General features: G+C 43.6%; 2 protein-coding genes across 2 annotated transcripts; both read left to right on the forward strand.

The window, feature by feature from the left end:
- Positions 1 to 9,508: 9,508 nt before the first annotated feature.
- On the forward strand, positions 9,509 to 14,334 carry LOC124253760 (chondroitin proteoglycan 2-like). Its single transcript, XM_046687585.1, has 4 exons — positions 9,509 to 9,628; positions 13,203 to 13,347; positions 13,558 to 13,703; positions 14,234 to 14,334. Exons 1-4 carry the CDS (start codon positions 9,589 to 9,591, stop codon positions 14,332 to 14,334), a joined length of 432 nt encoding a protein of 143 aa, XP_046543541.1. The 5' UTR covers positions 9,509 to 9,588.
- Positions 14,335 to 22,089: 7,755 nt separating this feature from the next.
- LOC124253761 lies at positions 22,090 to 48,785 on the forward strand. Its single transcript, XM_046687586.1, has 5 exons — positions 22,090 to 22,219; positions 22,999 to 23,061; positions 43,732 to 43,909; positions 44,668 to 44,810; positions 48,614 to 48,785. The coding sequence occupies exons 1-5, from the start codon at positions 22,090 to 22,092 to the stop codon at positions 48,730 to 48,732; spliced, it is 633 nt and encodes a 210-aa protein (XP_046543542.1). The 3' UTR covers positions 48,733 to 48,785.
- Positions 48,786 to 72,089: the final 23,304 nt, after the last annotated feature.

Raw genomic sequence — 72,089 nt, forward strand, 5'->3', positions numbered from 1 at the left:
TACTTTATGATGTGTCATGTCGTGCACGCTTACTTTATCATGTGTCATGTCGTGCACGCTTACTTTATCATGTGTCATGTCGTGCACGCTTACTTTATCATGTGTCATGTCGTGCACGCTTACTTTATCATGTGTCATGTCGTGCACGCTCACTTTATCATGTGTCATGTCGTGCACGCCTACTTTATCACGTGTCATGTCGTGAAATCAAAATGCTACTGTGCTAACAAACTACGCCAAACTTGTACCATAACAAATTTCACACATGATTTATTTCCCTGGATGTGGATAACGGAGGTGTCACGTCACGCCATGTTTCAGCCCCGGGAGTAACCACGTGAAGTGTAACGAAGTGAAGCCATGTACCTTGAAGTACGATCACCGCTACGCCGATATCGAAGACAAGTGCGAGTCCTACTATCTGTGCATGGCACAGTCCTTCTTCGGCAGGTTCTACTGTCCTAAAGGTAATCCTCGCACACTCATGTAGTGGATATGCGGAGCTGATGCCACTGTACTACTTTCACTGCCACTACTACTACCACTATCACTACTACTACCAGAACCACCACTACTACTACCACCACAACCACCAGTACCACCACAACCACCAGTACTACTACGACTACTACTACCACCACCACCAGTATCGCCACTACTACCACAACCAATACCAATACCACTACCACTGCTACCACAACCACAACCACAACCAGTACCACCAGTACTACTACTACTACTACTACTACAACCACTACCACTGCTACTACTACTACTGTATCTATAACGTTTACCAATACTGCCAGTAGTACTATCACTACAACCACTACCACCATCACTACCACTAGAACTACCACTACAACCACTACCACCATCACTACCACTAGAACTACAACTACCAGTACTACGTACTACTACCACTACTACCTCTATCACGATTGCTACGACCACCATTACCACTACTACTACCATTATCACGACTACTACTACTACTACCACCACTGTCATGACTAGCACCGCTACCACTGCGACTATTAGTACTACTACTATTACCTTTACTACCTCTACCACTACTACTACGGATACTACTACCTCTACCAAGACTACAACTACCACCACCACCACTATGACGACTACTACCACTACTACTACCATTGCCACTACCACTACCACTATTACAACAACTATCGTTATCACTACCACTACTACCACAACTACCACTACTACCACAACTATCGCTACCACTCACTACAACTATCGTTACCACTCCTACCACTACTACCACTACCATTACTACGACAACTATCGCTATCACTACTACCACTACTACCACAACTATCGTTACCACTACTACCACTACCACTACTACCACAACTATCGCTACCACAACAACCACTACTACCACTACTACAACTATCGTTACCACTACTACTACTACCACTACTACCACAACTATCGCTATCACTACTACCATTACTACAACTATCGTTACCACTACTACCACTACCACTACTACCACAACTATCGCTACTACTTCACTATCACTACTACAACTATCGTTGTTCCTTCATTCCTTCCTTCCTTCTGGCTATTTCCTCCACAGCTATCCACTACTACTATCATTCTACCACAACTATCCTTCCTCTTTCTGGACTATCATTCCTCACTACCACTACCATAACTATCACTACTACCACAGCTATCCGTTCCTCTTTTCTTTCTGTGTATCGTTCCTCTTTTCCTGTGTCGTTCACCTCTACTATCCCGTTACCTCCTTCCTCCGTTTTCCTTCATTTTCCTTTCTGCCACAACTATCGTTACCACACTACTGTGTGTTCCACTACCACTGTGTCATGCCTGTGGGGTTGTCGTTCCTGTGCCTCCGTTCTCCTTTCTTTCTGTGTCGTTCCTCTCTCCTGCTGGGGTTGTTGTGTGTCGTTCCTGCCTCACTGTGTCTGCCTCTTTTCTGGGGTTGTCCTCTCGTTGTGTCATTCCTGGGGTTCGTTCACTGTCGTTCCTGGGGCTGCCTCACTGGGGTTGTCACTGCCTGCTGTCGTTCCTGTCCTTTTTCTCGTTCCTCCTTCCTCCTGGGGTTGTGGGGTTGTGGCTGTGTCTGCCTGGTTGTCCTTCCACTGCCTGTGCTGGGGACTGTGTGTGGCTGTCGTTACCTGTTGTCCTTCTGTGTGGGTTCGTTCCTGTGTCTGTGTGGCTGTCGTTCCTCCTTCGTGCTCCTTTCGTTGTCTCCACGTTTTCGGGTCGGGTCTCCATCTTCCTTCCTTGGGTTGTGTGTGTTCGGGTTGGGACCATGTTCCTCCGTCCATAAATAACGCTTGTAAATGTCTGCATGTGTTGATATTCCGATCAGTCCCTTCAAACATGGAGTACACAACACTGTGCGTCACGTCTACTGTTGTTTTGGTCATATCACGGCGTAGGCCTCTAAGAATCGGAACCTTTGTGTGGGATCGAACCCGGTCTCTTCGGCGTGAAGAACTAATACTCGGCTGTGCCACCGCCGCGATAACATTGATAGTATTTCCCATTTACTGAAGGTTTTAACAGACAGCTTGGGGCAACTGTCCACGAGTATGTCTACCAAGCATCAGCGTAGACTGAGGATGAAGAATAAGTTGATTTTAAGCTTGCATGGTTGGTGACACAATTCTTATCAGAAGTAGGTCGCCTCTTTAGGCCCAAGTGAAGAACAACTACAGTCACTACCATCTGTTGCTATGTGAAGTTTTCAAAGTTGTCAACCCTTCCATCTGTTGCTATGTAGAGGCTTTCAGACCATTGCATCTGTTGCTATGTAGAAGTTGTCAACCCCTCCATCCGTTGCTGCATAGAGGTTGCCAGACATTGCATCTGTTGCTATGCAGAAGTTGTCAACCTTTGCATGTGTTGCTATGTAGAAGTTGTCAACCATTGCATATGTTGCTATGTAGAAGTTATCAACCCTTGCATCCGTTGCTGCATAGAAGTTGTCAAGCATTGCATCTGTTGCTATGTGGAAGTTGTCAACCCCTCAATATGTTGTTGCATAGAGGTTGCCAGACATTGCATCTGTTGCTATGCAGAAGTTGCCAACCTTTGCATCTGTTGCTATGTAGAAGTTGTCAACCCGTACATCTGCTGCTATGCAAAAGTTGCCAAACTTTGCATCTGTTGCTATATAGAAGTTGTCAACCTTTGCATGTGTTGCTATGTAGAAGTTGTCAACCATTGCATATGTTGCTATGTAGAAGTTATCAACCCTTGCATCCGTTGCTGCATAGAAGTTGTCAAGCATTGCATCTGTTGCTATGTGGAAGTTGTCAACCCCTCAATATGTTGTTGCATAGAGGTTGCCAGACATTGCATCTGTTGCTATGCAGAAGTTGCCAACCTTTGCATCTGTTGCTATGTAGAAGTTGTCAACCTGTACATCAGCTGCTATGCAAAAGTTGCCAAACTTTGCATCTGTTGCTATATAGAAGTTGTCAACCCTTGCATCTGTTGCTATATAGAAGTTGTCAACCCTTGCATCTGTTTCTATGTAGAAGTTGTCAACCCTTGCATCTGTTACAAGATATAAGCTGTCAAACATTGCACCTGTTGCTTTGTAGAAGTTGTCAACCTTTGCATCTGTTGCTATGTAGAAGTTGTCAACCTTTGCATCTGTTGCTAAGTAGAAGTTGTCAACCCGTACATCTGTTCCTATGTAGAAGTTGCCAACCTTTGCATCTGTTGCTATATAGAAGTTGTCAACCCTTGCATCTGTTGCTATGTAGAAGTTGTCAAACATTGCATCTGTTGCTATATAGAAGTTGTCAACCTTTGCATCTGTTGCTATGTAGAAGTTGTCAAACATTGCATCTGTTGCTATATAGAAGTTGTCAACCTTTGCATCTGTTGCTATGTAGAAGTTGCCAACCTTTGCATCTGTTGCTACGTAGAAGTTGTCAACCCTTGCATCTTTCGCAATATAGAAGTTGTCAGGCAATAGACTTGTTGCATCTTGTTGCACACCTTAGTTCACCATGATGACACCCTACTTCACCACGATGACACCCATGATGACACCCTACTTCACCATGATGACACCCATGATGACACAATTGTTCACCATGATGACACCCTATTTCACAATGATGACACCTTTGTTCACATGATGACACCCTATTTCACAATGATGACACTATTATGACACCCATGAGGACAACTTTGTTCACATAATGACACCCATGACACTCTAGGCTTCAACAAGTTGCTCAGTTGTCGTCGTATAACGCTATATTATCATGGAAATTCACTGTTTCGTCGTAATTCCGTTTTTCCTAAATGAGTCAGTAAGAACGTCTACTCCTTAAAATACGAGAATGCCTCGAGTATATTAGACACTAAATAGGTCACTTTAACCTACATTGATTATCTTTCAGTTCACACGTAACCACCACCAGGCCGTCTTGTCTCCAGCCTCGCCGTGTCACGTGGCTATGTGTGTCAGGTGACTGTTTGTGCCAGGTGGTGCTGTCTCAACCAAACACTTTCATCAATGTGACCGGGACAGAGAAGTCGGTTGATCGTCCCCATTCAAAAAATGTGCGGAAATTGGGAAGTAAAAGGCAAGATCTGAAGAATAAACTGAATTTAATCCAATGTTTTACCTCTGAATGAATGAATTGGCCAGGTTTAGGAGGCATATTTGGTCGATAAGTGTTTAAGTCAGAAATGTCGTTTATTAATATGCCGTAACATCAAGTGGTGGAACAGAAAAGGTTTGCGTCAGGGGTGGATTATCAAACCGTTAAACTGATGAGCTCAGTTCAGCGACATTACATCCAGGTGGTGTGTGTGTGTGTGTGTGTGTGTGTGTGTGTGTGTGTGTGTGTGTGTGTGTGTGTGTGTGTGTGTGTGTGTGTGTGTGTGTGTGTGTGTGTGTGTGTGTGTGTGTGTGTGTGTGTGTGTGTGTGTGTGTGTGTGTGTGTGTGTGTGTGTGTCTTGCTGCTACAGTGAAGTAGACATGTTTCACTTAGACTTATGATTACTTTAAAAAAATTGAATAATGCATACTCTTGATCCATTGGGGGTACCCCTAAGCAACCTAAAACATCAGAAACGTCATGAGACATTCTCTTATGGTTAGAGGTATACGATAATACTGAAGGAAATGGGGACGCATTATACCAGTCATCTGACATTGATGTAAGTTGGCAATACTGCCTATAAGTGAGCCTGTCCTCGTCATCTTGCAGCGCCTGGCCACGTTCAAGGTGGGTGCACACGTCTCCTCAACACGTCTGTTACGCTGACCTGGGCGTGTTTAAAAGGGAAAGTTCCATTGGGAGGGAGTTCCATTGTTGGTTCTGGTACTCTGAGGAGGTTGCCCTGCTGGAGGTAAGCATCACTGACTTGTGTGTGGTAAGCACTGGGGTATATCGAGGAGGTTGTCCTGCTGGAGGTAAGCATCACCAACTTGTGTGTAGTAAGCACTGGGGTATATCGAGGAGGTTATCCTGCTGGAGATAAGCATCGCCGACTTGTGTGTGGTAAGAACTGGGGTATATCGAGGAGGTTGTCCTGCTGGAGGTAAGCATCACTGACTTGTGTGTGGTAAGCACTGGGGTATATCGAGGAGGTTGTCCTGCTGGAGGTAAGCATCGCCGACTAAGCATGTGTGTGTGGTAAGAACTGGGGTATATCGAGGAGGTTGTCCTGCTGGAGGTAAGCATCGCCGACTTGTGTGTGGTAAGAACTGGGGTATATCGAGGAGGTTGTCCTGCTGGAGGTAAGCATCACCGACTTGTGTGTGGTAAGCACTGGGGTATATCGAGGAGGTTGTCCTGCTGGAGGTAAGCATCACCGACTTGTGTGTGGTAAGCACTGGGGTATATCGAGGAGGTTGTCCTGCTGGAGGTAAGCATCGCCGACTTGTGTGTGGTAAGCACTGGGGTATATCGAGGAGGTTGCCCTGCTGGAGGTAAGCATCGCCGACTTGTGTGTGGTAAGAACTGGGGTATATCGAGGAGGTTGTCCTGCTGGAGGTAAGCATCACCGACTTGTGTGTGGTAAGAACTGGGGTATATCGAGGAGGTTGTCCTGCTGGAGGTAAGCATCACCGACTTGTGTGTGGTAAGCACTGGGGTATATCGAGGAGGTTGTCCTGCTGGAGGTAAGCATCGCCGACTTGTGTGTGGTAAGCACTGAGGTATATCGAGGAGGTTGTCCTGCTGGAGGTAAGCATCGCCGACTTGTGTGTGGTAAGCACTGGGGTATATCGAGGAGGTTGTCCTCCTGGAGGTAAGCATCGCCGACTTGTGTGTGGTAAGAACTGGGGTATATCGAGGAGGTTGTCTTGCTGGAGGTGAGCATTGCCGACTTGTGTGTGGTAAGAACTGAGGTATATCGAGGATGTTGTCCTACTGGAGATAAGCATCACCGACTCGTCGTCCGGAACGACAAACCGTCAAGTTACAGCACTGGTAATTAATCTTTCATTGCACAATGGAGGTTCGTTCAACTTCAGTCCCGGGGCTGCCACCCCACACCCACCTGACCCACTCCTGTGTCTGTGATGAGGTGTGACGTTAACGTTACCTAGACGTTCATTCCCACGTCACGTTACACGACCACGCCTATCAAGGAAGTACACAGTGAGTCACCTGAAAAACGCCACGTCACCAGTGACAATTACTTGTTTCCACGTCGTGTACATCACCGACATGTGTTGTCAGTGTGAGGATTCCCACGGCCGGTTCAACTTGTGGTCGTCAAGTGTGGAGATTAGCTGGTGAAGATATCTACTCGTCTGACGCGCAGTCGTACTCAAGTAGCCTGGTGAAGTTCTGCAGCCGTTGCCCTTGCCTTGATCTCGACTAGGTAGAGCCTGGTTTCGGATCAATCAATGCTGTACTGTTGTGGATCTGGGTTGGCCTTAAAGGGTCAATCTTGAACACCTAGGTCTGTTGGTACCTGTCCTGTCTGGTCGTCACAGACAGGAACATTTGGTCTGACTTCCGCCAGATTCCTTCAGTTGGCGTCCTGCAACATTAGACACGTCGCTAGTTCACACGTAAACATGGAATACAATCAAGCAAATCACGAGTGTAAGATAGACAGAATGAATACGAATGACAAAGATGATAGACAACAGAAATCAATCAACCTTCCTTAAAAATGTCATAAGCAATAACACTACAGTAGCACTAGCAAAATATCACGTGCTGTTTGGTGTTATGTGTAACAGTCTAACAGGTTCTAGCATAGAAAGGTCGTCCGCAGCATGTATCCTTGTTCCAATACTAATTCAAGGAATACCGTTTCAGGAACCTCTCTGCTGTTTCAAAACTGAAATCCATTGATCTATATATGCGACGTGCACATGTTCTTCAATGTTCGGGCAATATTATAATATCTATTATTGTAAGTAATATCGTACCATGAAGTAGCAATCGCCTTCGTAACGACAGTCGTAAGGTTTATAGTCACTATCGTTGTAGCAGCAACTCTCGTCAACAGTGTCATAGCAAGTCGTAACTATCGTATTAGCAGCGACCGTCGTCAACAGTGTCATAGCAAGTCGTAACTATCATATTGGCAGCGACTGTCGTCAGCAGTATCATAGCAAGTCGTAACTATCGTAATAGCAGCGCCTGTCGTCAGCAGTATCACAGCAAGTCGTAACTATCGTAATAACAGCGACTGTCGTCAACAGTATCATAGCAAGTCGTAACTATCGTATTGGCAACGACTGTCGTCAACAGTGTCATAGCAAGTCGTAACTATCGTAATAGCAGCGACTGTCGTCAACAGTGTTATAGCAAGTAGTAACTATCGTAATAGCAGCGACTGTCGTCAACAGTGTTATAGCAAGTCGTAATTATCGCAACTTGGCATTAATTGGAAAAATAACTGTGATAAAAACTTAAGCATTATCTACACTCGTACACATATTCTCTGTATTGCCTCAACAACCTGGACGTTTGTTGATGAACTAAATTAAAAAAAAATCAAGTTTATTGGGAACTCAAAACCTGACAAAATTAAACGGGTGAAACTGACAAGAAGCCATCAGAATGGCGATGTGGGCATTGGTATGGTATGAAGTAACGATCGTAGTAACGATGAAGTAACGATGAAGTAACGATGATGTATCACGGTCGTTCTGGAGACAACTGCTGTAAGCTACTGTAGTAACGATCAAGTAACGATGATGTATTACGATCGTTCTGGGGACAACTGCTGTAAGCTACTGTAGTAACGATCAAGTAACGATGATGTATTACGATCGTTCTGGAGACAACTGCTGTAAGCTACTGTAGTAACGATCAAGTAACGATGATGTATTACGATCGTTCTTGAGACAACTGCTGTACGCTACTGTAGGAACGATGTAGTAACGATGATGTATTACGATCGTTCTGGAGACAACTGCTGCAAGCTACTGTAGTAACGATCAAGTAACGATGATGTATTACGATCGTTCTGGAGCCAACTGCTGTAAGCTACTGTAGTAACGATGATGTATTACGATCGTTCTGGAGACAACTGCTGTACGCTACTGTAGGAACGATGTAGTAACGATGATGTATTACGATCGTTCTGGAGACAACTGCTGTAAGCTACTGTAGTAACGATCAAGTAACGATGATGTATTACGATCGTTCTGGAGACAACGGCTGTAAGCTACTGTAGTAACGATCAAGTAACGATGATGTATTACGATCGTTCTGGAGACAACTGCTGTAAGCTACTGTAGTAACGATGTAGTAACGATGATGTATTACGATCGTTCTTGGGACAACTGCTGTAAGCTACTGTAGTAACGATCAAGTAACGATGATGTATTACGATCGTTCTGGAGACAACTGCTGTAAGCTACTGTAGTAACGATGTAGTAACGATGATGTATTACGATCGTTCTGGAGACAACTGCTGTAAGCTACTGTAGTAACGATCAAGTAACGATGATGTATTACGATCGTTCTGGAGACAACTGCTGTAAGCCATTTTATGTTACAGTAGTAACGATCATATTTACGGATACATTTTTGTAGAAAACGTTCATAATGATGACGTAATCAATGGGAATCGAACTTAGGGAGTTGGTGTGAGAGGCGAGAGCTGGATGACACCAAGTCTTTCTTTATACATAGGGTTCACTGTTCGATTCTCTTTCTGCAAAGACCCATGCATTTACTTACACGATGCTGATAGAGCTGTACCTTCATACACGCTATTCATGCCCCGCGTCACGTGGGTTGTAGACAAAATCTACACAAGCGTAGGAAGAATTAATTTATTTCCCACTGTTATCACATGTCTGATCAAAGGTGTTTGCACACGGCCCACGAAGCAAGATGGAGGTGGGGATCGCCACTGAGTGTAGTGTTTGAAGCTAACATCCTCGGATGTAGAACTCACGACCCCTAATCAATCATACCCCCAACCCCTCGGCTGCCCCGTGCTCTAAGCAACATGGGTGGTGCCCCGGTAAGTAGGTTCTCTCCCCCACAAAGATAAAGGGACTGTGGGTATAAAACAGAAGGGATAGAGAGAGAATTCATCTGACACCACTTTCCGATCTTCGTCAGACATTCTGATTCCAACATGCAGCAATTAGTTGTGATTTTACTGGTGCTTCCCGCAGGTAAGTCACATGTTTTGTTTGCTATGTAGGGTCTGCTGGCTATGGGCGCCCGCCATCTTAGAACATAATCGATGTATTAGTTTGTCACAGACAATGGTTCGATATGTAATTTACCGATGCTCTTTAAATACCTGAAAGTGCTTGGTGTGTCAAATGATGGACTAAACACCGCATCAGTTCAAGAGCTTTCAATGCGCCAAGTGAAAGATTAGATACGTCTCGCCAATGCAGTGGACAAACGTCTTTTTTCATAAGGTAGAGCCCCCTTCCATCCAGAATATCAAATGCTGGCCTACAAGCTTCGCCATGCTCGATATTTCATTATACCTCAGTTTACAGAGGAAGGGAAATATAGGAAGGACAAGAAAGTTTACAATTTCAACGAAACGCGAAACGGTGAATGTACGTGAACATAGATACCTGTACGTGAACATAGATACCTGTACATGAACATAGATACCTGTACGTGAACATAGATACCTTGTACGTGAACATAGATACCTGTACGTGAACATAGATACCTTGTACGTGAACATAGATATCTGTACGTGAACATAGATACCTGTACGTGATCATAGATACCTGGGCCCTGTTCCTCATAGCGATCGTAGCGCTACGTATGTCGCAAGTCTATGCTAAAATATGGGAGTTACGATAGCTTTGAGGAACGGTGCCCTGTACGTGATCATAACTATATGTAATGGAACATAGCTACCTGTGCATGAACATATCTACCTGTAGTAATAACAATATAGATTATTTGTAAGGCGCGTGACTCCACAACACTTGGTCATGCTCTAAGCGCAAGCACAAGACAGTCAGTAGCGAAGAAAAAAGAATGTCCTCAGGTGAGATTAAAACTTAAGAGAGTTACGTTGGAACAGATTTAATGTCTGTATGGAGAGAGTTCCACAGGAAAGCAGCTGAATGTTTGAAGGATCTATGACCGAAAGTTTTGAGTTTATATGGCAGCACAACAAGAAGTGATTGGTCGGCAGATCTGAGATTCCTCGGTGGGACGTAGGGTGAGACAGGGGCTTGGAGATTGAGTCGAGCAGTTCCATTTAGTGCTTGGTAGGTTAGAGTCATAATCGTGAACTGTATTCTTTTTCTGATTCTAAACCAGTGGAGGGACTTCACTGCTGGAAATGACTTGTAAGTTTTGTGCGGGTGACAATCCTGGCGGCAGTGTTCTGCAGCTTCTACAGTCTGTGAAGTTGGTCGTTGGTATTACCAATCAAGAGACTATTTCAGTAGTCTAACCGCGACAATACTAGGGATCTCATCAGTGTGGCTGTGGTGTTTCCGGGAAGGAGTTGACGGACAGAACCAACGTTCCTCAGGTGGTGGTGGCAGATCTCTGATAGGTGATTAATATGCTTGGCGCTTATTCTCGAAACGTTAGAAGCCCTAAGAATTCTTAACTTTGATCGTAGCCAATGTATGGACAGTGGGCTAATGAGTTTCGTAGGGCTACGAACATTTCGAGAATAGCTAGCATGTTCCAAGGATAGATTCTTTTCTAAAACATTTCCAGGTTTTTATACTATGAAAAACAGGAATCTCTGCGTCATCCATCTGGAGATGATCGATGCCACATTTCTGCAATCTTGATTTAGTAAAAATAATCATAAGTTCATTTTTTTGCGCTATCTAGTTGAAGCATGTTCTTAGACCCCCTTGATTTAACACTTTCACACACGACTCCATCCTGGCACAAACGTTTAGTCTGACTCTGGGGGTGACTGGTGAAGCCAGCGTAGAAATCCTGGGCAACACGATGGTCATTGATGAGAGAGCCTAGTGGTTTGGTATAAACGGTGAACAGGAGTGGCACCAGAGCAGAGCCCTGGGGTACTCCACATTTCAATGCATGAAACTGTAGCTCTATGTATCAAGCTGTAATTAACCCCATCATATTGCTACATCTCCTTGTAGCACTATGTCATACATGCATCACGCTGTACCTCTATGGTAAACGTTGTATTTCGGTGGCTCCTTAACGTGGATGCATCTGCCTGTAGCTCTGACATATTGCTATATCTCCTTGTAGCTCTATGTCTGATATCATATTGCTATATCTCCTTGTGGCTCTATGTTTGATATCATATTGCTATATCTCCTTGTGGCTCTATGTCTGATATCATATTGCTATATCTCCTTGTAGCTCTATGTCTGATATCATATTGCTATATCTCCTTTGTAGCTCTATATTGCTATATCTCCTTGTAGCTCTATGTCTGATGTCTGATATCATATTGCTACATCTCCTTGTAGCTCTATGTCTGATATCATATTGCTATATATTGCGATGTTGATATCATATTGCTATATCTCCTCTATGTCTGATATCATATATCATATATCCTTGTAGCTCTATGTCTGATATCATATTGCTATATCTCCTTGTAGCTCTATGTCTGATATCATATTGCTATATCTCCTTGTATCTCCTTGCTAGCTCTATATGTCTGATATCATATTGCTATATCTCCTTGTCTCTATGTCTGATATCATATTGCTATATCTCCTTGTAGCTCTATGTCTGATATCATATTGCTATATCTCCTTGTATCTCTGATATCATATTGCTATAGCTCTATGTCTGATATCATATTGCTATATCTCCTTGTAGCTCTATGTCTGATATCATATTGCTATATCTCCTTGTAGCTCTATGTCTGATATCATATTGCTATATCTCCTTTGCTGGCTCTATGTCTGATATCATATTGCTATATCTCCTGATATCATATTGCTATATCTCCTATGTCTGATATCATATTGCTATATCTCCTTGTAGCTCTATGTCTGATATCATATGCTATATCTCTTGTAGCTATGTCTGATGCTATATCTCCTTGTAGCTCTATGTCTGATATCATATTGCTATATCTCCTTGTAGCTCTATGTCTGATATCATATTGCTATATCTCCTTGTAGCTCTATGTCTGATATCATATTGCTATATCTCCTTTGTAGCTCTCGATGTCTGATATCATATTGCTATATATCTATGTCTGATATCATATTGTAGCTCTATGCTATGTCTGATATCATATTGCTATATCTCCTTGTAGCTCTATGTCTGATATCATATTGCTATATCTCCTTGTAGCTCTATGTCTGATATCATATTGCTATATCTCCTTGTAGCTCTATGTCTGATATCATATTGCTATATCTCCTTGTAGCTCGATGTCTGATGTCATATTGCTATATCTCCTTGTAGCTCTATGTCTGATATCATATTGCTATATCTCCTTGTAGCTCTATGTCTGATATCATATTGCTATATCTCCTTGTAGCTCTATGTCTGATATCATATTGCTATATCTCCTTTTAGCTCTATGTCTGATATCATATTGCTATATCTCCTTGTAGCTCTATGTTTGATATCATATTGCTATATCTCCTTGTAGCTCTATGTCTGATATCATATTGCTATATCTCCTTGTAGCTCTATGTCTGATATCATATTGCTATATCTCCTTTTAGCTCTATGTCTGATATCATATTGCTATATCTCCTTGTAGCTCTATGTCTGATATCATATTGCTATATCTTCTTGTAGCCCTATGTTTGAACTGTACCGGCAAGGCTGATGGCAACTACGACATCGGCTGTCGCTCCTACTCCACGTGCACTGCAGGCAGTTACCAGATTGTCAGTTGCCCTGACACCCAGGTGTACAACAGCAAGATCGGGAAGTGTGACAGGTTAGCAATCCTATACATGCGCAACAAATGTACCTAAGACATTGTGAAACACTTACAAGTTCACCACCTTAATACATTGGTCTTTTTGTGCTCATAACAGTGCCATTCCCCACCAGTGTTATTACAATTAGACGACCCAGCGGTATAACGAGGAACGTTCAAGGTGGTCTATACTCTATACTCTTATATGGTCATATGTACATCCCGCAGACCCGAGAACGTGGCGCCCCCATGTGGTGCGCAGAAAGACTGTTCCAGCAAGAAGGACGGGCACTACGCCGACATGAGCAACAACTGCATCTCCTACTTCACGTGTGCGGCGGGGGCCTTCTTCGGCCACAACCTCTGCCCAGCAGGTAACGCCAGCTCCTCACTCACAGTACTAGGATGTTACGCATAGACAGCCATCATTTCACTGATTCAATGACGTTCCCATAATTTTCCTTGTGATATTGAGAAAATATATCGCTCACAGACATATCAATTTGATACACTGACTTGTTTAGTTTTACTATGTTTTGTTTTAACTTTTAAACCTTTATCATCAATCTTATTAAACGTTATTAACAAGGCGAAAATGCAAACGTTAGTGGATACCGTAGAGATGTATCTGTTGTATCCAGGGATGTTTGGGCAACTTATAAGGCTCACGCGATAATGACATGTCTTTAGATGTTTGATATGCCGCGACATATTCACCAATGACTGTTACTGATTATTTTTAATGGATTAAACAAGTTTTAAGTTTGTGAAAATGTTGTGTTAGTGAGGGTATCCGGCTTGAAAACAATATTCTTGGGTATGTTGCTGAAATTTCATTTAAGTACGCTTTGGTTCATACAGACTGACAATGTCATTGATATCATGTCCTTGATGTGTGTCTCAGGCACTGTGTTTGACGAGGACATGCAGACCTGCAACTGGGCCAACGCCGTGAAGCCTCCATGCGGGACATATTCCCCCACAACTGCCAAGTCCTCCCAGTAACTTCTGTACGTGTGTCAGCAATAAACCACCTCTGTTCTGTACCTGCTTCTTACTTCTTGTTTCCTGCTTGCACGTGTGTGTGACTTCATGTATGCTTTGATCACTAATACAGTTATATCCCGGTGTTCAGTAGTACAGTTATATCCCGGTGTTCTGTAGTACAGTTATGTCCCGGTGTTCAGTAGTACAGTTATACCCCGGTGTTCAGTAGTACAGTTATATCCCGGTGTTCTGTAGTACAGTTATATCCCGGTGTTCTGTTGTACAGTTATATCCCGGTGTTCAGTAGTACAGTTATATAACGGTGTTCTGTAGTACAGTTATATCCCGGTGTTCTGTTGTACAGTTATATCCCGGTGTTCAGTAGTACAGGTATGTCCCGGTTTTGAGTAGTACAGTTATGTCCCGGTGTTCAGTAGTACAGTTATATCCCGGTGTTCTGTAGTACAGTTATATCCCGGTGTTCGGTAGTACAGTTATATCCCGGTGTTCAGTAGTACAGTTATATCCCGGTGTTCAGTAGTACAGTTATGTCCCGGTGTTCAGTAGTACAGTTATATCACGGTGTTCTGTAGTACAGTTATATCCCGGTGTTCAGTAGTACAGTTATGTCCCGGTGTTCTGTAGTACAGTTATATCACGGTGTTCTGTAGTACAGTTATATCACGGTGTTCAGTAGTACAGTTATATCCCGGTGTTCAGTAGTACAGTTATGTCCCGGTGTTCAGTAGTACAGTTATATCACGGTGTTCTGTAGTACAGTTATATCCCGGTGTTCAGTAATACAGATACACTCTCGAAGAGCCATAACATTTGGTTTGTTTGAACCGGTTTACAATGTTGCGTTTACAAGCAAGATAATGAAATTGCGTCGACTTGTGTGTGTCCCCATATTTCACTTCCGTTTAAACAAATAGGCTTTGTCTTTTGAAACAGGTCTTAAATGGGAACTGTCCACATTTTACGTAAGAATGTTCACTGAGGAATGTTAGCTATTAGTTGCAAGGTGAAGGGCAAATTGACGTAGGGACAGTGTTGGTGTTAGCATGATCACAAGTTTTTATAGCTTGCCACAGGCTCGATCTCTTTGCCGCTGTAAAATCATTTTTCACAACGTCTAAGGATTCCCCCTTTTCTAAAGACGACAACCTTTGTCTTCTGTAGGTTAACTGACAGGCCCCATGTTTCACAGAATGTAGACAGAATGTTGAGCTGATGCTGGAGACCGTCGACCCTGTCGGACATTAGGATTACGTCGTCAGCAAACAACAGCAGAAATAGTTCGTATAGATCTAGGTATAGCGAGTCCATTTATGAACAGAGAGAAAATGACCGGACTAAGAACACATCTTTGCTTGAGACCAACTGGATGATAAAAGACTTGAGTGCACGATCCTCCACTACATCGAACAGAAGCTGATACTCGTGAATACATAGATTCAATAATGTGAAGCATTTTCACTCCCAGGCTGCGGAAAACACGTGTATCCTCTAAGTAAGGCAATATATGCTTGAGTAATAATATTTGTAATTCTGGTATCATATAATCCAGACCAGATGATATTCCACTCTTTAATTTATATCTGTAACGCAAATCTCTGTATTTAATCAAAATGAGACTGGATCTTCGTAGTCCTGTATTTTCGCAATGCTTTCCAGGCTTCAACTTTGTTACAATGACATTCTCTATCATACCACGTGTTCTTGAATTTCCTCTTATTCATTTTTCGTGAATATATCAACAGATTGGTTAGTGTTGTTGTCAATTAGGTCTGTGGCATTATCTAGAGGAAGTATAAAATCTGGTGACATAAAAGGTATTTGAAATTGCTCTCATAAGCATTCGTTCGAAAACATCTGTGAAGGTCCAGGTTAGAATAGTGGCCTTCAGTAACCCATGCTTGTCGTAAGAGGCGACTAACGGGATCGGGTGGTCAGGCACGCTGACTTGGTTGACACATGTCATCGGTTCCCAATTGCGCAGATCGATACTCATGTTGTTGATCACTGGATTGTCCGGTCCAGACTCGATTATTTACATATAGCTGGAATATTGCTGAGTGCAGCGTAAAACTAACCTCACTCACTCACTCCTTCTAAAACACATCTGTGTTCGTTGTAAAACCAGACGGGTTATGTCCCTTTGATTGCTTGGTGCCGAGACTGGACTCTTGGCACAACTTCGACAGACTTGTCTATCGAGAACAAGTGTGTAGATATCAGACAATAGTCTGTGAGACTAGATCCATTGTGACATAGATATGTACACACACCGGTACTGGAGTCACTGCCACACCTGCCGCTCATCATGTGGATGTCCAGCGATATACATAAGTTAACCAAACTTTTTTCCAATGGATTAACTGCAAGGTCTTCTGACACACGTGGTATATCAAACGGATCTTCATTCTCATCCGTTATATCATCGGCAGTTCAATCCTGCAGATTTCCGGTCCGATCATTGAGATCGCCGCCAAGCATGATGACTACCTGGGAGGTGCAGTCCTGGAGGACGTCCAGAATATCACCAAATATGGTCATTCCGTTTTTGTCATCACATTTTAAAAATCAGTTTTAAAGAAAATGTATATACCCAGTGGTGTATAAAACACATTAAGGCATTTTCGTATCCAAAAAGAATGCCACCGAAGGTACCGACTACACTTGATGATCTTTTGGCCTTTAAAAACCAAACTCTGAAAAATCAATGTTCATAGCTGACCATGTCTCTATCATATAAAAAAAGTCATGGCTTTTCAAACAGTCATGTCAAGGTTGCATGAAATACACAACCCATGACATCAGCTACAGCATCGAACACTGTCTTGCAAACTAGAGAGGTACTCCGATATATATGACTGTAGTATAGTACCCAGCTATATATGACTGTAGTGTAGTACCCAGCTATATATGACTGAACTGTAGTACCAGGCTATATGTGACTGTAGCGTAGTACAGCTCTATATGACTGTAGTGTAGTACCCAGCTATATATGACTGTAGTGTAGTGGCCAGCTCTATATGACTGTAGTGTAGTACCCAGCTCTATATGACTGTAGTGTAGTACCCAGCTCTATATGACTGTAGTGTAGTACCCAGCTCTATATGACTGTAGTGTAGTACCCAGCTCTATATGACTGTAGTGTAGTACCCAGCTCTATATGACTGTAGTGTAGTACCCAGCAGTATATGACTGTAGTGTAGTACCCAAATCTATATGACTGTAGTGTAGTACCCAGCTCTATATGACTGTAGTGTAGTACCCAGCTCTATATGACTGTAGTGTAGTACAGCTATATATGACTGTAGTGTAGTACAGCTCTATATGACTGTAGTGTAGTACCCAGCTCTATATGACTGTAGTGTAGTACAGCTCTATATGACTGTAGTGTAGTACCCAGCTCTATATGACTGTAGTGTAGTACCCAGTTCTATATGACTGTAGCGTAGTACAGCTCTATATGACTGTAGCGTAGTACCCAGCTCTATATGACTGTAGTGTAGTACCCAGCTATATATGACTGTAGTGTAGTACCCAGCTCTATATGACTGTAGTGTAGTACTCAGCTCTATATGACTGTAGTGTAGTACCAAGCAGTATATGACTGTAGTGTAGTACCCAGCTCTATATGACTGTAGTATAGTACCCAGCTCTATATGACTGTAGTGTAGTACCCAGCTCTATATGACTGTAGTGTAGTACAGCTATATATGACTGTAGTGTAGTACAGCTCTATATGATTGTAGTGTAGTACCCAGCTATATATGACTGTAGTGTAGTACAGCTCTATATGACTGTAGTGTAGTACCCAGCTCTATACGACTGTAGTGTAGTACAGCTATATATGACTGTAGTGTAGTACCCAGCTCTATATGACTGTAGTGTAGTACCCAGCTCTATATGACTGTAGTGTAGTACCCAGCTCTATATGACTGTAGTGTAGTACCCAGCTCTATATGACTGTAGTGTAGTACCCAGCTCTATATGACTGTAGTGTAGTACCCAGCTCTATATGACTGTAGTGTAGTACCCAGCTCTATATGACTGTAGTGTAGTACCCAGCTCTATATGACTGTAGTGTAGTACCCAGCTCTATATGACTGTAGTGTAGTACCCAGCTCTATATGACTGTAGTGTAGTACCCAGCTCTATATGACTGTAGTGTAGTACCCAGCTCTATATGACTGTAGTGTAGTACCCAGCAGTATATGACTGTAGTGTAGTACCCAGCTCTATATGACTGTAGTGTAGTACCCAGCTCTATATGACTGTAGTGTAGTACCCAGCTCTATATGACTGTAGTGTAGTACCCAGCTCTATATGACTGTAGTGTAGTACCCAGCTCTATATGACTGTAGTGTAGTACCCAGCTCTATATGACTGTAGTGTAGTACCCAGCTCTATATGACTGTAGTGTAGTACTTAGATCTATTTGACTGTAGTGTAGTACCCAGCTCTATATGACTGTAGTGTAGTACCCAGCTCTATATGACTGTAGTGTAGTACCCAGCTCTATATGACTGTAGTGTAGTACCCAGCTCTATATGACTGTAGTGTAGTACCCAGCTCTATATGACTGTAGTGTAGTACCCAGCTCTATATGACTGTAGTGTAGTACAGCTCTATATGACTGTAGTGTAGTACAGCTCTATATGACTGTAGTGTAGTACCCAGCTCTATATGACTGTAGTGTAGTACCCAGCTCTATATGACTGTAGTGTAGTACCCAGCTCTATATGACTGTAGTGTAGTACCCAGCAGTATATGACTGTAGTGTAGTACCCAGCTCTATATGACTGTAGTATAGTACCCAGCTCTATATGACTGTAGTGTAGTACCCAGCTCTATATGACTGTAGTGTAGTACCCAGCTCTATATGACTGTAGTGTAGTACCCAGCTCTATATGACTGTAGTGTAGTACCCAGTTCTATATGACTGTAGTGTAGTACCCAGCTCTATATGACTGTAGTGTAGTACCCAGCTCTATAAGACTGTAGTGTAGTACAGCTATATATGACTGTAGTGTAGTACCCAGCTCTATATGACTGTAGTGTAGTACGCAGCAGTATATGACTGTAGTGTAGTACCCAGCTCTATATGACTGTAGTGTAGTACCCAGCTCTATATGACTGTAGTGTAGTACCGCAGCAGTATATGACTGTAGTGTAGTACCCAGATCTATATGACTGTAGTGTAGTACCCAGCTCTATATGACTGTAGTGTAGTACCCAGTATATATATATGACTGTAGTGTAGTACTGCAGCAGTATATGACTGTAGTGTAGTACCCAGTTCTATATGACTGTAGTGTAGTACCCAGCTCTATTTGACTGTAGTGTAGTACCCAGCTCTATATGACTGTAGTGTAGTACCCAGCTCTATATATGACTGTAGTGTAGTACGCAGCTCTATATGACTGTAGTGTAGTACCCAGATCTCATATGACTGTAGTGTAGTACAGCTCTATATGACTGTAGTGTAGTACCCAGCTCTATATTACTGTAGTGTAGTACCCAGCTCTATATGACTGTACCGTAGTACAGCTTTATATGACTGTAGTGTAGTACCCAGCTCTATATGACTGTAGTGTAGTACCCAGCTATATATGACTGTAGTATAGTACCCAGCTCTATATGACTGTAGTGTAGTACCCAGCAGTATATGACTGAAGTCTGGTACCCAGCTCTATATGACTGTAGTATAGTACCCAGCTCTATATGACTGTAGTGTAGTACAGCTATATATGACTGTAGTGTAGTAGTGCTCTATATGACTGTAGTGTAGTACCCAGCTCTATATGACTGTAGTGTAGTACCAGCTATATATGACTGTAGTGTAGTAGTGCTCTATATGACTGTAGTGTAGTACCCAGGTCTATACGACTGTAGTGTAGTACAGCTATATATGACTGTAGTGTAGTACCCAGCTCTATAAGACTGTAGTGTAGTACGCAGCAGTATATGACTGTAGTGTATTACCCAGATCTATATGACTGTAGTGTAGTACCCAGCTCTATATGACTGTAGTGTAGTACGCAGCAGTATATGACTGTAGTGTAGTACCCAGTTCTATGTGACTGTAGTGTAGTACCCAGCTCTATATGACTGTAGTGTAGTACCCAGCTATATATGACTGTAGTGTAGTACGCAGCAGTATATGACTGTAGTGTAGTACCCAGTTCTATGTGACTGTAGTGTAGTACCCAGCTCTATATGACTGTAGTGTAGTACCCAGCTCTATATGACTGTAGTGTAGTACCCAGCTCTATATGACTGTAGTGTAGTACCCAGCTATATATGACTGTAGTGTAGTACCCAGCTCTATATGACTGTAGTGTAGTACCCAGCAGTATATTACTGTAGTGTAGTACCCAGCTCTATATGACTGTAGTGTAGTACCCAGCTCTATATGACTGTAGTGTAGTACCCAGCTCTATATGACTGTAGTGTAGTACCAGCTCTATATGACTCTAGTGTAGTACCCAGACTATGAGTAGTGTAGTACCCAGCTCTATATGACTGTAGTGTAGTACCCAGCAGTATATGACTGTAGTGTAGTACCCATCTCTATATGACTGTAGTGTAGTACCCAGCAGTATATGACTGTAGTGTAGTACCCAGCTCTATATGACTGTAATATAGTACCCAGCTCTATATGACTGTAGTGTAGTACCCAGCTATATATGACTCTAGTGTAGTACAGCTATATATGACTGTAGTGTAGTACAGCTCTATATGACTGTAGTGTAGTACCCACTTCTATATGACTGTAGTGTAGTAGTGCTCTATATGACTGTAGTGTAGTACCCAGCTCTATACGACTGTAGTGTAGTACAGCTATATATGACTGTAGTGTAGTACCCAGCTCTATAAGACTGTAGTGTAGTACCCAGCAGTATATGACTGTAGTGTAGTACCCAGATCTATATGACTGTAGTGTAGTACCCAGTTCTATATGACTGTAGTGTAGTACGCAGCAGTATATGACTGTAGTGTAGTACCCAGTTCTATGTGACTGTAGTGTAGTACCCAGCTCTATATGACTGTAGTGTACTAACCAGCTATATATGACTGTAGTGTAGTACGCAGCAGTATATGACTGTAGTGTAGTACCCAGTTCTATGTGACTGTAGTGTAGTACCCAGCTCTATATGACTGTAGTGTAGTACCCAGCTATATATGACTGTAGTGTAGTACCCAGCTCTATATGACTGTAGTGTAGTACCCAGCAGTATATTACTGTACTGTAGTACCCAGATCTATATGACTGTAGTGTAGTACCCAGCTCTATATGACTGTAGTGTAGTACCCAGCAGTATATGACTGTAGTGTAGTACCCAGCTCTATATGACTGTAGTGTAGTACCCAGCTATATATGACTGTAGTGTAGTACCCAGATCTATATGACTGTAGTGTAGTACCCAGCTCTATATGACTGTAGTGTAGTACCCAGCTCTATATGACTGTAGTGTAGTTCCCAGATCTATGTGACTGTAGTGTAGTACCCAGCTCTATATGACTGTAGTTTAGTACACAGCTTTAGTATTTAGGGAAAGATAAACCTTAAACTCCCTTTCACGTTATCACTGTATTAATGTATTCTGTGCCAGACTTACGAATATACGACGTTGACCGCAGAAATAAAAGAGGAAACAGTTGTGTCCTCACTGCAGTCCTTTCCACCAAGTGTTGAAGGTAAACAAACACCGGAAGTGCCTAATCCATGTTTGTCTCGTTATTTACTTCCAAGTTGCCATGGCGAAGCAGATACTCAATGCAAACAGAAAACGACTCATGCAGTGTAAGGGATTAGTGAAAGATTCGTCAGTGTTCCACCGATTCCCCGGCCTGGATCACAGACCTCAGACAGAACTGGCGGAAGGACGTGAAGATTTGAACCTGGAAAATACATCAGCATGAACAGGATAGTAGTGATGTTGGTTGGCGCTCTGCTGGCAATGTTGGCGCTAGGTAAGTAGGTAGACATGATAGTAGTGGTGTTGGTTGGCGCTCTGCTGGCAATGTTGGCGCTAGGTAAGTAGGTAGACATGATAGTAGTGGTGTTGGTTGGCGCTCTGCTGGCAATGTTGGCGCTAGGTAAGTAGGCAGACCTGATAGTACTGATGTTGGTTGGCGCTCTGCTGGCAATGTTGGCGCTAGGTAAGTAGGTAGACATGATAGTAGTGATGTTGGTTGGCGCTCTGCTGGCAATGTTGGCGCTAGGTAAGTAGGTAGACATGATAGTAGTGGTGTTTGTTGGCGCTCTGCTGGCAATGTTGGCGCTAGGTAAGTAGGCAGACCTGATAGTAGTGGTGTTGGTTGGCGCACTGCTGGCAATATTGGCGCTAGGTAAGTAGGCAGACCTGATAGTAGTGTTGTTGGCTAGCTCACTGCTGGCAATGTTGGCGCTAGGTAAGTAGGCAGACCTGATAGTAGTGGTGTTGGTTGGCGCACTGCTGGCAATGTTGGCGCTAGGTAAGTAGGCAGACCTGATAGTAGTGTTGTTGGCTAGCTCACTGCTGGCAATGTTGGCGCTAGGTAAGTAGGCAGACCTGATAGTAGTGGTGTTGGTTGGCGCACTGCTGGCAATGTTGGCGCTAGGTAAGTAGGCAGACCTGATAGTAGTGTTGTTGGCTAACTCACTGCTGGCAATGTTGGCGCTAGGTAAGAAGGCAGACCTGATAGTAGTGGTGTTGGTTGGCGCTCTGCTGGCAATGTTGGCGCTAGGTAAGAAGGCAGACCTGATAGTAGTGGTGTTGGTTGGCGCACTGCTGGCAATGTTGGCGCTGTCGGTGTTTATTGGCGCTGTATTGTGACTACAAGTCTGTGTTTATTGGTGCTGTATTGTGACTACAAGTATGTGTTTACTATTGCTGTATTGTGAGTACAAGTCAGTGTTTATTGATGCAGTATTGCGACTTCATTTCAGTGTTTACTGGTGCAGTATTGTGACTACATGTCAGTGTTTACTGCTGGAGTATTGTGACTACAAGTATGTGTTTACTGGTGCAGTATTGTGACTACATGTCAGAGTTTAATGGTGCAGTATTGTGACTAGAAGTCTGTGTTTACTGTTTCTGTATTGTGACTACATGTCAGTGTTTACTGGTGCAGTATTGTGACTACATGTCAGTGTTAACTGGTGCAGTATTGTGACTGCATGTCTGTTTTTACTGTTTTTGTATTGTGACTACAGGTCTGTGTTTACTGGTGCAGTATTATGACTACATGTCAGAGTTTACTGGTGCAGTATTGTGACTAGAAGTCTGTGTTTACTGTTTCTGTATTGTGACTACATGTCAGTGTTTACTGGTGCAGTATTGTGACTACATGTCTGTGTTTACTGTTTCTGTATTGTGACTACATGTCAGTGTTTACTGGTGCTGTATTGTGACTGCATGTCAGTGTTTACTGGTGCAGTATTGTGACTACATGTCTGTGTTTACTGTTTCTGTATTGTGACTACATGTCAGTGTTTACTGGTGCTGTATTGTGACTGCATGTCAGTGTTTACTGGTGCAGTATTGTGACTACATGTCTGTGTTTACTGTTTCTGTATTGTGACTACATGTCAGTGTTTACTGGTGCTGTATTGTGACTGCATGTCAGTGTTTACTGGTGCAGTATTGTGACTACATGTCAGTGTTTACTGTTTCTGTATTGTGACTACATGTCAGTGTTTACTGGTGCAGTATTGTGACTACATGTCAGTGTTTACTGGTGCAGTATTGTGACTACATGTCTGTTTACTGTTTCTGTATTGTGACTACATGTCTGTGTTTACTGTTTCTGTATTGTGACTACATGTCAGTCTTTACTGGTGCTGTATTGTGACTACATGTCAGTGTTTACTGGTGCTGTATTGTGACTTCAAGTCAGTGTTTACTGGTGCAGTATTGTGACTACAAGGCAGTGTTTACTGGTGCTGTATTGTGACTACATGTATGTGTTTACTGGTGCAGTATTTTGACTTCAAGTCAGTGTTTACTGGTGCAGTATTGTGACTACAAGTCTGTGTTTACTGTTGCAGTATTATGACTAGAATTAGTGTTTAATGGTGCTGAATTGTGACTGCATGTCAGTATTCACAGGTGCAGTATTGTGACTACATATCTGTATATACTGGTGCAGTATTGTGACTACAAGTCTGTGTTTACTGTTGCTGTATTATGACTACAAGTATGTGTTTACTGTTGCTGTATTGTGAGTACAAGTCAGTGATAATTGATGCAGTATTGTGACTTCATGTCAGTGTTTACTGGTGCAGTATTGTGACTACATGTCAGTGTTTACTGGTGGAGTATTGTGACTACAAGTATGTGTTTACTGGTGCAGTATTGTGACTACATGTCAGAGTTTACTGGTGCTGTATTGTGACAACATGTCAGAGTTTACTGTTGCAGTATTGTGACTACATGTCTGTGTTTACTGTTTTTGTATTGTGACTACATGTCAGTGTTTACTGTTGCTGTATTGTGAGTACATGTGAGTGTTTACTGTTGCTGTATTGTGACTACAAGTCAGTGTTTGCTTGTGCTGTATTGTGACTACATGTCAGAGTTTACTGGTCCTTTATTGTGACTACAGGTCTGTGTTTACTGGTGCAGTATTGTGACTACATGTCAGTGTTTACTGGTGCAGTATTGTGACTACATGTCAGAGTTTAATGGTGCTGTATTGTGACTACAGGTCTGTGTTTACTGTTGCTCTATTGTGACTACATGTCAGAGTTTACTGGTGCTGTATTGTGACTAGAAGTCTGTGTTTACTGTTTCTATATTGTGACTACATGTCAGTGTTTACTGGTGCAGCATTGTGACTACATGTCTGTGTTTACTGTTTCTGTATTGTGACTACATGTCAGTGTTTACTGGTGCAGTATTGTGACTACATGTCAGTGTTTATTGGTGCTGTATTGTGACTACAAGTATGTGTTTACTATTGCTGTATTGTGAGTACAAGTCAGTGTTTATTGATGCAGTATTGCGACTTCATTTCAGTGTTTACTGGTGCAGTATTGTGACTACATGTCAGTGTTTACTGGTGGAGTATTGTGACTACAAGTATGTGTTTACTGGTGCAGTATTGTGACTACATGTCAGAGTTTACTGGTGCAGTATTGTGACTAGAAGTCTGTGTTTACTGTTTCTGTATTGTGACTACATGTCAGTGTTTACTGGTGCAGTATTGTGACTACATGTCAGTGTTAACTGGTGCAGTATTGTGACTACATGTCTGTTTTACTGTTTTTGTATTGTGACTACAGGTCTGTGTTTACTGGTGCAGTATTATGACTACATGTCAGAGTTTACTGGTGCAGTATTGTGACTACAAGTCTGTGTTTACTGTTTCTGTATTGTGACTACATGTCAGTGTTTACTGGTGCAGTATTGTGACTACATGTCTGTGTTTACTGTTTCTGTATTGTGACTACATGTCAGTGTTTACTGGTGCTGTATTGTGACTGCATGTCAGTGTTTACTGGTGCAGTATTGTGACTACATGTCTGTGTTTACTGTTTCTGTATTGTGACTACATGTCAGTGTTTACTGGTGCTGTATTGTGACTACATGTCAGTGTTTACTGGTGCAGTATTGTGACTAGAAGTCTGTGTTTACTGTTTCTGTATTGTGACTACATGTCAGTGTTTACTGGTGCTGTATTGTGACTGCATGTCAGTGTTTACTGGTGCAGTATTGTGACTACATGTCAGTGTTTACTGTTTCTGTATTGTGACTACATGTCAGTGTTTACTGGTGCAGTATTGTGACTACATGTCAGTGTTTACTGGTGCAGTATTGTGACTACATGTCTGTTTACTGTTTCTGTATTGTGACTACATGTCTGTGTTTACTGTTTCTGTATTGTGACTACATGTCAGTCTTTACTGGTGCTGTATTGTGACTACATGTCAGTGTTTACTGGTGCTGTATTGTGACTTCAAGTCAGTGTTTACTGGTGCAGTATTGTGACTACAAGGCAGTGTTTACTGGTGCTGTATTGTGACTACATGTATGTGTTTACTGGTGCAGTATTTTGACTTCAAGTCAGTGTTTACTGGTGCAGTATTGTGACTACAAGTCTGTGTTTACTGTTGCAGTATTATGACTAGAATTAGTGTTTAATGGTGCTGAATTGTGACTGCATGTCAGTATTCACAGGTGCAGTATTGTGACTACATATCTGTATATACTGGTGCTGTATTGTGACAACATGTCAGAGTTTACTGTTGCAGTATTGTGACTACATGTCTGTGTTTACTGTTTTTGTATTGTGACTACATGTCAGTGTTTACTGTTGCTGTATTGTGAGTACATGTGAGTGTTTACTGTTGCTGTATTGTGACTACAAGTCAGTGTTTGCTTGTGCTGTATTGTGACTACATGTCAGAGTTTACTGGTCCTTTATTGTGACTACAGGTCTGTGTTTACTGGTGCAGTATTGTGACTACATGTCAGTGTTTACTGGTGCAGTATTGTGACTACATGTCAGAGTTTAATGGTGCTGTATTGTGACTACAGGTCTGTGTTTACTGTTGCTCTATTGTGACTACATGTCAGAGTTTACTGGTGCTGTATTGTGACTAGAAGTCTGTGTTTACTGTTTCTATATTGTGACTACATGTCAGTGTTTACTGGTGCAGCATTGTGACTACATGTCTGTGTTTACTGTTTCTGTATTGTGACTACATGTCAGTGTTTACTGGTGCAGTATTGTGACTACATGTCAGTGTTTACTGTGCAGTATTGTGACTACATGTCTGTGTTTACTGTTTCTGTATTGTGACTACATGTCAGTGTTTACTGTTTCTGTATTGTGACTACATGTCAGTGCTTACTGGTGCTGTATTGTGACATCAAGTCAGTGTTTACTTGTGCAGTATTGTGACTACAAGGCAGTGTTTACTGGTGCTGTATTGTGACTACATGTCAGTGTTTACTGGTGCAGTATTGTGACTTCAAGTCAGTGTTTACTGGTGCAGTATTGTGACTACAAGTCAGTGTTTACTGGTGCAGTATTGTGACTACATGTCAGTGTTTACTGGTGCAGTATTGTGACTACATTTCTGTGTATACTGGTGCTGTATTGTCACTACAAGTCTGTGTTTACTGTTGCTCTATTATGACTACGGTTAGTGTTTAATGGTGCTGTATTGTGACTGCATGTCAGTATTCACAGGTGCAGTATTGTGACTACATATCTGTATATACTGGTGCAGTATTGTGACTACAAGTCTGTGTTTACTGTTGCTGTATTATGACTACAAGTCTGTGTTTACTGGTGCAGTATTGTGACTACAAGTCTGTGTTTAATAGTGATATATTGTTACTTCATGTCAGTGTTTACTGGTGCTGTATTGTGACTACAAGGCAGTGTTTACTGGTGCTGTATTGTGACTACAAGTCAGTGTTTATTGGTGCAGTATTGTGACTACATATCTTTGTTTACTGGTGCAGTATTGTGACTACATGTCAGTGTTTACTTTTGCTGTAGTGTAACTAGAAGTCTGTGTTTAATAGTGCTGTATTGTGACTTCTTGTCAGTGTTTACTGGTGCTGTATTGTGACTTCAAGTCAGTGTTTACTGGTGCTGTATTGTGACTACATATCAGAGTTTACTGGTGCAGTATTGTGACTACAAGTCTGTGTTTACTGGTGCTGTATTGTGACTAGTCAAGTCTGTGACTACAAGTCTGTGTTTACTGGTGCAGTATTGTGACTACATGTCAGTGTTTACTTGTACAGAATTGTGACAACAAATCTGTGTTTACTGGTGCAGTATTGTGACTACATGTCAGTCTTTACTGGTGCAGTATTGTGACTACAGATCTGTATTTAATGGTGCAGTATTGTGACTACATGTCAGAGTTTAATGGTGCTGTATTGTGACTAGAAGTCTGTGCTTACTGGTGCTGTATTGTGACTACAAGTCAGTGTTTACTGGTGCGGTATTGTGACTACAAGTCAGTGTTTACTGGTGCTGTATTGTGACTACAAGTCAGTGTTTACTGGTGCTGTATTGTGAGTACATGTGAGTGTTTACTGGTACAGTATTGTGACTACAAATCTGTGTTTACTGGTGCAGTATTGTGATTACATGTCAGTCTTTACTGGTGCAGTATTGTGACTACAAATCTGTATTTAATGGTGCAGTATTGTGAATACATGTCAGAGTTTAATGGTGCTGTATTGTGACTAGAAGTCTGTGCTTACTGGTGCAGTATTGTGACTACAAGTCAGTGTTTACTGGTGCTGTATTGTGACTACAAGTCAGTGTTTACTTGTGCTGTTTTGTGACTACAAGTCAGTGTTTACTGTTGCTGTATTGTGACTAGAAGTCTGTGTTTAATAGTGCTGTATTGTGACTTCAAGTCAGTGTTTACTGGTGCTGTATTGTGACTACATGTCTGTGTTTACTGGGTCTGTATTGTGACTACAAGTCAGTGTTTACTGGGTCTGTATTGTGCATACAAGTCTGTGTTTACTGGTGCAGTATTGTGACTACATGTGAGTGTTTACTGGTACAGTATTGTGACTACAAATCTGTGTTTACTGGTGCAGTATTGTGACTACTTGTCAGTCTTTACTGGTGCAGTATTGTGACTACAAATCTGTATTTAATGGTGCAGTATTGTGACTACATGTCTGTGTTTACTGGTGCTGTATTGTGACTAGAAGTCTGTGTTTACTGGTGCTGTATTGTGACTACAAGTCAGTGTTTACTGGTGCAGTATTGTGACTACAAGTCAGTGTTTACTGGTGCTGTATTGTCACTACAAGTCTGTGTTTACTGTTGCTCTATTATGACTACAATTAGTGTTTAATGGTGCTGTATTGTGACTGCATGTCAGTATTCACAGGTGCAGTATTGTGACTACATATCTGTATATACTGGTGCAGTATTGTGACTACAAGTCAGTGTTTACTGTTGCTGTATTATGACTACAAGTCTGTGTTTACTGGTGCTGTATTGTGACTACATGTCAGTGCTTACTGGTGCTGTATTGTGACTTCAAGTCAGTGTTTACTTGTGCAGTATTGTGACTACAAGGCAGTGTTTACTGGTGCTGTATTGTGACTACATGTCTGTGTTTACTGGTACAGTATTTTGACTTCAAGTCAGTGTTTACTGGTGCATTATTGTGACTACAAGTATGTGTTTACTGTTGCAGTATTATGACTACAATTAGTGTTTAATGGTGCTGTATTGTGACTGCATGTCAGTATTCACAGGTGCAGTATTGTGACTACATATCTGTATATACTGGTGCAGTATTGTGACTACAAGTCTGTGTTTACTGTTGCTGTATTATGACTACAAGTATGTGTTCACTGTTTCTGTATTGTGAGTACAAGTCAGTGATAACTGATGCAGTATTGTGACTTCATGTCAGTGTTTACTGGTGTAGTATTGTGACTACATGTCAGTGTTTACTGGTGCTGTATTGTGACTACAAGTATGTGTTTACTGGTGCAGTATTGTGACTACATGTGAGTGTTTACTGGTACAGTATTGTGACTACAAATCTGTGTTTACTGGTGCAGTATTGTGACTACTTGTCAGTCTTTACTGGTGCAGTATTGTGACTACAAATCTGTATTTAATGGTGCAGTATTGTGACTACATGTCTGTGTTTACTGGTGCTGTATTGTGACTAGAAGTCTGTGTTTACTGGTGCTGTATTGTGACTACAAGTCAGTGTTTACTGGTGCAGTATTGTGACTACAAGTCAGTGTTTACTGGTACTGTATTGTCACTACAAGTCTGTGTTTACTGTTGCTCTATTATGACTACAATTAGTGTTTAATGGTGCTGTATTGTGACTGCATGTCAGTATTCACAGGTGCAGTATTGTGACTACATATCTGTAGATACTGGTGCAGTATTGTGACTACAAGTCTGTGTTTACTGTTGCTGTATTATGACTACAAGTCTGTGTTTACTGGTGCTGTATTGTGACTACATGTCAGTGCTTACTGGTGCTGTATTGTGACTTCAAGTCAGTGTTTACTTGTGCAGTATTGTGACTACAAGGCAGTGTTTACTGGTGCTGTATTGTGACTACATGTCTGTGTTTACTGGTGCAGTATTTTGACTTCAAGTCAGTGTTTACTGGTGCAGTATTGTGACTACAAGTCTGTGTTTACTGTTGCAGTATTATGACTACAATTAGTGTTTAATGGTGCTGTATTGTGACTGCATGTCAGTATTCACAGGTGCAGTATTGTGACTACATATCTGTATATACTGGTGCAGTATTGTGACTACAAGTCTGTGTTTACTGTTGCTGTATTATGACTACAAGTATGTGTTTACTGTTTCTGTATTGTGAGTACAAGTCAGTGATAACTGATGCAGTATTGTGACTTCATGTCAGTGTTTACTGGTGTAGTATTGTGACTACATGTCAGTGTTTACTGGTGCTGTATTGTGACTACAAGTATGTGTTTACTGGTGCAGTATTGTGACTACATGTCAGAGTTTACTGGTGCCATATTGTGACTAGAAGTCTGTGTTTACTGTTTCTGTATTGTGACTACATGTCAGAGTTTACTGGTGCAGTATTGTGACTACATGTCAGAGTTTACTGTTGCTGTATTGTGACTACATGTCTGTGTTTACTGTTTTTGTATTGTGACTACATGTCAGTGTTTACTGTTGCTGTGTTGTGAGTACATGTGAGTGTTTACTGGTGCAGTATTGTGACTACAAGTCAGTGTTTGCTTGTGCTGTATTGTGACTACATGTCAGAGTTTCCTAGTGCTGTATTGTGACTACAGGTCTGTGTTTACTGGTGCAGTATTGTGACTACATGTCAGTGTTTACTGGTGCAGTATTGTGACTACATGTCAGAGTTTACTGGTGCTGTATTGTGACTAGAAGACTGTGTTTACTGTTTCTATATTGTGACTACATGTCAGTGTTTACTGGTGCAGTATTGTGACTACATGTCCGTGTTTACTGTTTCTGTATTGTGACTACATGTCAGTCTTTACTGGTGCAGTATTGTGACTACATGTCAGTGCTTACTGGTGCAGTATTGTGACTTCAAGTCAGTGTTTACTTGTGCAGTATTGTGACTACAAGGCAGTGTTTACTGGTGCTGTATTGTGACTACATGTCAGTGTTTACTGGTGCAGTATTGTGACTACAAGTCAGTGTTTACTGGTGCTGTATTGTCACTACAAGTCTGTGTTTACTGTTGCTCTATTATGAATACAATTAGTGTTTAATGGTGCTGTATTGTGACTGCATGTCAGTATTCACAGGTGCAGTATTGTGACTACATATCTGTATATACTGGTGCAGTATTGTGACTACAAGTCTGTGTTTACTGTTGCTGTATTATGACTACAAGTCTGTGTTTACTGGTACAGTATTGTGACTACAAGTCTGTGTTTAATAGTGATGTATTGTGACTTACATGTCAAGTGCTGTATTGTGACTACAAGGAAGTGTTTACTAGTGCTGTATTGTGACTACAAGTCTGTGTTTATTGTGCAGTATTGTGACTACATCAGTGTTTACTGGTGCTGTATTGTGACTACAAGGCAGTGTTTACTGGTGCTGTATTGTGACTACAAGCCTGGTGGTTATTGGTGCAGTATTGTGACTACATATCTGTGTTTACTGGTACAGTATTGTGACTACAAGTCTGTGTTTAATAGTGCTGTATTGTGAATTCTTGTCAGTGTTTACTGGTGCTGTATTGTGACTTCAAGTCAGTGTTTACTGGTGCTGTATTGTGAATACATATCAGAGTTTCCTGGTGCAGTATTGTGACTACAAGTCAGTGTTTACTGGGTCTGTATTGTGACTACAAGTCTGTGTTTACTGGTGCAGTATTGTGACTACATGTCAGTGTTTACTGGTGCAGAATTGTGACTACAAATCTGTGTTTACTGTTGCAGTATTGTGACTACATGTCAGTCTTTACTGGTGCAGTATTGTGACTACAAATCTGTATTTAATGGTGCAGTATTGTGACTACATGTCAGAGTTTAATGGTGCTGTATTGTGACTAGAAGTCTGTGCTTACTGGTGCAGTATTGTGACTACAAGTCAGTGTTTACTGGTGCAGTATTGTGACTACAAGTCAGTGTTTACTGGTGCTGTATTGTGACTACAAGTCAGTGTTTACTGGTGCTGTATTGTGAGTACATGTGAGTGTTTACTGGTACAGTATTGTGACTACAAATCTGTGTTTACTGGTGCAGTATTGTGACTACATGTCAGTCTTTACTGGTGCAGTATTGTGACTACAAATCTGTATTTAATGGTGCAGTATTGTGAATACATGTCAGAGTTTAATGGTGCTGTATTGTGACTAGAAGTCTGTGCTTACTGGTGCAGTATTGTGACTACAAGTCAGTGTTTACTGGTGCTGTATTGTGACTACAAGTCAGTGTTTACTTGTGCTGTTTTGTGACTACAAGTCAGTGTTTACTGTTGCTGTATTGTGACTAGAAGTCTGTGTTTAATAGTGCTGTATTGTGACTGCATGTCAGTATTCACAGGTGCAGTATTGTGACTACATATCTGTATATACTGGTGCTGTATTGTGACTTCAAGTCAGTGTTTACTTGTGCAGTATTGTGACTACAAGGCAGTGTTTACTGGTGCTGTATTGTGACTACATGTCTGTGTTTACTGGTGCAGTATTTTGACTTCAAGTCAGTGTTTACTGGTGCAGTATTGTGACTACAAGTATGTGTTTACTGTTGCAATATTATGACTACAATTAGTGTTTAATGGTGCTGTATTGTGACTGCATGTCAGTATTCACAGGTGCAGTATTGTGACTACATATCTGTATATACTGGTGCAGTATTGTGACTACAAGTCTGTGTTTACTGTTGCTGTATTATGACTACAAGTATGTGTTTACTGTTTCTGTATTGTGAGTACAAGTCAGTGATAACTGATGCATTGTGACTTCATGTGTGACTTCATTGTGTACATGTCAGTGTTTACTGGTGTAGTATTGTGACTACAAGTATGTGTTTACTGGTGCAGTATTGTGACTACATGTCAGAGTTTACTGGTGCCATATTGTGACTAGAAGTCTGTGTTTACTGTTTCTGTATTGTGACTACATGTCAGAGTTTACTGGTGCAGTATTGTGACTACATGTCAGAGTTTACTGGTGCAGTATTGTGACTACATGTCTGTGTTTACTGTTTTTGTATTGTGACTACATGTCAGTGTTTACTGTTGCTGTGTTGTGAGTACATGTGAGTGTTTACTGGTGCAGTATTGTGACTACAAGTCAGTGTTTGCTTGTGCTGTATTGTGACTACATGTCAGAGTTTCCTAGTGCTGTATTGTGACTACAGGTCTGTGTTTACTGGTGCAGTATTGTGACTACATGTCAGTGTTTACTGGTGCAGTATTGTGACTACATGTCAGAGTTTACTGGTGCTGTATTGTGACTAGAAGACTGTGTTTACTGTTTCTATATTGTGACTACATGTCAGTGTTTACTGGTGCAGTATTGTGACTACATGTCTGTGTTTACTGTTTCTGTATTGTGACTACATGTCAGTCTTTACTGGTGCAGTATTGTGACTACATGTCAGTGCTTACTGGTGCAGTATTGTGACTTCAAGTCAGTGTTTACTTGTGCAGTATTGTGACTACAAGGCAGTGTTTACTGGTGCTGTATTGTGACTACATGTCAGTGTTTACTGGTGCAGTATTGTGACTACAAGTGAGTGTTTACTGGTGCTGTATTGTCACTACAAGTCTGTGTTTACTGTTGCTCTATTATGAATACAATTAGTGTTTAATGGTGCTGTATTGTGACTGCATGTCAGCATTCACAGGTGCAGTATTGTGACTACATATCTGTATATACTGGTGCAGTATTGTGACTACAAGTCTGTGTTTACTGTTGCTGTATTATGACTACAAGTCTGTGTTTACTGGTACAGTATTGTGACTACAAGTCTGTGTTTAATAGTGATGTATTGTGACTTCATGTCAGTGTTTACTGGTGCTGTATTGTGACTACAAGGAAGTGTTTACTGGTGCTGTATTGTGACTACAAGTCTGTGTTTATTGGTGCAGTATTGTGACTACATATCTGTGTTTACTGGTGCAGTATTGTCACTACATGTCAGTGTTTACTGGTGCTGTATTGTGACTACAAGGCAGTGTTTACTGGTGCTGTATTGTGACTACAAGTCAGTGTTTATTGGTGCAGTATTGTGACTACATATCTGTGTTTACTGGTACAGTATTGTGACTACAAGTCTGTGTTTAATAGTGCTGTATCGTGACTTCTTGTCAGTGTTTACTGGTGCTGTATTGTGACTTCAAGTCAGTGTTTACTGGTGCTGTATTGTGAATACATATCAGAGTTTCCTGGTGCAGTATTGTGACTACAAGTCAGTGTTTACTGGGTCTGTATTGTGACTACAAGTCTGTGTTTACTGGTGCAGTATTGTGACTACATGTCAGTGTTTACTGGTACAGAATTGTGACTACAAATCTGTGTTTACTGTTGCAGTATTGTGACTACATGTCAGTCTTTACTGGTGCAGTATTGTGACTACAAATCTGTATTTAATGGTGCAGTATTGTGACTACATGTCAGAGTTTAATGGTGCTGTATTGTGACTAGAAGTCTGTGCTTACTGGTGCAGTATTGTGACTACAAGTCAGTGTTTACTGGTGCAGTATTGTGACTACAAGTCAGTGTTTACTGGTGCTGTATTGTGACTACAAGTCAGTGTTTACTGGTGCTGTATTGTGAGTACATGTGAGTGTTTACTGGTACAGTATTGTGACTACAAATCTGTGTTTACTGGTGCAGTATTGTGACTACATGTCAGTCTTTACTGGTGCAGTATTGTGACTACAAATCTGTATTTAATGGTGCAGTATTGTGAATACATGTCAGAGTTTAATGGTGCTGTATTGTGACTAGAAGTCTGTGCTTACTGGTGCAGTATTGTGACTACAAGTCAGTGTTTACTGGTGCTGTATTGTGACTACAAGTCAGTGTTTACTTGTGCTGTTTTGTGACTACAAGTCAGTGTTTACTGTTGCTGTATTGTGACTAGAAGTCTGTGTTTAATAGTGCTGTATTGTGACTTCATGTCAGTGTTTACTGGTGCTGTATTGTGACTTCAAGTCAGTGTTTACTGGAGCTGTATTGTGACTGCTGTATTGTGACTACAAGTGTTTACTGGTGCAGTATTGTGACTACAAGTCAGTGTTTACTGAGGTCTGTATTGTGACTACAAGCAGTATTGTGACTACATGTTTACTGGTGCAGTATTGTGACTACATGTGAGTGTTTACTGGTACAGTAATGTGACTACTAAATCTGTGTTTACTGGTGCAGTATTGTGACTACATGTCAGTCAGTGTTTACTGGTGCAGTATTGTGACTACAAATCTGTATTTTATGGTGCAGTATTGTGACTACATGTCTGTGTTTACTGTTGTGTTTGTATTGCGACTAGAAGTCTTTGTTTACTGGTACTGTGTTTGTATTGTGACTACAAGTCAGTGTTTACTGGTGCGGTATTGTGACTACAAGTCAGTGTTTACTGGTGCAGTATTGTGACTACAAGGCAGTGTTTACTGGTGCTGTATTGTGACTACATGTCAGTGTTTACTGGTGCAGTATTGTGACTACTGTATTGTGACTAATGTCAGTGTTTACTGGTGCTGTATTGTGACTAGAAGTCTTGTGTTTACTGGTGCTGTATTGTGACTACAAGTCAGTGTTTACTGGTGCAGTATTGTGACTACAAGTCAGTGTTTACTGGTGCTGTATTGTCACTACAAGTCTGTGTTTACTGACTTGCTCTATTATGAATACAATTAGTGTTTAATGGTGTGTATTGTATTGTGACTGCATGTCAGTATTCACAGGTGCAGTAATTGTGACTACATATCTGTATATACTGGTGCAGTATTGTGACTACTAAGTCTGTGTTTACTGTTGCAGTATTGTGACTATATGACTACAAGTCTGTGTTTACTGGTACAAGTCAGTGTTTATTGTGACTACTAAGTCTGGTGCAGTTTACATAGTGATGTATTGTGACTTCAGTGTCACTTCTTGTGTTTACTGGTGCTGTATTGTGACTACAAGTCAGTGTTTACTGGTGCTGTATTGTGACTACATATCAGAGTTTACTGGTGCAGTATTGTGACTACAAGTCAGTGTTTACTGGGTCTGTATTGTGACTACAAGTCTGTGTTTACTGGTGCAGTATTGTGACTACATTTCAGTGTTTACTGGTACAGAATTGTGACTACAAATCTGTGTTTACTGTTGCAGTATTGTGACTACATGTCAGTCTTTACTGGTGCAGTATTGTGACTACAAATCTGTATTTAAAGGTGCAGTATTGTGACTACATGTCAGAGTTTAATGGTGCTGTATTGTGACTAGAAGTCTGTGCTTACTGGTGCAGTATTGTGAGTACAAGTCAGTGTTTACTGGTGCTGTATTGTGACTACAAGTCAGTGTTTACTGGTGCTGTATTGTGACTACAAGTCAGTGTTTACTGGTGCAGTATTGTGAGTACATGTGAGTGTTTACTGGTACAGTATTGTGACTACAAATCTGTGTTTACTGGTGCAGTATTGTGACTACATGTCAGTCTTTACTGGTGCAGTATTGTGACTACAAATCTGTATTTAACTGTGCAGTATTGTGAATACATGTCAGAGTTTAATGGTGCTGTATTGTGACTAGAAGTCAGTGTTTACTTGTGCTGTTTTGTGACTACAAGTCAGTGTTTACTGTTGCTGTATTGTGACTAGAAGTCTGTGTTTAATAGTGCTGTATTGTGACATCATGTCAGAGTTTACTGGAGCTGTATTGTGACTTCAAGTCAGTGTTTACCGGTGCTGTATTGTGACTACATGTCTGTGTTTACTGGTGCAGTATTGTGACTACAAGTCAGTGTTTACTGGGTCTGTATTGTGACTACAAGTCTGTGTTTACTGGTGCAGTATTGTGACTACATGTGAGTGTTTACTGGTACAGTATTGTGACTACAAACCTGTGTTTACTGGTGCAGTATTGTGACTACATGTCAGTCTTTACTGGTGCAGTATTGTGACTATAAATCTGTATTTAATGGTGCAGTATTGTGACTACATGTCTGTGTTTAATGGTGCTGTATTGTGACTAGAAGTCTTTGTTTACTAGTGCTGTATTGTGACTACAAGTCAGTGTTTACTGGTGCAGTATTGTGACTACAAGTCAGTGTTTACTGGTGCTGTATTGTCACTACAAGTCTGTGTTTACTGTTGCTCTATTATGACTACAATTAGTGTTTAATGGTGCTGTATTGTGACTGCATGTCAGTATTCACAGGTGCTGTATTGTGACTACATATCTGTATATACTGGTGCAGTATTGTGACTACAAGTCTGTGTTTACTGTTGCTGTATTATGACTACAAGTCTGTGTTTACTGGTGCAGTATTGTGACTACAAGTCTGTGTTTAATAGTGATGTATTGTGACTTCATGTCAGTGTTTACTGGTGCTGTATTGTGACCACAAGGCAGTGTTTACTGGTGGTGTATTGTGACTACAAGTCAGTGTTTATTGGTGCAATATTGTGACTACATCTCTGTGTTTACTGGTGCAGTATTGTGACTACATGTCAGTGTTTACTGTTGCTGTATTGTGACTAGAAGTCTGTGTTTAATAGTGCTGTATTGTGACTTCGTGTCAGTGTTTACTGGTGCTGTATTGTGACTTCAAGTCAGTGTTTACTGGTGCTGTATTGTGACTACATGTCAGTCTTTACCGGTGCAGTATTGTGACTACAAATTTGTATTTAATGGTGCAGTATTGTGACTACATGTCAAAGTTTAATGGTGCTGTATTGTGACTAGAAGTCTGTGCTTACTGGTGCAGTATTGTGACTCCAAGTCAGTGTTTACTGGTGTAGTATTGTGACTACAAGTCAGTGTTTACTGGTGCTGTATTGTGACTACAAGTCAGTGTTTACTAGTGCTGTATTGTGAGTACATGTGAGTGTTTACTGGTACAGTATTGTGACTACAAATCTGTGTTTACTGGTGCAGTATTGTGACTACATGTCAGTCTTTACTGGTGCAGTATTGTGTCTACAAATCTGTATTTAATGGTGCAGTATTGTGACTACATGTCAGAGTTTAATGGTGCAGTATTGTGACTAGAAGTCTGTGCTTACTGGTGCAGTATTGTGACTACAAGTCAGTGTTTACTGGTGCTGTATTGTGACTACAAGTCAGTGTTTACTGGTGCTGTATTGTGACTAGAAGTCTGTGTTTAATAGTGCTGCATTGTGACTTCATGTCAGTGTTTACTGTTTCTGTATTGTGACTTCAAGTCAGTGTTTACTGGTGCTGTATTGTGACTACATGTCAGAGTTTACTGGTGCAGTATTGTGACTAGAAGTCTGTGTTTGATAGTGCTGTATTGTGACTTCATGTCAGTGTTTACTGTTTCTGTATTGTGACTTCAAGTCAGTGTTTACTGGTGCTGTATTGTGACTACATGTCAGAGTTTAATGGTGCAGTATTGTGACTACAAGTCAGTGTTTACTGGTGCTGTATTGTGACTACAAGTCAGTATTTACTGTTGCTGTATTGTGACTACATGTCAGTGTTTACTGGTACAGTATTGTGACTACAAATCTGTGTTTACCGGTGCAGTATTGTGACTACATGTCAGTCTTTACTGCTGCAGTATTGTGACTACAAGTCAGTGTTTACTGGTGCTGTATTGTGACTACAAGTCAGTGTTTACTGGTGCTGTATTGTGAGTACAAGTCAGTATTTACTGGTGCAGTATTGTGACTACATGTCAGTGTTTACTGGTGCTGTATTGTGACTAGAAGTCTGTGTCTAATAGTGCTGTATTGTAACTTCATGTCAGTGTTTACTCTTACTGTATTGTGACTTCAAGTGAGTGTTTACTGGTGCTGTATTGTGACTACATGTCAGAGTTTACTGGTGCAGTATTGTGACTACAAGTCAGTGTTTACTGGTGCTGTATTGTGACTACAAGTCAGTGTTTACTGTTGTTGTATTGTGACTACATGTGAGTGTTTACTGGTACAGTATTGTGACTACAAATCTGTGTTTACTGGTGCAGTATTGTCACTACATGTGAGTGTTTACTGGTACAGTATTGTGACTACAAATCTGTGTTTACTGGTGCAGTATTGTGATTACATGTCAGTGTTTACTGGTGCAGTATTGTGACTACAAATCTGTGTTTAATGTTGCTGTATTATGACTACAAGTCAGTGTTTACTGGTGCAGTATTGTGACTACAAATCTGTGTTTAATGTTGCTGTATTGTGACTACATGTCAGTGTTTACTGGGTCTGTATTGTAACTACAAATCTGTGTTTAATGTTGCTGTATTATGACTACTTGTCAGTGTTTACTTGTGCAGTATTGTGACTACAAATCTGTGTTTAATGTTGCTGTATTGTGACTACATGTCAGTGTTTGCTGTTGCTGTATTGTGACTACAAGTCAGTGTTTACTAGTGCTGTATTGTGAGTACATGTGAGTGTTTACTGGTACAGTATTGTGACTACAAATCTGTGTTTACTGGTGCAGTATTGTGACTACATGTCAGTCTTTACTGGTGCAGTATTGTGTCTACAAATCTGTATTTAATGGTGCAGTATTGTGACTACATGTCAGAGTTTAATGGTGCAGTATTGTGACTAGAAGTCTGTGCTTACTGGTGCAGTATTGTGACTACAAGTCAGTGTTTACTGGTGCTGTATTGTGACTACAAGTCAGTGTTTACTGGTGCTGTATTGTGACTACAAGTCAGTATTTACTGGTGCAGTATTGTGACTACATGTCAGTGTTTACTGTTGCTGTATTGTGACTAGAAGTCTGTGTTTAATAGTGCTGCATTGTGACTTCATGTCAGTGTTTACTGTTTCTGTATTGTGACTTCAAGTCAGTGTTTACCGGTGCTGTATTGTGACTACATGTCAGAGTTTACTGGTGCAGTATTGTGACTAGAAGTCTGTGTTTAATAGTGCTGTTTTGTGACTTCATGTCAGTGTTTACTGGTGCTGTTTTGTGAGTTCAAGTCAGTGTTTACTGGTGCTGAATTGTGACTACTTGTCAGAGTTTACTGGTGCAGTATTGTGACTACAAGTCAGTGTTTACTGGTGCTGTATTGTGACTACAAGTCAGTGTTTACTGTTGCTGTATTGTGACTACATGTCAGTGTTTACTGGTACAGTATTGTGACTACAAATCTGTGTTTACTGGTGCAGTATTGTGACTACATGTCAGTCTTTACTGGTGCAGTATTGTGACTACAAGTCAGTGTTTACTGGTGCTGTATTGTAACTACAAGTCAGTGTTTACTGGTGCTGTATTGTGAGTACAAGTCAGTATTTACTGGTGCAGTATTGTGACTACATGTCAGTGTTTACTGGTGCTGTATTGTGACTACAAGTCTGTGTTTAATAGTGCTGCATTGTGACTTCATGTCAGCGTTTACTGTTGCTGTATTGTGACGTCAAGTGAGTGTTTACTGGTGCTGTATTGTGACTACATGTCAGAGTTTACTGGTGCAGTATTGTGACTACAAGTCAGTGTTTACTGGTGCTGTATTACTGTGACTTGTAAGTCAGTGTTTACTGTTGCTGTATTGTGACTACATGTCAGTGTGTTTACTGGTACAGTATTGTGACTACAAATCTGTGTTTACTGGTGCAGTATTGTGACTATATGTCAGTCTTTACTGGTGCAGTATTGTGACTACTGGTGCAATCTGTGACTTACTGGTTTAATGTTGCAGTATTGTGATTACATGTCAGTGTTTACTGGTGCTGTATTGTGACTACAAGTCAGTGTTTAATGGTGCTGTATTGTGACTACAAGTGTTTACTAGTGTCAGTGTTTACTGGTGCAGTATTGTGACTACACTGGTCAGTGACTACATGTCAGGATCTTTACTTGCTGTATTGTGCTGTATCAGTGTGACTGTTTAATGGTCAGCATTGTGACTGGAAGTCTGTGCTTTTGCAGTTTATGTGCTGTATTGTGACTTCATGTCAGTGTTTACTGGTGCTGTATTGTGACTTCAAGTCTGTGTTTACTGGTGCTGTATTGTGACTACATGTCAGAGTTTACTGGTGCTGTATTGTGACTACAAGTCGTCAGTGTTTTACTGTGACTACAAGTCAGTGTTTAGTATTGTGACTACAAGTCAGTGTTTACTGTTGCTGTATTGTGACTACATGTCAGTGTTTACTGGTACAGTATTGTGACTACAAATCTGTGTTTACTGGTGCAGTATTGTGACTACATGTCAGTCTTTACTGGTGCAGTATTGTGACTACAAGTCAGTGTTTACTGTTGCTGTATTGTGACTACAAGTCAGTGTTTACTGGTGCTGTATTGTGAGTACAAGTCAGTATTTACTGGTGCAGTATTGTGACTACATGTCAGTGTTTACTGTTGTTGTATTGTGACTAGAAGTCTGTGTTTAATAGTGCTGTATTGTGACTTCATGTCAGTGTTTACTGTTGCTGTATTGTGACTTCAAGTGAGTGTTTACTGGTGCTGTATTGTGACTACATGTCAGAGTTTACTGGTGCAGTATTGTGACTACAAGTCAGTGTTTACTGGTGCTGTATTGTGACTACAAGTCAGTGTTTACTGTTGTTGTATTGTGACTACATGTGAGTGTTTACTGGTACAGTATTGTGACTACAAATCTGTGTTTACTCGTGCAGTATTGTCACTACATGTGAGTGTTTACTGGTACAGTATTGTGACTACAAATCTGTGTTTACTGGTGCAGTATTGTGATTACATGTCAGTGTTTACTGGTGCAGTATTGTGACTACAAATCTGTGTTTAATGTTGCTGTATTATGACTACATGTCAGTGTTTGCTGTTGCTGTATTGTGACTACAAGTCAGTGTTTACTGGTGCTGTATTGTGACTACATGTCAGTGTTTACTGGTGCTGTATTGTGACTACAAATCTGTGTTTAATGTTGCTGTATTATGACTACATGTCAGTGTTTACTGGTGCAGTATTGTGACTGCAAATCTGTGTTTACTGGGTCTGTATTGTGACTACAAGTCAGTGTTTACTGTTGCTGTATTGTGAGTACATGTCAGTGTTTACTGGTGCTGTATTGTGACTGCAAGTCAGTGTTTACTGGGTCTGTATTGTGGTACTGTATTGTGAGTACATGTCAGTGTTTACTGGTGCTGTATTGTGACTACAAGTCAGTGTTTACTGGTGCTGTATTGTGAGTACAAGTCAGTGTTTACTGGTGCTGTATTGTGAGTACAGTGTCAGTTTTTACTGGTGCTGTATTGTGAGTACAAGTCAGTGTTTACTGGTGCTGTATTGTGATTACAAGTCAGTGTTTACTGGTGCAATATTGTGACTACAAGTCAGTGTTTACTGTTGCTGTATTGTGACTACAAGTCTGTGTTTATTGGTGCTGTATTGTGACTACAAATTTGTGTTTACTGGTGCTGTATTGTGAGTACAAGTCAGTGTTTACTTGTGCTGTATTGTGACTACAAGTCTGTGTTTACTGGTGCTGTATTGTGATTACAAGTCAGTGTTTACTGGTGCAATATTGTGACTACAAGTCAGTGTTTACTGGTGCAGTATTGTGAGTACAAGTCAGTGTTTACTGGTGCTGTATTGTGATTACAAGTCAGTGTTTACTGGTGCAATATTGTGACTACAAGTCAGTGTTTACTGTTGCTGTATTGTGACTACAAGTCTGTGTTTATTGGTGCTGTATTGTGACTACAAATTTGTGTTTACTGGTGCTGTATTGTGAGTACAAGTCAGTGTTTACTTGTGCTGTATTGTGACTACAAGTCTGTGTTTACTGGTGCTGTATTGTGACTACAAGTCTGTGTTTACTGTTGCTGTCTTGTGACTACATGCCTGTGTTTACTGGGTCTCTATTGTGACTACAAGTCTGTGTTTATTTGTGCTGTATTGTGACTACGTTAGTGTTTACTGGTGCTGTATTGTGACTACAAGTCTGTGTTTACTGGTGCTGTATTGTGACTACAAATCTGTGTTTACTGGTGCTGTATTGTGAGTACAAGTCTGTGTTTACTGGTGCTGTATTGTGACTACATGTCAGTGTTTACTGGTGCTGTATTGTGACTACAAATCTGTGTTTACTGGTGCTGTATTATGACTACACGTCTGTGTTTACTGTTGCTGTATTGTGACTACAAATCTGTGTTTACTGGGTCTCTATTGTGACTACAAGTCTGTGTTTATTTGTGCTGTATTTTGACTACGTCAGTGTTTACTGTTGCTGTATTGTGACTACAAGTCTGTGTTTACTGGTGCAGTATTGTGACTACAAATCTGTGTTTACTGGTGCTGTATTTCAGCAGTGAATGGACGCCGGACTGTAAAGAAGTCTGTGTACAAGGACTGGTGTGAGGATCTCGAGGACGGCATGTACATCAGTGACTGCACCACCTTCTACCGCTGCGTCAACGAGACTACCGAGTACCTGCCGTGTCCGAACAATCTTGTCGCTAACGAGAAGCAGATGTGGTGTGACTAGTAAGTCTGACTAGTTAGTGCAGAGAGTCTGATTGGCTGATGACCAGAAAGTCTTGGCGAGTGGCTTACCGTAAGATTTCTGGTAATTGTTGTAGAGAGTGTGAGTGTATGATGAATCGCGAGTGTTGGTGTGTGGTGTGTGATGACTGGTACATTCTGGAGCGCATGAGTAAGTGTGGCCGAGTGTATGGCAATAGAAATGTTAAGGTTTGGTAGATTGTATGACAATAGGAAGTGTTATGATGTGGCCGTGGGTATTACTATAGGAAGTGTTACAATGTGACCGTGTGTATTACGATAAGAAGTGTTACGATGTGGCTGTGTGTATGACGATAGGAAGTGTTACGGTGGGGCAGATTTTAGGACAATGGGAAGTGTTACGGTATGTCCGTATGCATTACGACAGGAAGTGTTACGATGCCACCGAGTGTATTACGACAGGAAGTGTTACGATGTGGCGGAGAGTATTACGACAGGAAGTGTTACGATGCCACCGAGAGTATTACGACAGGAAGTGTTACGATGCCACCGAGTGTATTACGACAGGAAGTGTTACGATGTGTTTGTGTGTATTACAATAGGAATGGTTACGGTGTGGCCGATCGTATGGACATAGGTAGTGTTCAATAGTTCACGTGTGTAGAACCAAAACCTCTACTGTGAAACAAATACATCCCCTAGAAATATCAGTACCAGATATTTGATTACACGAGGGAGACGAGTCAGTAGCATTAACGTGTCTATTTTGTCTTCACTAGCAAGGACCTAGTTAAACCTCCATGCGGCACCGCCCCTAACTGTACAGGCATGGACGGCAACTACCCCGACTACGCCAGGAAGTGCCAGTACTACTTCACGTGTCTACACGACGACTTCTACGGCTACACACGATGCGCAGCCAGTAAGTGAATGAGTGAGTGAGTGAGTTTTACGCCGCACTCAGCAATATTCCAGCTATATTGCGGTGGTCTGTAAATAATCGAGTCTGGACCAGACAGTCCAGTGATCAACAGCATGAGTATCGATCTGCGCAATTGGGAACCGATGACATGAGTCAACCAAGTCAGCGTGCCTGACCCCCCGATCCCGTTAGTCGCCTCTTACGACAAGCATGGGTTACTGAAGGCCACTATTCTAACCCGGAACTTCACGGATCGCAGCCAGTAAGTAAAGAGCGGAGAAAGGCGACGGTATAACTTGCTCTTGCTTATATCTGCTCCTAGCGGATTATTACATACTGAACGGCTAAAAAACGTCGTATATAGATGTGATAGTAACTGGTGGAATGGATCAGGAACGCTGTGCGTAGTTGGTCATCAGTTGGCGGCCTTGGGCTAATGTCATTAATGCGTCTTTGGATCTCATCCCAGAAATGCTCCAATGTGTTGAGGTCTGGACTCAGGGCTGGCTAAGGCATGGTTTCCACATTATGCTGCCTCAGAAATGAGTGAGTCTGGCGGTATGTGCACGCGCATTGTCCTGCTGGAAAACGTGACGCCGGTGACGTGCGAAAAACGTCACAACATGGGGTCGCAGGACTTGGTCGATGTATTAGTAATAATAGTAATAGTCCGCTTATATGGCGCTCATATCCAGGCACATTGCCTGCTCACGGCGCTACGTACATTACTATCCCCGGTCAGAGGACACTATCGTACTTTCCGATACTTTTTTAACTCCCTGGGGAGCATACAGGCAAGCTGCCTGTTAGGCGCAATGAACTTAACACAATCACATTGCCAGCTGTACCGGGCAGCTGTCACACCATTCCCTCTTCCTGGACCGAGATTCTGGAAGATTACAGGTCCGATTTTCTGGTTAAGTCCGATTCCACCCCATACCATAATGCTCTGACCACCCCAAGCGTTTCTCTCCATCACACACTCATCGTTGTAGCGTTCTCCTCTGCGACGCCAGACCCTAGTCCTCCCATCACCCACAGATACGCAATAGTGACTTTCATCGGAGAAGATAACAGTTCTCAACTGTCTCTGATGCCAGCGTTGTCGCTGTAGTGACCAGTGTAGACGTTCGCGGCGGTGACGTTGCCTTAGCACTGGACCCAGGGCAGGACGTCTACAGCACAGGTTGCTGGCTTGGAGGTGCCGGCGAACGGTGCGGTCACTGATTGCTCTTTGGCGGGTGCCAATGGTGTTTGGAGCTGTCTCTGTTGCCCTGTTGAACCGGTCTTGCAGGTGGTGACGGACGATCTGACGGTCCTGGCTACGGCATGGTTACCAGGGGAAGACCACTACGTGGACGGTCATCTGTGCTGTTGGTGGTATTGAACCGCTGTCGGAGACGTTCAATTGTTCTTACAGAACAATTGAATTCACTGGCGATGACAGTAGCACGTTGATCTGCGTGTAGACGTCCGATGGCCTGTTGACGTTGATCCCTCGTTAACGTCGGCATAGCTGCTGTAGTCAGGAGACGACTGAAGGACCGGTAGTCAAGCTGGGAATTTATACCCTGTATGCACACGAGATGCACGTGCAGTTTGCTTTCAATGTTGCGTTTGGTTGAGCTGTACCTTGTCCGAAAACAGTGAAACTTTTGAACCATGGTGTGTTGTACAAACTTATAATTTAGTCTTGGAATCATGTTTTTTAAATGTTGTTTTCAGTCATCAAGTGACAAATAGTTAATCAAAATACATCATTGGTACCAAATCCATAATCTAAAAAATACGACTTTTCTTTTGCACTTCAGTATATAACTCAGGAAAGATAGTCTCTCATTCCCCGTTCCTCGTTAGTTATTGTCCGAATCTGCTCAAGGGTGAGATATACAGACAGTCTGTCCTAGGGTGAAATCTACTGACAGTTTGTCCTAATGTGGGGCATTCAGACAGTGTGCCCTGAGTAGAGGTATACAGACAGTCTGTCCTTGGGTGAGGTATACAGACAGTCTGTCCTTGGGTGAGGTATACAGACAGTCTGTCCTAGGGTGAGGTATACAGACAGTCTGTCCTAGAGTGAGGTATACAGACAGTCTCTCCTAGGGTGAGATATTCAGACAGTCTGCCCTTGGGTGAGGTACAGAGACAGTCTGCCCTAGGGTGAGATATACAGTTTGCCCATGGATGAGATAGACAGACAGTCTGTCCTAATGTTGGACATTAAGCTAGTGGACCTTAAGGTAAGGTATACAGACAGTCTGTCCTTAGGTGAGGTATACAGACAGTCTGTCCTAGGGTGAGGTATACAGACAGTCTGTCCTTAGATGAGGTATACAGACAGTCCGCCGAAGACTGAGATATACAGACAGTCTGTCCTTAGGTGAGATATTCAGACAGTCTGCCCTTGGGTGTGGTACAGAGACAGCCTCTCCTAGTTTGAGGTATACAGACAATCTGTCCTAGGATGAGATATACAGACAGTCTGTCTTTAGGTGACATATTCAGACAATCTGCCCTTGGGTGAGGTACAGAGACAGTCTGTCCTAGGGTGAGATATACAGACAGTCTGTCCTAGGGTGAGATATTCAGACAGTCTGCCCTTGGGTGAGGTACAGAGACAGACTGCCCTAGGGTGAGATATACAGTTTGCCCAAGGGTGAAGTATACAGACAGTCTGCTCTATGGTAACGTACAGAGACAGCCTTCCCTTGGGTGAGGCATGCAGACCGTCCTTCTACACGGCTCTCGTCCTGTGTACACAGTGAGGGGGAAGTCTCAGTCAAGCCAACTACAAACAAGGACGTCCCCCTGAATACTCGTCATTCATGCAAACATCAGGCCAGCTTTTCACATTTAACGATGGATTTCATCAGTAAGCCTTCAATATTTGAGGAGGATTTTAGATGGATCGCGGAACGAAGAAATGATATATATCTGAAGCTGGAATTATAGTTGAAAAAAACATATAATACATAAGTTTGCAAGTAAATGAGTAAAGCAATTCTCAACGTGTATACAGTCCCATCTCATACTAGTGGTGTTCCGATTAACTGAAATAATCGAAGATTGGTCGCAGTGACCAAACGACCAAGCAATCGATCACAATTTCTCATAATCGAACACAAACGATTTTGGAACTACTGTTTTAGTCTTTGAAAAACTTGACAATTTTACATATCTTAGAAGTTGTCAGGGCCTGAAAACGTGTTTAATTCTAAGAAAACTCACTTCACTAACTGAAAAGCCATGACTGAAGGTTTCTCTAAGACTCAAGGAAGTTTATGTTCATGATATATCAGTCATCACTTTAAAGTAGCAAGTTGCAATCATGTTATAAATATCTGCAATAACAACCTGGATAGGAAAATCTGAAAAATGACGCTAACAAAGTTTTTCGATGATTGTTCGTTGGTAATGAAGCAATCATCAATTGTGAGATTTCAACTAATGCCCAACACTATCTCATACTCTCTCAGAGAATACATTTAGGTTGGTACCCAGTTAGAACGTTTTGTGCTCTACCCACACATACAGTTGGACAGATTTGCTTAGTCAGCATACAGTTAGACAGTCATACAGTTCGACCTCTCTATTCCGGACGCTGTCGGTCAAGGGCAGATGTCCACATTTGTACACGGGTGTTCGAGTACTTGCCTATTCACGTTTTGATGCCTGCAGCGGAAACAGTACTACCCAGAGCAGAGCGCTTGCCTAGATGTGCCTCATATTAAGCAATTTCTGTTTTTAATCCCGAAGGTTATTTTTATACCTATTACAAAGCATGCAATGTTTTGTTCTGACAGATTTGCTGTTTAACCCCGAGAAGAACAACTGTGACTGGCCGTGGCTGGTGAAAGCCCCGTGTGGGACGGCCCAAGGGAACGTGTGGCCAGATGGGAGGCCCCAGCCCTACCGAAGATAGGGGTCCCGTCTTCACCCCATGTCACGTCCACCCCATGGGATGGTTGATGTGACACATTAACGCTACTGTGTTGATTTTTATGTTCACAGTTGTATCCACTTCATCTTTATATGATACAACTGTATCCCCTTATAGGTAAATGATACAACTGTATCCTCCTTCTACGTAACTGATACAACTGTATCCTAATTATACGTAACTGATACAACTGTATCCCCCTTATAGGTAAATAATACAACTGTATCCCCCTTATAGGTAAATGATACAACTGTATCCCCCTTATAGGTAAATGATACAACTGTATCCCCCTTATAGGTAAATGATACAACTGTATCCCCCTTCTACGTAATTGATACAACTGTATCCCCCTTGTAGGTAAATGATACAACTGCATCCCCCTTCTACGTAACTGATACAACTGTATCCCCCTTGTAGGTAAATGATACAACTGTATCCCCCTTATAGGTAAATGATACAACTGTATCCCCCTTATAGGTAAATGATACAACTAGTTTATTGAGGTTGTCAATGTTAGTTTAACAAAACGCGATCTATGATAAAATGCTGATGCCTAGAGTTAACTATGAATGCCTTGGAATAATTGTAGACCCCCAGGGTTAACTGTGGACGTCCAGGATTAACTGTGGATATCCAGAGCGTCTAGGTTAGGAAATCCTGTTGGAATGTGCAACAGAAGCAAGAAGCACCACTGTACAGTACAGAATATCCACAACAAAGGTTCATCTTCTGTAACATTGTCACCAGCATGTACGTACCCCATCAAATAAATCTGATTCATATGGTAGTTGTTTTTGTTCTTCCCTGTAGGAAGATCGACAAGGACGGAGGGGTCATCAAGTGGCAGGTATTGCACTGGATGTAACACGCTTGCTCCCCTTGTGAGTCCCGTGGAGTCAAAACACAACTGAGTGATGTTTTCGCGAGATACCACGAACAAATCGTCGTTAAAATGTATTGCCGGCGTTTGCAATGTTGACAACTGTAGTGATTGAAGTCCAATGTCGTGTTACATTTTAGCGTTAGTTCTTCCCCAAATGAAACGTTTTTTCATAGTTACAGCGAGTAAGAGGTTGTCATAGACCCACTCTGGAAGTAAGTGAGGTTGTGATAGACCCACTCTGGAAGTAAGTGAGGTTGTGATAGACCCACTCTGGAAGTAAATGAGGTTGTGATAGCGCCGCTCTGAAAGTAAGTGAGGTTGTGATAGACCCACTCTGGAAGTAAGTGAGGTTGTGATAGACCCACTCTGGAAGTAAGTGAGGTTGTGATAGACCCACTCTGGAAGTAAATGAGGTTGTGATAGCGCCGCTCTGAAAGTAAGTGAGGTTGTGATAGACCCACTCTGGAAGTAAGTGAGGTTGTGATAGACCCACTCTGGAAGTAAGTGAGGTTGTGATAGACCCACTCTGGAAGTAAATGAGGTTGTGATAGCGCCGCTCTGAAAGTAAGTGAGGTTGTGATAGACCCACTCTGGAAGTAAGTGAGGTTGTGATAGACCCACTCTGGAAGTAAGTGAGGTTGTGATAGCGCCGCTCTGAAAGTAAGTGAGGTTGTGATAGACCCACTCTGGAAGTTAGTGAGGTTGGGATAGACCAACTCTGGAAGTAGGTGAGGTTGTGATAGACCCACTCTGGAAGTAAGTGAGGTTGTGATAGACCCACTCTGGAAGTAAGTGAGGTTGTGATAGACCCACACTGGAAGTAAGTGAGGTTGTGATAGACCCACTCTGGAAGTAAGTGAGGTTGTGATAGACCCGCTCTGGAAGTAAGTGAGGTTGTGATAGACCCACTCTGGAAGTAAGTGAGGTTGGGACAGCGCCGCTCTGGAAGTAAGTGAGGTTGTGATAGACCCACTCTGGAAGTATGTGAGGTTGGCAAAGCGCCGCTCTGAAAGTTAGTGAGGTTGTGATAGACCCACTCTGGAAGTAAGTGAGGTTGTGATAGACCCACTCTGGAAGTAAGTGAGGTTGTGACAGACCCACTCTGGAAGTAAGTGAGGTTGTGATAGACCCACACTGGAAGTATGTGAGGTTGGGAGAGCGCCGCTCTGGAAGTAAGTGAGGTTGTGATAGCGCCGCTCTGGAAGTAAGTGAGGTTGTGATAGCGCCATTCTGGAAGTAAGTGAGGCTGTGATAGCGCCATTCTGGAAGTAAGTGAGGCTGTGATAGCGCCACTCTGGAAGTAAGTGAGGTTGTGATAGCCTCGCTCTGGAAGTAAGTGAGGTTGTGATACCGCTGCTCTGGAAGTAAGTGAGGCTGTGATAGCGCCACTCTGGAAGTAAGTGAGGTTGGGATAGCCTCGCTCTGGAAGTAAGTGAGGTTATGATACCGCTGCTCTGGAAGTAAGTGAGGCTGTGATAGACCCACTCTGGAAGTAAGTGAGGTTGGGATAGCCTCGCTCTGGAAGTAAGTGAGGCTGTGATACCGCTGCTCTGGAAGTAAGTGAGGCTGTGATAGCGCCACTCTGGAAAGAAGTGAAGTTGTGATAGCGATGATCTGGAAGTAAGTGAGGTTGTGATACCGCCACTCTGGAAGTCAGTGAGTTTGTGATACCACTGCTCTGGAAATAAGTGAGGCTGTGATAGCGATGATCTGGAAGTAAGTGAGGTTGGCATAGCGCCTCTCTGGAAGTTAGTGAGGTTGTGATAGGCCCACTGTGGAGGTGAGTGAGGTTGTGATAGCGCCATTCTGGAAGTAAATGAGGTTGTGATACAGCCCCTTTGGAAGTTAGTGAGGTTGTGATAGCGCCATTCTGGAAGTAAGTGTGGTTGTGATAGCGCCGTTCTGGAAGTAAGTGAGGTTGTGATAGCGCCACTCTGGAAGTAAGTGAGGTTGTGATAGCCTCGCTCTGGAAGTAAGTGAGGTTGTGATACCGCTGCTCTGGAAGTAAGTGAGGCTGTGATAGCGCGCTGTGGAAGTAAGTGAGGTTGTGATAGCGCCACTCTGGAAGTAAGTGAGGCTGTGATACCACTGCTCTGGAAGTAAGTGAGGCTGTGATAGCGCCACTCTGGAAAGAAGTGAGGTTGTGATAGCGCTGCTCTGGAAGTAAGTGAGTTTATGATAGCCTCGCTCTGGAAGTAAGTGAGGTTGTGATACCGCCGCTCTGGAAGTAAGTGAGGTTGTGATAGCCGCTGCTCTGGAAGCAAGTGAGGTTGTGATAGCGCCACTCTGGAAGCAAGTGAGGGATAGTGGAAGTAAGTGAGGTTGTGATAGCCCCGCTCTGGAAGCAAGTGAGTTTGTGATAGCGCCACTCTGGAAGTAAGTGAGGCTGTGATACCGCTGCTGTGGAAGTAAGTGAGGTTGTGATAGCGCCACTCTGCAAGTAAGTGAGGCTGTGATACCACTGCTCTGGATGTAAGTGAGGTTGTGATAGCCTCGCTCTGGAAGTAAGTGAGGTTGTGATACCGCTGCTCTGGAAGTAAGTGAGTTTATGATAGCCTCGCTCTGGAAGTAAGTGAGGTTGTGATACCGCCGCTCTGGAAATAAATGAGGCTGTGATAGCGCCACTCTGGAAAGAAGTGAGGTTGTGATACCACTGCTCTGGAAGTAAGTGAGGTTGTGATACCGCTGCTCTGGAAGTAAGTGAGGTTGTGATACCGCTGCTCTGGAAGTAAGTGAGGTTGTGATAGCGCCAATCTGGAAGTAAGTGAGGTTGTGATAGCGCCGTTCTGGAAGTAAGTGAGGTTGTGATATCCTAGCTCTGGAAGTAAGTGAGTTTGTGATAGCGCCACTCTGGAAGTAAGTGAGGCTGTGATACCGCTGCTGTGGAAGTAAGTGAGGTTGTGATACCGCTGCTCTGGAAGTAAGTGAGGTTGTGATACCGCTGCTCTGGAAGTAAGTGAGGTTGTGATAGCCGCTGCTCTGGAAGTAAGTGAGGTTGTGATACCGCTGCTCTGGAAGTAAGTGAGGTTGTGATACCGCTGCTCTGGAAGTAAGTGAGGTTGTGATAGCGCCAATCTGGAAGTAAGTGAGGTTGTGATAGCGCCGTTCTGGAAGTAAGTGAGGTTGTGATATCCTAGCTCTGGAAGTAAGTGAGTTTGTGATAGCGCCACTCTGGAAGTAAGTGAGGCTGTGATACCGCTGCTGTGGAAGTAAGTGAGGTTGGCATAGCGCCACTCTGCAAGTAAGTGAGGTTGTGATAGCGCCGCTCTGGAAGTAAGTGAGGTTGTGATACCGCTGCTCTGGAAGTAAGTGAGGTTGTGATAGCGCCACTCTGCAAGTAAGTGAGGTTGTGATAGCGCTGCTCTGGAAGTAAGTGAGGTTGTGATAGCGCTCTGGAAGTAAGTGAGGGGCTGGATAGCACCCACCTGCAAGTAAGTGAGGTTGTGATAGCGCCGCTCTGGAAGTAAGTGAGGTTGTGATACCGGCTGTGGAAGTAAGTGAGGTTGTGATAAGCCCACTCTGGAAGTAGCAAGTGAGGTTGTGATAGCGCCGCTCTGGAAGTAAGTGAGGTTGTGATAGCGCCACTCTGGAAGTAAGTGAGGCTGTGATACCTGCTGTGGAAGTAAGTGAGGTTGTACGTGATAGCCCACTCTGGAAGCAAGTGAGGTTGTGATAGCGCCCACTCTGGAAGCAAGTAAGGTTGTGATAGCCCGCCTGGAAGTAAGTGAGTTTGTGATAGCGCCACTCTGGAAGTAAGTGAGGTTGTGATAGCGCTGCTCTGGAAGTAAGTGAGGTTGTGATACCGCTGCTCTGGAAGTAAGTGAGGTTGTGATAGCGCCACTCTGGAAGTAAGTGAGGTTGATAGCGCCACCTGCAAGTAAAGTGAGGTTGTGATAGCCACTCTGGAAGTAAGTGAGGCTGTGATAGCCTGCTCTGGAAGTAAGTGAGGTTGTGATACCGCTGCTCTGGAAGTAAGTGAGGTTGTGATACCGCCGCTCTGGAAGTAAGTGAGGTTGGCATAGCGCCACTCTGCAAGTAAGTGAGGTTGTGATAGCGCCGCTCTGGAAGTAAGTGAGGTTGTGATACCGCCACTCTGGAAGTAAGTGAGGTTGTGATAGCGCCACTCTGGAAGTAAGTGAGGTTGTGATAGCGCCGCTCTGGAAGTAAGTGAGGTTGTGATACCGCTGCTCTGGAAGTAAGTGAGGTTGTGATAGCGCCACTCTGCAAGTAAGTGAGGTTGTGATAGCGCTGCTCTGCAAGTAAGTGAGGTTGTGATAGGGCCGCTCTGGAAGTAAGTGAGGTTGTGATAGCCTCGCTCTGGAAGTAAGTGAGTTTGTGATACCGCTGCTCTGGAAGTAAGTGAGGTTGTGATAGCGCCACTCTGGAAGTAAGTGAGGTTGTGATAGCCCCGCTCTGGAAGTAAGTGAGGTTGTGATACCGCACTCTGGAAGTAAGTGAGGTTGTGATAGCGCCACTCTGCAAGTAAGTGAGGTTGTGATAGCGCTGCTCTGCAAGTAAGTGAGGTTGTGATAGGGCCGCTCTGGAAGTAAGTGAGGTTGTGATAGCCCCGCTCTGGAAGTAAGTGAGGTTGTGATACCGCTGCTCTGGAAGTAAGTGAGGTTGTGATAGCGCCACTCTGCAAGTAAGTGAGGTTGTGATAGCGCCGCTCTGGAAGTAAGTGAGGTTGTGATACCGCTGCTCTGGAAGTAAGTGAGGTTGTGATAGCGCCACTCTGCAAGTAAGTGAGGTTGTGATAGCGCCGCTCTGGAAGTAAGTGAGGTTGTGATACCGCTGCTCTGGAAGTAAGTGAGGTTGTGATAGCCTCGCTCTGGAAGTAAGTGAGGTTGTGATACCGCTGCTCTGGAAGTAAGTGAGGTTGTGATACCGCTGCTCTGGAAGTAAGTGAGGTTGTGATAGCGCCACTCTGCAAGTAAGTGAGGTTGTGATAGCGCCGCTCTGGAAGTAAGTGAGGTTGTGATACCGCTGCTCTGGAAGTAAGTGAGTTTGTGATAGCGCCACTCTGGAAGTAAGTAAGGTTGTGATAGCCTCGCTCTGGAAGTAAGTGAGTTTGTGATAGCGCCACTCTGGAAGTAAGTGAGGCTGTGATACCGCTGCTGTGGAAGTAAGTGAGGTTGTGATAGCCTCGCTCTGCAAGTAAGTGAGGTTGTGATAGCGCCGCTCTGGAAGTAAGTGAGGTTGTGATACCGCTGCTCTGGAAGTAAGTGAGGTTGTGATAGCGCCACTCTGCAAGTAAGTGAGGTTGTGATAGCGCCGCTCTGGAAGTAAGTGAGGTTGTGATACCGCTGCTCTGGAAGTAAGTGAGTTTGTGATAGCGCCACTCTGGAAGTAAGTAAGGTTGTGATAGCCTCGCTCTGGAAGTAAGTGAGTTTGTGATAGCCCCACTCTGGAAGTAAGTGAGGCTGTGATACCACTGCTCTGGAAGTAAGTGAGGTTGGCATAGCGCCATCTCTGGAAGTTAGTGAGGTTAAGCGCCACTCTGGATAAACCCACTGTGGAGGTAAGTGAGGTTGTGATAGCGCCATTCTGGAAGTAAATGAGGTTGTGATACAGCCCCTTTGGAAGTTAGTGAGGTTGTGATAGCGCCGTTCTGGAAGTAAGTGAGGTTGCAATAGCGCCATTCTGGAAGTAAGTGAGGTTGTGATAGCGCCACTCTGGAAGTAAGTGAGGCTGTGATACCGCTGCTCTGGAAGTAAGTGAGGTTGTGATACCGCTGCTCTGGAAGTAAGTGAGATTGTGATAGCGCCAATCTGGAAGTAAGTGAGGTTGTGATAGCGACGCTCTGGAAGTAAATGAGTTTGTGATACCGCTGCTCTGGAAGTAAGTGAGTTTGTGATACCACTGCTCTGGAAATAAGTGAGGCTGTGATAGCGATGATCTGGAAGTAAGTGAGGTTGGCATAGCGCCTCTCTGGAAGTTAGTGAGGTTGTGATAGGCCCACTGTGGAGGTGAGTGAGGTTGTGATAGCGCCATTCTGGAAGTAAATGAGGTTGTGATACAGCCCCTTTGGAAGTTAGTGAGGTTGTGATAGCGCCATTCTGGAAGTAAGTGAGGTTGTGATAGCGCCGTTCTGGAAGTAAGTGAGGTTGTGATAGCGCCACTCTGGAAGTAAGGGAGGTTGTGATAGCCTCGCTCTGGAAGTAAGTGAGGTTGTGATACCGCTGCTCTGGAAGTAAGTGAGGTTGTGATAGCGCCACTCTGGAAGTAAGTGAGTTTGTGATAGCCTCTGCCTGGAAGTAAAGTGAGGTTGTGATACCGCCACCTGGAAGTAAGTGATGATAGCCTCGCTCTGCAAAGAAGTGAGGTTGTGATAGCGCTGCTCTGGAAGTAAGTGAGTTTGTGATAGCCTCGCTCTGGAAGTAAGTGAGGTTGTGATACCGCTGCTCTGGAAGTAAGTGAGGTTGTGATAGCGCCACTCTGGAAGTAAGTGAGTTTGTGATAGCCTCGCTCTGGAAGTAAGTGAGGTTGTGATACCGCTGCTCTGGAAGTAAGTGAGGTTGTGATAGCGCCACTCTGGAAGTAAGTGAGGTTGTGATAGCGCCGCTCTGGAAGTAAGTGAGGTTGTGATAGCCCCGCTCTGGAAGTAAGTGAGTTTGTGATAGCGCCACTCTGGAAGTAAGTGAGGTTGTGATACCGCTGCTCTGGAAGTAAGTGAGGTTGTGATAGCGCCACTCTGGAAGTAAGTGAGGCTGTGATACCACTGCTCTGGATGTAAGTGAGGTTGTGATAGCCTCGCTCTGGAAGTAAGTGAGGTTGTGATACCGCCGCTCTGGAAGTAAGTGAGGCTGTGATAGCGCCACTCTGGAAGTAAGTGAGGTTGTGATACCGCTGCTCTGGAAGTAAGTGAGGTTGTGATACCGCTGCTCTGGAAGTAAGTGAGGTTGTGATACCGCCGCTCTGGAAGTAAGTGAGGCTGTGATAGCGCCACTCTGGAAGTAAGTGAGGTTGTGATACCGCTGCTCTGGAAGTAAGTGAGGTTGTGATACCGCTGCTCTGGAAGTAAGTGAGGTTGTGATACCGCCACTCTGGAAGTAAGTGAGGTTGTGATACCGCTGCTCTGGAAGTAAGTGAGGTTCTGATAGCCTCGCTCTGGAAGTAAGTGAGGTTGTGATACCGCTGCTCTGGAAGTAAGTGAGGTTGTGATACCGCTGCTCTGGAAGTAAGTGAGGTTGTGATAGCGCCACTCTGGAAGTAAGTGAGGTTGTGATAGCGCCGTTCTGGAAGTAAGTGAGGTTGTGATAGCCTCGCTCTGGAAGTAAGTGAGTTTGTGATAGCGCCACTCTGGAAGTAAGTGAGGTTGTGATACCGCTGCTGTGGAAGTAAGTGAGGTTGTGATAGCGCTGCTCTGGAAGTAAGTGAGGTTGTGATAGCGCCGCTCTGGAAGTAAGTGAGGTTGTGATACCGCTGCTCTGGAAGTAAGTGAGGTTGTGATACCGCTGCTCTGGAAGTAAGTGAGGTTGTGATAGCGCCACTCTGGAAGTAAGTGAGGTTGTGATACCGCTGCTCTGGAAGTAAGTGAGTTTGTGATAGCGCCACTCTGGAAGTAAGTGAGGTTGTGATAGCCTCGCTCTGGAAGTAAGTGAGTTTGTGATAGCGCCACTCTGGAAGTAAGTGAGGCTGTGATACCACTGCTCTGGAAGTAAGTGAGGTTGGCATAGCGCCTCTCTGGAAGTTAGTGAGGTTGTGATAAACCCACTGTGGAGGTAAGTGAGGTTGTGATAGCGCCATTCTGGAAGTAAATGAGGCTGTGATAGCGCCATTCTGGAAGTAAGTGAGGCTGTGATAGGGCCGCTCTGGGAAGAAGTAAGTTCTGATAGACCTGGAAGTAAGAGATGTTGTGATAGCGCCATGCTCTGGAAGTAAGTGAGGTTGTGATAGCGCCACTCTGGAGGTAAGTGAGGTTGTGATAGCGCCACTCTGGAAGTAAGTGATGTTGTGATACCGCTGCTCTGGAAGTAAGTGAGATTGTGATAGCGCCACTCTGGAAGTAAGTGAGGTTGTGATACCGCTGCTCTGGAAGTAAGTGAGATTGTGATAAGCGCTCTGAAAGTATGTGAGGTTGTGATACCTCTGCTCTGGAAGTAAGTGAGATTGTGATACCGCTGCTCTGGAAGTAAGTGAGATTGTGATAGCCTCGCTCTGGAAGTTAGTGAGTTTGTTATAGCGCCGCTCTGGAAGTAAGTGAGGTTGTGATAGCCTCGCTCTGGAAGTAAGTGAGTTTGTGATAGGGCCGCTCTGGAAGTAAGTGAGGTTGTGATAGCGCCGCTCTGGAAGTAAGTGAGTTTGTGATAGCCTCGCTCTGGAAGTTAGTGAGTTTGTGATAGGGCCGCTCTGGAAGTAAGTGAGGTTGTGATAGCGCTGCTCTGGAAGTAAGTGAGTTTGTGATAGGGCCGCTCTGGAAGTAAGTGAGGTTGTGATAGCGCCACTCTGGAGGTAAGTGATGTTGTGATACCGCTGCTCTGGAAGTAAGTGAGTTTGTGATAGCGCCACTCTGGAGGTAAGTGAGGTTGTGATACCGCCACTCTGGAAGTAAGTGATGTTGTGATACCGCTGCTCTGGAAGTAAGTGAGATTGTGATAGCGCCACGCTGGAAGTAAGTGAGGTTGTGATACCGCTGCTCTGGAAGTAAGTGAGATTGTGATAGCGCCGCTCTGAAAGTATGTGAGGTTGTGATACCTCTGCTCTGGAAGTAAGTGAGATTGTGATACCGCTGCTCTGGAAGTAAGTGAGATTGTGATAGCCTCGCTCTGGAAGTTAGTGAGTTTGTGATAGCGCCGCTCTGGAAGTAAGTGAGGTTGTGATAGCCTCGCTCTGGAAGTAAGTGAGTTTGTGATAGCGCCACTCTGGAAGTAAGTGAGGCTGTGATACTGCTGCTCTGGAAGTAAGTGAGGTTTGGATAGCGCCACTCTGGAAGTAAGTGAGGCTGTGATACCGCTGCTCTGGATGTTAGTGAGGCTGTGATACCGCTGATCTGGAAGTAAATGAGGTTGTGATACCGCTGCTCTGGAAGTAAGTGAGTTTCTGATAGCGCCATTCTGGAAGTAAGTGAGGTTGTGATAGGTCCGCTCTGGAAGTAAGTGAGGTTGTGATAGAGCCGATCTAGATCTAGACCACTAGGGACCTCCTGATCCATTACGACACACATAGATCCCTAGGGACCACCTGATCCATTACGACACACATAGATCACTAGTGACCTCCTGATCAATTACGACACACATAGATCACTAGGGACCTCCTGATCCATTACGACACACATAGACCACTAGAGACCACCTGATCCATTACGACACACATAGACCACTAGGGACCACCTGATCCATTACGACACACATAGATCACTAGGGACCACCTGATCCATTACGACACACATAGATCACTAGGGACCACCTGATCCATTACGACACACATATATCACTAGGGACCTCTTGATCCATTAAGACACACATAGTTCACTAGAGACCACCTGGTCCATTACGACACACATAGATCACTAGGGACCTCCTGATCCATTACGACACACATAGACCACTAGAGACCACCTGATCCATTACGACACACATAGACCACTAGGGACCACCTGATTCATTACGACACACATAGATCACTAGGGACCACCTGATCCATTACGACACACATAGATCACTAGGGACCACCTGATCCTTTACGGCACACATAGACCACTAGAGACCTCCCGATCCATTACGACACACATAGATCACTAGAGACCACCTGATCCATTACGACAGACATAGACCACTAGAGACCTCCTAATCCATTCCGACACACATTTATCACTAGAGACCTCCTGATCAATTAGGACACACAGATCACTAGAGACCACTTGATCCATTACGACACACAAAGACCACTAGGGACAACCTGATCCATTACGTCACACACAGACCACTAGGGACCTCCTGATCCATTACGACACACACAGACCACTAGAGACCACCTGATCCATTCCGTCACACATATATCACTAGTGACCACCTGATCCATTACGACACACATAGGACACTAGGGACCACCTGATCCATTACGAGATACATAAACCACTCGGGACCACCTGAACCATTACGACACACATAGACCACTAGAGACCTCCTGATCGATTACGACACACAGATCACTAGAGACCATCTGATCCATTACGACACACATAGACCACTAGGGAGCACCTGATCCATTACGACACACATAGACCACTAGGGAGCTCCTGATCCATTACGACATACATAAACCACTCGGGACCACCTGAACCATTACGTCACACACAGACCACTAGAGACCTGCTGATCCATTACGAAACACATAAACCACTCGGGACCACCTGAACCATTACGGCACACACAGACGACTAGAGACCTCCTGAACCATTACGACACACATAGACCACTAGGGACCACCTGATCCATTACGACACACATAGACGACTATGGATCACCTGATCCATTACGACACACATAGGCCACTAGGGACCACCTGATCCATTACGACAAACATAGATTACTAGAGACCACCTGATCCATTACGACACACATAGATCACTAGAGACCACCTGATCCATTACGACACACATAGACCACTAGGGACCACTTCATCCATTACGACACACATAGACCACTAGTGACCACCTGATCCATTACATCACACATAGAGCACTCGGGACCACCTGATCCATTACGACACACATAGACCACTAGGGACCACCTGATCCATTACGACAAACATAGACCACTAGGGAACACATGATCCATTACGACACACATATACCACTAGGGACCACCTCATCCATTACGTCACACATATATCAATAGTAACCACTTGATCCACTGTGACACACATAGACCACTATGGACCACCTGATCCTTTACGACACACATATATCACTAGGGACCACCTGATCCATTACGACACACATTTATCACTAGAGACCACCTGATCCATTACGACACACATAGACCACTAGGGACCTCCTGATCCATTACGACACACATAGACCACTAGGGACCTCCTGATCCATTACGACACACATAGACCACTAGGGACCACCTGATCCATTACGACACACATATATCACTAGGGACCACCTGATCCATTACGACACACATTTATCACTAGAGACCACCTGATCCATTACGACACACATAGACCACTAGAGACCACCTGATCCATTACGACACACATAGACCACTAGGGACCTCCTGATCCATTACGACACACATAGATCACTAGAGACCACCTAATCCATCACGACACACATAGACCACTAGAGACCTCCTAATCCATTCCGACACACATTTATCACTAGAGACCTCCTGATCAATTAGGACACACAGATCACTAGAGACCACTTGATCCATTACGACACACATAGACCACTAGGGACCACCTGATCCATTACGTCACACACAGACCACTAGGGACCTCCTGATCCATTACGACACACACAGACCACTAGAGACCACCTGATCCATTCCGTCACACATATATCACTAGTGACCACCTGATCCATTACGACACACATAGAACACTAGGGACCACCTAGTCCATTACGAGATACATAAACCACTCGGGACCACCTAAACCATTACGACACACATAGACCACTAGAGACCTCCTGATCGATTACGACACACAGATCACTAGAGACCATCTGATCCATTACGACACACATAGACCACTAGGGAGCACCTGATCCATTACGACACACATAGACCACTAGGGAGCTCCTGATCCATTACGACATACATAAACCACTCGGGACCACCTGAACCATTACGTCACACACAGACCACTAGGGACCTCCTGATCCATTACGACACACATAGACCACAACGGACCACCCGATCCATTACGACACACATAGACCACTAGGGACCAACTGATCCAATACGACAGACATAGACCACTGGGGACCACCTGATCCATTACGACACACATTTATCACTAGGGACCACCTGATCCATTACGACACACATAGATCACTAGAGACCACCTGATCCTTTACGACACACATATATCACTAGTGACCACTTGATCCATTACGACACACATAGACCACTAGGGACCACCTGATCCATTACGACACACATAGACCACTAGGGACCACCTGATCCATTACGACACACATATATCACTAGTTACCACTTGATCAATTACGACACACATAGACCACTAGGGACCACCTGATCCATTACGACACACATAGACCACTAGAGACCACCTGATCCATTACGACACACATATATCACTAGTGCCCACCTGATCCATTCCGACACACATAGACCACTAGGGACCACCTGATCCATTACGACACACATTTATCACTTGAGACCACCTGATCCATTACGACACACATAGACCACTAGGGACCACCTGATCCATTACGACACACATAGACCACTATGGACCGCCTGATCCATTACGAAACACATAGACCACTAGGGACCACCTGATCCATTACGACACACATAGACCGCTAGGGACCACCTGATCCATTACGACACACAAAGACCACTAGGGACCACCTCATCCATTACGAAACACATAGACCACTAGGGACCTCCTGATCTATTACGGCAGATATAGACCAGTAGGGACCACCTGATCCATTACGACACACATTTATCACTAGGGACCACCTGATCCATTACGACACACATAGATCACTAGAGACCACCTGATCCATTACGACACACATATATCACTAGTGACCACCTGATCCATTACGACACACATACACCACTAGGGACCACCTGATCCATTACGACACACATAGACCACTAGGGACCACCTGATCCATTACGACACACATATATCACTAGTTACCACTTGATCAATTACGACACACATAGACCACTAGGGACCACCTGATCCATTACGACACACATAGACCACTAGAGACCACCTGATCCATTACGACACACATATATCACTAGTGACCACCTGAACCATTACGACTCACATTATATCACTAGGGACCACCTGATCCATTACGACACACATTTATCACTAGAGACCACCTGATCCATTACGACACACATAGACCACTAGGGACCACCTGATCCATTACGACACACATAGACCACTAGGGACCACCTGATCCATTACGACAGACATAGACCACTAGGGACCACCTGATCCATTACGACACACATTAGACCACTAGGGACCACCTGATCCATTACGACACACATAGACCACTAGGGACCACCTGATCCATTACGACACACATAGACCACTAAGGACCACTTGATCCACTACGGTGACAGACATAGACCACTAGGGACCACCTGATCCATTGACCACTAGGGACACACATAGACCACTAGGGACCACCTGATCCATTACGACACACATAGACCACTAGGGACCACCTGATCCATTACGACACACATATATCACTAGGGACCACCTGATCCATTACGACACACACATTAGACCACTAGGGGACCACCTGATCCATTACGACACACATAGACCACTAGGGACCACCTGATCCATTACGACACACACAGACCACTAGAGACCTCCTGATCCATTACGACACACACAGACCACTAGAGACCACCTGATCCATTCCGACACACATATATCACTAGTGACCACCTGATCCATTACGACACACATAGAACACTAGGGACCACCTTGATCACATTACGAGATACATAAACCACTCGGGACCACCTGAACCATTACGACACACATAGACCACTAGAGACCTCCTGATCCATTACGACACAGATCACTAGAGACCATCTGATCCATTACGACACACATAGACCACTAGGGAGCACCTGATCCATTACGACACACATAGACCACTAGGGAGCTCCTGATCCATTACGACATACATAAACCACTCGGGACCACCTGAACCATTACGACACACATAGACCACTAGAGACCTCCTGATCGATTACGACACTCAGATCACTAGAGACCACCTGATCCATTACGTCACACAGATCACTAGAGACCATCTGAACCATTACGTCACACACAGACCACTAGAGACCTCCTGATCCATTACATGAAACACATAAACCACTCGGGACCACCTGAACCATTACGGCACACACAGACTACTAGAGACCACCTGAACCATTACGACACACATTTATCACTAGAGACCACCTGATCCATTACGACACACATAGACCACTAGAGACCTCCTGATCCATTACGTCACACAGATCACTAGAGACCTCCTGATTCATTACGACACACATAGACGACTAGAGACCTCCTGATCCACTACGTCACACAGATCACTAGAGACCACCTGATCCATTACGACACACATAGACCAGTAGAGACCTCCTGATCCATTACGTCACACAGATCACTAGAGACCACCTGATCCATTACGACACACATAGACCACTAGGGACCACCTGATCCATTACGACACACATAGACCACTAGGGACCTCCTGATCCATTACGACAGACATAGACCACTAGGGACCACCTGATCCATTACGACACACATATATCACTAGGGACCACCTGATCCATTACGACACACATTTATGACTAGAGACCACCTGATCCATTACGACACACATAGACCACTAGGGACCACCTGATCCATTACGACACACATAGACCACTAGGGACCTCCTGATCCATTACGACACACATAGACCACTAGGGACCACCTGATCCATTACGACACACATGGACCACTAGAGACCACCTGATCCATTACGACACACATAGACCACAACGGACCACCTGATCCATTACGACACACATAGACCACTAGGGACCAACTGATCCAATACGACAGACATAGACCACTGGGGACCACCTGATCCATTACGACACACATTTATCACTAGGGACCACCTGATCCATTACGACACACATAGATCACTAGAGACCACCTGATCCTTTACGACACACATATATCACTAGTGACCACTTGATCCATTACGACACACATAGACCACTAGGGACCACCTGATCCATTACGACACACATAGACCACTAGGGACCACCTGATCCATTACGACACACATATATCACTAGTTACCACTTGATCAATTACGACACACATAGACCACTAGGGACCACCTGATCCATTACGACACACATAGACCACTAGAGACCACCTGATCCATTACGACACACATATATCACTAGTGACCACCTGATCCATTCCGACACACATAGACCACTAGGGACCACCTGATCCATTACAACAAACATTTATCACTTGAGACCACCTGATCCATTACGACACACATAGACCACTAGGGACCACCTGATCCATTACGACACACATAGACCACTATGGACCGCCTGATCCATTACGAAACACATAGACCACTAGGGACCACCTGATCCATTACGACACACATAGACCACTATGGACCTCCTGATCCATTACGACACACATAGACCACTAGGGACCACCTGATCCATTACGACACACATAGACCACTAGGGACCACCTGATCCATTACGACACACAAAGACCACTAGGGACCACCTCATCCATTACGAAACACATAGACCACTAGGGACCTCCTGATCTATTACGACAGATATAGACCAGTAGGGACCACCTGATCCATTACGACACACATTGATCACTAATGAGCACCTGATCCATTACGACACACATAGATCACTAGAGACCACCTGATCCATTACGACACACATATATCACTAGTGACCACCTGATCCATTACGACACACATACACCACTAGGGACCACATGATCCATTACGACACACATAGACCACTAGGGACCACCTGATCCATTACGACACACATATATCACTAGTTACCACTTGATCAATTACGACACACATAGACCACTAGGGACCACCTGATCCATTACAACACACATAGACCACTAGAGACCACCTGATCCATTACGACACACATATATCACTAGTGACCACCTGAACCATTACGACTCACATATATCACTAGGGACCACCTGATCCATTACGACACACATTTATCACTAGAGACCACCTGATCCATTACGACATACATAGACCACTAGGGACCACCTGATCCATTACGACACACATAGACCTCTAGGGACCACCTGATCCATTACGACAGACATAGACCACTAGGGACCACCTGATCCATTACGACACACATTTATCACTAGGGACCACCTGATCCATTACGACACACATAGACCACTAGGGACCACCTGATCCATTACGACACACATAGACCACAAAGGACCACTTGATCCACTGCGACAGACATAGACCACTAGGGACCACCTGATCCGTTATTACACACATTGACCACTAGGGACCACCTGATCCATTATGGTACATATAGCGCACTAGGGACCACCTGATCCATTACGACACACATAGACCACTAGAGACCACCTGATCGATTACGACACACATTTATCACTAGGGACCACCTGATCCATTACGACACACATAGACCACTAGAGACCTCCTGACCCATTACGACACACATACATCACTAGGGACCACCTGATCCATTACGACACACATATATCACTAGGGAACACCTGATCCATTACGACACACATTTATCACTAGAGAACATCTGATCCATTACGACACACATAGACCACTAGGGACAACCTGATCCATTACGTCACACACAGAACACTAGAGACCTCCTGATCCATTACGACACACACAGACCACTAGAGACCACCTGATCCATTCCGTCACACATATATCACTAGTGACCACCTGATCCATTACAACACACATAGAACACTAGGGACCAACTGATCCATTACGAGATACATAAACCACTCGGGACCACCTGAACCATTACGACACACATAGACCACTAGAGACCTCCTGATCCATTACGACACACAGATCAATAGAGACCATCTGATCCATTACGACACACATAGACCACTAGGGAGCACCTGATCCATTACGACACACATAGACCACTAGGGAGCTCCTGATCCATTACGACATACATAAACCACTCGGGACCACCTGAACCATTACGACACACATAGACCACTAGAGACCTCCTGATCGATTACGACACTCAGATCACTAGAGACCACCTGATCCATTACGTCACACAGATCACTAGAGACCATCTGAACCATTACGTCACACACAGACCACTAGAGACCTCCTGATCCATTACGAAACACATAAACCACTCGGGACCACCTGAACCATTACGGCACACACAGACTACTAGAGACCACCTGAACCATTACGACACACATTTATCACTAGAGACCACCTGATCCATTACGACACACATAGACCACTAGAGACCTCCTGATCCATTACGTCACACAGATCACTAGAGACCTCCTGATTCATTACGACACACATAGACGACTAGAGACCTCCTGATCCACTACGTCACACAGATCACTAGAGACCACCTGATCCATTACGACACACATAGACCAGTAGAGACCTCCTGATCCATTACGTCACACAGATCACTAGAGACCACCTGATCCATTACGATAGACATAGACCACTAGGGACCACCTGATCCAGTACGACACACATAGACGACTAGGGACCTCCGGATCCATTACGACACACATAAACCACTCGGGACCACCTGAACCATTACGGCACACATAGATCACTGGAGACCTCCTGATCCATTACGTCACACAGATCACTAGAGACCACCTGATCCATTACGTCACACATAGACCACTAGGGACCACTTGATCCATTACGACACACATAGACCACTAGGGACCACTTGATCCATTACGACAGACATAGACCACTAGTGACCACCTGATCCATTACGACACACATAGACCACTAGGGACCACCTGATCCATTACGATACACATAGACCACTAGGGACCTCCTGATCCATTACGACAGACATAGACCACTAGGGACCACCTGATCCATTACGACACACATAGACCACTAGGGACCACCTGATCCATTACGACACACATTTATCACTAGAGACCACCTGATCCATTACGACACACATAGACCACTAGGGACCACCTGATCCATTACGACACACATAGACCACTAGGGACCTCCTGATCCATTACGACACACATAGACCACTAGGGACCACCTGATCCATTACGACACACATAGACCACTAGGGACCACCTGATCCATTACGACACACATAGACCACTAGGGACCACCTGATCCATTACGACACACATAGACCACTAGGGACCACCTGATCCATTACGACACACATAGATCACTAGGGACCACCTGATCCATTACGACACACATTTATCACTAGAGACCACCTGATCCATTACGACACACATATATCACTAGTGACCACCTGATCCATTACGACACACATAGACCACTAGGGACCACCTGATCCATTACGACACACATATATAACTAGTTACCACTTGATCAATTACGACACACATAGACCACTAGGGACCACCTGATCCATTACGACACACATAGACCACTAGAGACCACCTGATCCATTACGACACACATATATCACTAGTGACCACCTGATCCATTACGACACACATAGATCACTAGGGACCACCTGATCCATTACGACACACATTTATCACTAGAGACCACCTGATCCATTACGACACACATAGACCACTAGGGACCACCTGATCCATTACGACACACATAGACCACTAGGGACCAACTGATCCACACGACAGACATAGATCACTAGGGACCACCTGATCCATTACGACATTTATCACACCACCTGATCACTAGGGACCACCATGATCCACTAGTGACCACTTGATCCATTACGACACACATAGATCACTAGGGACCACACTAGATCCATTACGACACACATAGACCACTAGGGACCACCTGATCCATTACGACACACATATATAACTAGTTACCACTTGATCAATTACGACACACATAGACCACTAGGGACCACCTGATCCATTACGACACACATAGACCACTAGAGACCACCTGATCCATTACGACACACATATCACTAGTGACCACCTGATCCATTACGACACACATTTATCACTAGGGACCACCTGATCCATTACGACACACATAGACCACTAGGGACCACCTGATCCATTACGACACACATAGACCACTAAGGACCACTTGATCCACTGCGACAGACATAGACCACTAGGGACCACCTGATCCGTTATTACACACATTGACCACTAGGGACCACCTGATCCATTACGGTACATATAGCGCACTAGGGACCACCTGATCCATTACGACACACATAGACCACTAGAGACCACCTGATCGATTACGACACACATTTATCACTAGGGACCACCTGATCCATTACGACACACATAGACCACTAGTGACCACCTGATCCATTACGACACACATACATCACTAGGGACCACCTGATCCATTACGACACACATATATCACTAGGGAACACCTGATCCATTACGACACACATTTATCACTAGAGAACATCTGATCCATTACGACACACATAGACCACTAGGGACAACCTGATCCTTTTACGTCACACACAGACCACTAGAGACCTCCTGATCCATTACGACACACACAGACCACTAGAGACCACCTGATCCATTCCGTCACACATATATCACTAGTGACCACCTGATCCATTACGACACACATAGAACACTAGGGACCAACTGATCCATTACGAGATACATAAACCACTCGGGACCACCTGAACCATTACGACACACATAGACCACTAGAGACCTCCTGATCCATTACGACACAGATCACTAGAGACCATCTGATCCATTACGACACACATAGACCACTAGGGAGCACCTGATCCATTACGACACACATAGACCACTAGGGAGCTCCTGATCCATTACGACATACATAAACCACTCGGGACCACCTGAACCATTACGACACACATAGACCACTAGAGACCTCCTGATCGATTACGACACTCAGATCACTAGAGACCACCTGATCCATTACGTCACACAGATCACTAGAGACCATCTGAACCATTACGTCACACACAGACCACTAGAGACCTCCTGATCCATTACGAAACACATAAACCACTCGGGACCACCTGAACCATTACGGCACACACAGACTACTAGAGACCACCTGAACCATTACGACACACATTTATCACTAGAGACCACCTGATCCATTACGACACACATAGACCACTAGAGACCTCCTGATCCATTACGTCACACAGATCACTAGAGACCTCCTGATTCATTACGACACACATAGACGACTAGAGACCTCCTGATCCACTACGTCACACACAGATCACTAGAGACCACCTGATCCATTACGACACACATAGACCAGTAGAGACCTCCTGATCCATTACGTCACACAGATCACTAGAGACCACCTGATCCATTACGATAGACATAGACCACTAGGGACCACCTGATCCAGTACGACACACATAGACCACTAGGGACCTCCGGATCCATTACGACACACATAAACCACTCGGGACCACCTGAACCATTACGGCACACATAGATCACTGGAGACCTCCTGATCCATTACGTCACACAGATCACTAGAGACCACCTGATCCATTACGTCACACATAGACCACTAGGGACCACTTGATCCATTACGACACACATAGACCACTAGGGACCACTTGATCCATTACGACAGACATAGACCACTAGTGACCACCTGATCCATTACGACACACATAGACCACTAGGGACCACCTGATCCATTACGACACACATAGACCACTAGGGACCTCCTGATCCATTACGACAGACATAGACCACTAGGGACCACCTGATCCATTACGACACACATATATCACTAGGGACCACCTGATCCATTACGACACACATTTATCACTAGAGACCACCTGATCCATTACGACACACATAGACCACTAGGGACCACCTGATCCATTACGACACACATAGACCACTAGGGACCTCCTGATCCATTACGACACACATAGACCACTAGGGACCACCTGATCCATTACGACACACATAGACCACTAGGGACCACCTGATCCATTACGACACACATAGACCACTAGGGACCACCTGATCCATTTATGACACACATAGACCACTAGGGACCAACCTGATCCATTACGACAGACATAGATCACCAGGGACCACCTGATCCATTACGACACACATATATCACTAGAGACCACCTGATCCATTACGACACACATATATCACTAGTGACCACCTGATCCATTACGACACACATAGACCACTAGGGACCACCTGATCCATTACGACACACATATATAACTAGTTACCACTTGATCAATTACGACACACATAGACCACTAGGGACCACCTGATCCATTACGACACACATAGACCACTAGAGACCACCTGATCCATTACGACAGACATATATCACTAGTGACCACCTGATCCATTACGACACACATATATCACTAGGGACCACCTGATCCATTACGACACACATTTATCACTAGAGACCACCTGATCCATTACGACACACATAGACCACTAGGGACCACCTGATCCATTACGACACACATAGACCACTAGGGACCACCTGATCCATTACGACAGACATAGACCACTAGGGACCACCTGATCCATTACGACACACATAGACCACTAGAGACCACCTGATCCATTACGACACACTAGTGACATAGATCACTAGACACACATAGACCACCTGATCCACCTGATCCATTACACACACATAGACCACTAGGGACCACCTGATCCATTTGACACACATAGACCACTAGGGACCACCTGATCCATTACGACACACATAGACCACTAGGGACCACCTGATCCATTACGACACACATAGACCACTAGAGACCACCTGATCCATTACGACACACATAGACCACTAGGGACCACCTGATCCATTACGACACACATAGACCACTAGGGACCACCTGATCCATTACGACACACATAGACCACTAGGGACCACCTGATCCATTACGACACACATAGACCACTAGGGACCACCTGATCCATTACGACACACATAGACCACTAGGGACCACCTGATCCATTACGACACACATAGACCACTAGGGACCACCTGATCCATTACGACACACATAGACCACTAGGGACCTCCTGATCCATTACGACACACATAGACCACTAGGGACCACCTGATCCATTACGACACACATAGACCACTAGGGACCACCTGATCCATTACGACACACATAGACCACTAGAGACCACCTGATCCATTACGACACACATAGACCACTAGAGACCACCTGATCCATTACGACACACACAGACCACTAGAGACCTCCTGATCCATTACGACACGACACATAGACCACTAGGGACCACCTGATCCATTATGGCACACATAGACCACTAGAGACCACCTGATCCATTACGACACACATAGACCACTAGGGACCACCTGATCCATTACGACACACATAGACCACTAGGGACCACCTGATCCATTACGACACACATAGAC

This window comes from Haliotis rubra, unplaced genomic scaffold (genome assembly GCF_003918875.1).
Source record: "Haliotis rubra isolate DU_JTF1 unplaced genomic scaffold, ASM391887v1 Scf550, whole genome shotgun sequence".
Classification (NCBI taxonomy): Eukaryota; Metazoa; Mollusca; class Gastropoda; order Lepetellida; family Haliotidae; genus Haliotis; species Haliotis rubra.

Excerpts from the sequence above, each read along its gene's own strand:
- LOC124253760 (XM_046687585.1), top strand. The coding sequence starts at position 9,589 with ATGCAGCAATTAGTTGTGATTTTACTGGTGCTTCCCGCAG. Across the intron at positions 9,629-13,202 it reads TTTACTGGTGCTTCCCGCAG|CCCTATGTTTGAACTGTACC; the intron begins GTAAGTCACATG and ends ATCTTCTTGTAG. Across the intron at positions 13,348-13,557 it reads AAGATCGGGAAGTGTGACAG|ACCCGAGAACGTGGCGCCCC; the intron begins GTTAGCAATCCT and ends TACATCCCGCAG.
- LOC124253761 (XM_046687586.1), top strand. The coding sequence starts at position 22,090 with ATGGCGAAGCAGATACTCAATGCAAACAGAAAACGACTCATGCAGTGT. Across the intron at positions 23,062-43,731 it reads GCTGGCAATGTTGGCGCTAG|CAGTGAATGGACGCCGGACT; the intron begins GTAAGAAGGCAG and ends GCTGTATTTCAG. Across the intron at positions 44,811-48,613 it reads CTACACACGATGCGCAGCCA|ATTTGCTGTTTAACCCCGAG; the intron begins GTAAGTGAATGA and ends TTGTTCTGACAG.